The sequence below is a fragment of the Ursus americanus genome, unplaced genomic scaffold (genome assembly GCF_024610735.1).
Source record: "Ursus americanus isolate L20-20 unplaced genomic scaffold, mUrsAme1.1.p SCAF_93, whole genome shotgun sequence".
NCBI classification, from domain to species: domain Eukaryota; kingdom Metazoa; phylum Chordata; class Mammalia; order Carnivora; family Ursidae; genus Ursus; species Ursus americanus.
In genome coordinates this window covers 1-72,089 of record NW_028273675.1, presented here as the reverse complement: position 1 = coordinate 72,089, position 72,089 = coordinate 1, and the positions used below count along the sequence as shown (strand labels likewise).

Sequence of the window (72,089 nt, the reverse complement as noted above, 5' to 3'; positions counted from 1 at the left end):
CAGGGCACCAGGGACGAGGGCCAGATGGAGGACGGACAATACCCCGGAGGCCATGGGGCAAGAGCAGAGGCACACGACCTTGAAGATGATGATGAAAAGCAGGAGGTGGCAGCATGGAGCCGGCCCGAAAGTGCCATGGGAGCAGTGCCCACAGCTACACTGACTGGGGGCCTTCTGTGCCAGGTGTGGCTGACTTCAGTGGGCTCCAGACTAGTCCTGACCACAAGTCTAGGAAGTGTGCACCACCCCCGGCCTCCTCTCCCCTTGCAGCTGCTAGGAATCACGGTCACAGACCCTGGTCAGCTTTCGTGGAAACCAAGCAGTGGCTCCCCCGCATGCTGCACCTCTGGTGGTGGTCCAGTGCGACCCTCGTGCCTGGCCAGACACTGATGTCTACCTGTCTCCACACAAATCCACAGACAGGAGGGTGTCCCTGAATTCCACAGCACCTGATGAAACAGATCCACGGAACCCAACACCCAGTGGGTCCCTCGGGACCTCACCTATGAGGTCATGGAGCTCACCATACCCTATTTCCGTCACTTCCCACAGAAAGCCTGGTTCTGATCCCCCACAATACCATACATCCTGGTTGCTGACCTGGGGTCATGCCATGAACCCACATGGCACCTTTCTTTTAGAGAAGCCTATGCCTACACCTCCTAGAAAATATTTCTAATGAAGTACAAGCCCATCAGGACTACGGTGTGAACGGTAGCACACAGCCTGCATGGTAGTAGTCAGTAATTCTAACAAGGGTTAACCCCACCCCCCGTCTCACAAAACCTTCCTCCGTCCCCACGGAACTCATGGTCTGCCCTCAGAAAACCCTCCAGGAAACAAACCTTTCATCTGAATGCTCTCTTCACCTTCTGCTACAAATCTTGTCCAACCACAATGATATGAAACTAGAAATCAGTCTCAAGAAAAAAATGGGACAGTCAAAAACAGGTGGAGATTGGGGGGCCTGGGTGGCTCAGTCATTAAGGATCTGCCTTCAGCTCAGGTCGTGATCCCAGGAGCCTGGGATCTAGCCCCGAATCAGGCTCCTTGCTCAGTGGGAAGCCCGCTTCTCCCTCTCCCACCCCCCTGCTTGCGTTCCCTCTCTCGCTGCCTCACTCTCTGCCAGATACTTAAATAATCTTAAAAAAATATGTGGAGATTTAACACCATGCTACTGAACAACCAACAGTCAAAGAAGAAATCAAAAAAAATTTAGAAGTACCTTGACACTGATGAAAAAGACAACCTACAAAAACTTATGGGATGCAGCAAAAGTAGCTCTACGGGGGGGACGTTCATAGAAATTCAAGTCTTCATCAATCCATGAGAATGCTCTCCAATAAACAACCTGATTTCTGTGGTAAAGAAGTAGAAAAAAAAAAAACAGCAAACAAAGCCCCAAATTAGTAGAAATAAGGAAATAACAAAAAGGAATGCATAAATAAATCCAACAGAGACTAAAAAGACAAAAAAAAAAAAAAAACAACACACAATGAAAATGAGAGCTGCCTTTTTTGGAAAGATAAACAAAACTGACAAACTTAGCTAGACTCACCAAGAAAGACAGAGGACTCGAATGCAATCAGGAAAGAAAGATAATGGATTCCTGTCTCATATCAAAATCAAAAGAACTCTTCAACCTTGGACACAACAACTTCTTGCAAGCCACGTCTCTAAAGGCAAAGGAAATAAAAGCAAAAATGAACTATTGGCACTTCATCAAGATAAAAAGTTTCTGCACGGCAAAGCAAACGATCAACAAAACAAAAAGGCAACCTATGGAATCGAAGAAGATATCTGCAAATGATATTACAGATAAAGGGCTGGTATCCAAGATCTATAAAGAACTCCTCAAACTCGACACCCAAAAAATGGGCAGAAGACACAAAGAGATACTTGTCCAGAGAAGACATACAAATGGCCAACAGACACATGAAAAAAATGCTCCACATCACTTGCCATCAGGCAAATACAAATCAAAACTACAATGAGATACCACCTTACACCAGTTAGAATGGTTAAAATTAACAAGGCAGGGGGCACCTGGGTGGCACAGCGGTTAAGCGTCTGCCTTCGGCTCAGGGCGTGATCCCGGCATTATGGGATGGAGCCCCACATCAGGCTCCTCCGCTATGAGCCTGCTTCTTCCTCTCCCACTCCCCCTGCTTGTGTTCCCTCTCTCGCTGGCTGTCTCTATCTCTGTGGAATAAATAAATAAAATCTTGAAAAGAAATTAACAAGACAGGAAATAAAAAAAAGTCAGAGAGGATGTGGAGAAAGGGGAGCCCTCTAACACTACTCGTGAGAATTCAAGCTGGTACAGCCACTTTTGAAAACAATATGGAGATTCCTCAAGACGTTGAACACAGAGCTATCCTACGACCCACCAATTGCACTACTGGGTATTTACCCCATAGACACAGAGTAATGAAAAGAAGGGGCACCTGTATCCCAATGTTCATAGCAGCAATGTCCCTAATAGCCAAACTGTGGAAGGAGCCAAGATGTCCTTCAGCAGATGAATGGACAAAGAAGATGTGGTTCATCTATACAATGGAATATTACTCAGTCATCAGAAAGGATGAATACCCACCATTTGCACCAACGTGGATGGACCAGGAGGGGATTATGCTAAGTGAAATTAAGTCAAGCAGAGAAAGACAATTATGATATCGTTTCACTCCTATGTGGAATGGAAGGAATAGCATGGAGGACATTAGGAGAAGGAAGGGAAAAGTGAAGGTGGGGAATGAGAGGGGGAGATGAACCATGAGAGACTATTGACACTGGGAAACAAACTGAAGGTTGCAGAAAGGGAGGGGTAGGGGAATGGGTTATCCTGGTGATGGGTATTAAGGAGGGCACGTGTCATAATGAGCACTAGGTGTTATATGCAAACAATGAATCCTGGAACACTACATCAAAAACAAATGAAGTACTGTAGGGTGACTAACATAATTTTAAAAAAAGAGAAAGATATGAAATCCATACAGGAAAACTGTCACTATTTGCAAATGACATGAAATCCCAAAGGATTCCACACACACACAAAAAAAACTGTTAGAATAAACAAATTCAAGAAAGCTGCAGGATATAAAGTCAATATACAGAGACCTGTTGTCTTTATTTTTTTTTTTTCAGATTTTATTTATTTATTTGACAGGAAGAGAAAAAGCACGAGCCGGGGGAGTGTCAGAAAGACGGAGAAGCAGACCCTCGCTAAGCGGGGAGCCCAACACGGGGCTCGATCCCAGAACTCTGACCTGAGCAGAAGGCAGACGCTTCACCTATGGAGCCACCCAGATGACCCAACTTCTTGCATTTCTGTATACTGATGACACACTTTCGCAAAGAGAAATTAAAAAAGCAATGCCATTTACAATTGCATCAAAAAAAAAAAATCTAGGAATAAAAGTAACCAACAATGAGAAAGACATAGTACACTCAACACATGGCAGAAAAGAAATGAAAAACATGTGTGTCGAGGGGGGCAGAATGTATGGGTCAAAGATTTGGAAGGCAACACAAACAAATGGAAGCATACGCCATGCTCCTTAACTGGAAGAGTTAATTATGTGAACATGTCCATCGTACCCAAAGCAATCGACAGATGTGATGAAATCCCCATCTGAATTCCAGTGGCATTATTCGAGGAAATAGAAAACAGTCCTCAAACTTGTATGGAATCACAAAAGACCCCAAATACCCAAAGCAACCTGGAGAAAGAAAGGTGCAGTCAACACACTCCTGGATTTCAAGCTAGATTACAAAGCTGTTGTCATCAAAACAGGATGGTACTGGCAGAAACACAGACACCAGGTCAGTGGAACAGAACAGAAAGCTCAGAAACTTACCCACACGTAGATGATCCTAACTTACGACACAGCAGCAGAAGATATGCCATGAGGGAAGGACTGTCTCTTCAGTGAGCGGTAACAGGCAAACTGGACACTAAATGCAGAAGAATATAACTGGGTCACTTTCTTACACCACACACAAAATTTTTAATGGATGAATGATTTGAACATAAGACCCGAATCCATAAACCTCCAAGAAGACACAGGTACTAAGTCTCTCGACATTGGTTTTGGCAAAGAGTCTTCAGATCGGACACCAAATGCAAAGGCAACAAAAGCAAAAATAAACAAGTGGAACAACACCAAACTGAAATCTTCCACACGGCAAAAGAAACCATCAAAAACTTAAAAGGCCACTGACCCAATAAGAAAAAAATATCTGCGAATCATATGTGTGAGAAGAGGCTAATATCCAAAATGCACACAACACTCATACAAATCAAAACAAAAGAAACTGTATAAAAAATGGGGTGAATATGTGAATAGATACTGTCCAAAGATGGCACACAGGTGCCAACAGACAGAAAAAGTTGTTCGACATCACTAGTCATCGTCAGGGAAACATCAGTCAAACCCACAATCGGCTATCCCCTCACAACTGTTGGAACAGCAATTGTCCCAGAGACAGACACCAGGTGGGGTCAAGGGTGTGCAGACGAGGAGACGCTGTGCGCTGTTGGTGGGAATGGAAATTGGTGCAGCCACTGTGACAAACGGTATGGAGGTTCCTGAAAAAATAAATACAACTACCACATGACCCAGTAATGGCTCTACTGAGTATTGATTTGGAGAACACAAAAATACTGCCTCAAAAAGACAGATGCACTCCCACGTTCACTGCAGCATTATTCACAATAACCAGACATGGAAACACAGACCTTGGGGGCCTTATGCCAAGTAACTCAGACACAGAAAGACCAATACCAGATGCTCTCATGTACATTCCACGTGGAATAAACAAATACTGAACGCATAGCTACTGAGAGCAGATTGGTAGGTGCCAGATTCGGGGGTGGGGTGGTAGAAACGGGTGAAGGTGGTCCAAGTCTCAATGTTTGAGTGAGAAAATCCGACAGTCATGAAATGTTCTGTCCAGCATGGAGACTAAAACTAACCCCGCAGCATGGGGTATAGGTTTCCCTGCTCTTTGAAAGTACAGGGCTTCTGAGAAACCTTGCACAGCAGAAATGGTGTAAAGAAGGAATGACCATTCATTTACACGGAAAAATTGGACAGTGTGCTCAGACTCCAAGATTCCTTCTCTTTGGCTTTTCTTAGGCCTCAGGACACAAGTTTCTAACGGAGGCCCAGCATAAATGAAGATAAAGCACAGCAGAGGCTCACAGACACAATTCAAAGTGCTGGTGGCTGGATGCGGAGAGCGGTTCCCAGCGGAAGGAGCTGGTTGGGGTGCACGCCGCCTCTGTCGTGCTTCTCCCCAAAACAGATGCTGAACGCGATTCTCACTGTTCACCTTTTTTCATAAGAGGGAAATCCTCTTTAGGTCTCTTCCTCTCACTGAAGCTGGGTAATAACGTAGTTCTTTCAAGAAAGCCAAGTGTCTTACTGTGAACGTTTAAAAGCTGGGGGATACTTGTACTTGAGCATTGCTGAGGGAGGAGATGTGAAAGGTTCTCCCAGACACAAACCTCAGCAGATCCACCGGGAAAGGCACCTTCCTCAGCATGCGGAACACGGACTACCTCCTTACCCCAGAAACCCTCTCCTTCCCCTCGATCAGGACAACCCACAACAGCTGGGAGTTACCCCAATTCCTCCGTTCTCCTGCTCCTAATATCTAACTCATCAGCAAATCCTGTGAGCTCCATCTTCAAAATGGACCCAGAATAGGTCTAACCACTCCATCCAAGGCCACCTGTCTGGTCCACAGTGCCTGAGTTCCTGGAAAAGCTTCGTCATTGACCTGCCTTGCCATCTTCAACCCTCTGTCATCTGTTCTCAACGCTGTAGCCACGATGGCCTAGTGAAACAGGGTCTCATGGGGTTATAGCCCTGGAATGGCTTTCTGTCGCCCTCTGTCACCTCCCTGAGGTCATGTCCTAAGCTGTCCCCTGTGGCCACAGGGCCTTCTTGCTGCTCCTGGACATATCTGGAATTCTCCTGCCCCAGAGCCTTTGCACATGCTTTCCCTTCTGTTTAGAAATGCTCTTGATGTGTTCTCACTCGCCTTCTGAGAAGTCTGAATTGGAGTGACAGGGACAGAAGGTGAGGCTGTGTGTGTTGGGTGAGGCTGGTGGCCCAGAAAAAGGTTTTCTGCCAGCTCTCCACCTGTGCCTCACTTGTCCTCAGCCAGGAACTTGCACACAGCCCTCACCTGTCACAACTCTCACACAGGAGACCCACAGCCACCCCTGGAGCCCACCCTGCCCACACCCTGCTGCAGAATGCATTCAGCTCTCCTCTGGGACCCCTGTCAGCTTTACCCAGACCTGGAACTCCCCCGTCTCCTGCAAAGCTCCCGGATTCCCCCTCTTCTTGCAAAATCACACTGGCGCAAGGCTTTCATGAGAAAGCTATAATGCTAACTAATGAAAGGTTCACACCTACTTTCCCCTTCCGTTGCCTTTCTCTCCTTCTGTCCTACCTGTGCAAACTGTAACATATCAGTGGAACATGAACATGCTCTGAGATCTGAATCTTTCCTTGCAGCTTTCTGAGGACTCCTTATGTGATAAGAAACTAGTGTATCTTACAACAGGGTGTTTTACAACTATCATCTATAGAACAGTACAGCCCAAATCACTACAATTTTACCTCACTCTTCATGAAGCAGAACACTTTTTCCTTTCTTCTTTTACTTAAATTCCAGTTAGTTCACATGCCATGGAATATTCGCTTCAGGGGTAGGATTTAGTGATTCCTCACCTGCATACAGTACCCAGTGCTCATCACAAGCGCCCTCCTTAATACCCCTCACCCATTTAACTCTTCCCCCCACGCCCCTGTCCTGCAGCAACACTCAGTTTGTTCTCCAAGGTTGAGTCTATTTCCTTGTTTGCCTTTCTCATCACCCCTCAACTCTGTTCATCTGTTTTCTTTCTGAAATTCCACGAGCGTGAGAGCATAGGATATTTGTCTTTCCTCACTAATTTTGCTTAGCTTAATACACTCTAGATCCATCCACATCCTTGCAAATGGTAAGATTTCATTCTTTTTGAAGCTGGGTCATATTCCCATATATATATATATACACATATATATACGTATCCCACATCTGCTTTATCCATTCATCAGTGCATGGACTTTGGGATTCTCTCCATAGTTTGGCTACTGTGGACATTGTTGCTATAAACATCATGGTGCATGTACCCCCTTCGAATGTGCATTTTTGTATCTTTTGGGTAAGCACCTAGGAGAGCAATTGCTGGATCATGTGGTTGTTCAATGTTTAACTTTTTGAGGAACCCCCACACTGTTTCCCAGACTGTCTGCACCACTCTGCATTCCCACCAACAGGATGGGAGGGTTCCCCTTTAAGCAGAACATTATCTGCTGGCAATTTCATAAGAGGAAACAAAACCTCTGCGAGATGCACCCAGGGTCAGGCAAGCAGTTGCAGAATTCACCCCAAGGCTCCTGACGCCAAGCCCCTTGAAGCCACCAGCATGCCACTATCCAAAAGAATTCCCAGACTCTCCTTCTGACTCCACCACCAAAGAAACTACAGACAGAATATGGCACCTCAAAATATCGAGATAATAGTAAAACTAGAAAGTCAAGCTCAACTTTTAAACAGGAACAGGCCCATTTGGATAATTTTGAATTTTCCCTCCACCCTAATTTTAACTCTTCTGATGAATAAACTAATCAATGATGAAACATCACCTTTGTCAAATGACATCATCCAAGTCTGTATCAGATGAAAAAAAGCCATCTAACTCTAGATGCCGGCCACTCAACCATATCTTAGGCCCAATTGAATAAACATTGTTAGATGAAGGAACAAATTAGATGTTACAAACAGGCACAGAGTGAATCTCACCTTCCCTTTCTAATAAAAGAGGGTTCCTAGGAAACAGATAGTCAAAATACATTTGTAAGCAATAAATGGACAGAGAAATTGTGATCCCCTGCAAAGTTCTACCTGCAGGGAAACTAAGTAATTCTTGCACCAAACCCAGAATGCTGACAGCTACTTCAATTTTACTTTGTGGCTCAACTAGAGAAAAGAGAAAAGCCCAGGAGGTTTTGGGATAATGAGAGGTTTTACCTCCAGTCCTGACATAGATAGGACATTATGCCAAAATAGCTGTGTTTTCTCTGAACACTGGCGTCCTGTGACAAGCTGCCTCCCTGACTCAGATGCTGACGTTCAAAACCTCGGGTCTCATGGAGCCAGAGCAGAGAAGTGCTGTCAGCTGGGGAGAAGAAGGCACCTCTGACCTAAAGCCTGCACACCTGCTTCGGTTTCTGGACGAAGGGGCAACACATACTTGTTGTTTAGCAGTAATTATCTTCATTCTCAATAGACCAATGACCTTGCCTTTTCTGGAAAGCAGACTTACTCTTCTAAAGAAACCCTCAATTCGTCTATTCCCAATGCAACTAGAGTGGGGTCTGGTTTACGCCCGCCTCCAGGCCCCCACCTGGAGGATTTTCCTGCATGATTCTAACAGCCAATTACCACTAACTCGGGGGCACACGGGGCATAATGCTGAAGTTGGGGGATGGCTCTGGGGCTTGCTACTGCCACACCTGTGCCTGGGGGACCAGGGCACACCCTGCTGAACTCGGGGTACTGCTCAAGATGCATCACCTGCACTGTGTCAGAGAACCGGGGGACACCCCACTGAAGGTGGGGATTCTGTGAGGTCCTTACCCGCACTCTTCCCGGGGAAGAGGGGAAACCCTGAAATTCTGCAACCCATCCCACAAAAGCTCAGGTGAGTGGGCGCCCTGGAGTTCACGGGTATGGGGAATAAGGCCAGTTGAGGACACGGGGCGGAAGAGACTTTAAAGGGAAAAAGAAAACTCACCTGAGTCCCCACAATGAACCCTCTCCACGTGCCCTTCCAGAACCCTGCCTCCCACCTGGGGCGCACCCTACCCCCCGACCCCCACCCCGGAGCATGCTGCTCACTCACCAGCCCGGACCTCCGCAGGGCAACTCTCTCTCTCCCAGTGCCCCTTCTTCTGCCCCAGGTCTGCAACCCGCTGCAACTCTGGGACCGCCCACAGAGACGTAGCTCCACCCCCAAGCGGTGACTGGTCGGGGAGGGTGGTGCCCTAGCCCCTTGGATGCCGGGCAACCCGCCCTCAAGCCCCTGGAACCCTGAAAGTGCAGGGGCTCCAAGAGGCGCCTCCTCTACTCAACACCCAGCACGGGCATGGGTGGGGTCGTGGGCCGGGCTCCCCCCACACACCTGGCCCCTTCCAGGGACCCCTCTAGCTGCAGACCACCCTCAGCGTCCTGCCCCTTCCCTTTCTGCACCAGCCCTCCCTGCTGGGGTGTGCCTGGTTCTGGGCAAGGTCAGTGGCTCTCAGACCCTCCAAGGCTTGGGCTTTAGGACATGCAATGATTTCATGCATTTTCAGTATGTACATGTCAGTATGACTTTAATCGTATGGGAGCCAAAGAGGTTCTTTATTTTTTCTTATCTTCATGTTGGCATTTTTGCTTATTGTTTTCTTCTCGAAACAGATGTACAACATGTGCTTGGGGCAGAAATAGGGCCCATGCTTTGAGGTTTTGCCCAGTCATTTTGAGCCGGGTAAAATGTTAAAGGATAGCTTCCCTGGGAGCCCAGGATCAGGGCCCACAGATGATATAAGATAAACATTACTTTTATCATTATAATTGCTCCTAAATGGAGGAATTTGAGACAAAAGCACCTTTCACAAGAGTACCAAGAAATCAAAATGATGCCCACAGAAGGCTACCTGCTCCATGGTCAGCACAGGTAACAGAAGTGTTCACAGTCTCTGGACTCCTGCCCTTCTCCTGCCCAAATCTCTGAAGCACACAGACCACTTAAAATCAGAATTGTAGAACTGCTAGACACCTTAGAGATGTCTGGCACCATTCCCTTGGACTGCAGTATAAAACACAGTAGCTCGTTGTCACAAACTAATTTCAACATGAAGTGCCCCCTGGATGCACTAAGTTCTTTCTCTGCAAATGTTGACTAATGTAAGTCACAGTCATACCAGTTAAACACTACGATGGCTGGGAAGTCATCGTCGGTAAGGGAATATTTTAGCCATGTTTATAAGCATTGGCTCACTTTGTAGAAGAGGCTGAGCTGAGTGTTTTTAAATACTATTTCAGGTACAAGAGAGGAGTTAAGATGGCGGAGGAGTAGGGGACCCCTTTTTCACAGGTCCCCTGAGTCGAGCTGGATAGGTACCAGACCAGCCTAAACAACCACGGAATCAGCCTGAGACGCAGGAAGATACATCTGGATCTCTACAAATGAACATCTCCAGCGCTGAGTATTGAGGTACGAAGCGGGGAGCCGGGAAACCGGGCACAGATATCGGAAGATAAACGGAAGGGGGAGGGAGCCGCCGCGTTCGGGCGCCGGGAAGCGGCAGCCACCTGCACGGGGGGGGGGGGGGGGGGAGCGGGCGGACTCACAGAGGGCACCCGCGAGAGAGCGGACTGAGACCGGTGAGCCGGGAGCGCGCGCCACCAGGCATCTCGCAGAACCCGGGAATCCCGTGTGCTCACGGGATCCAGACTGAGACCGGGAGCTCCCGGAGCGCATGCGGGGCAGCTGGCAGCTGGCAGGCCACCTGCACGGGGGAGCGGGCGGACTCACGGTCGGCACCCGCGAAACAGCAGACTGAGACCCTGAACCGGGTGCGCGCGCCACCAGGCTTCTCACGGAATTCCTGAATCCCGGTGTGCTCACGGGATCCAGACTGAGACCAGGAGCTTCTGGAGCGCGCGCAGGGCGGCTGGCGGTTGGCGGGCCACCTGCACGGGGGAGCGGGCGGACTCGCGGTCGGCACCCACGAAACAGCAGACTGAGACCCTGAACCGGGTGCGCGCGCCACCAGGCTTCTCAAGGAACTCCGGAATCCTGGTGTGCTCACGGGATCCAGACTGAGACCGGGAGATCCGGGAGCGCGCGGGGGCGGCTGGCGGCTGGCGGCTGGCGGCATTAGAAACACAAAGGACAGAGACGCGCCTGCCCTGGAAGTGAGGGCAGGGACGCCGGGTGTGGGGCGCACATCCCGGGACGCTACAGGGTTGAGCAGCACCAACAGTAACGGAGTTAAAGTGGCCAGAACATCGGTGGAGAATGGGCCGCAATCCCTCTGTTCTGTGACAATTCAGCCTCTGCTGCTCTGACTCTCAGAAGAGGCACAGCAGACCGCCAGAGAAAGCCGCCAGGGAACAAAAGCCTGGAAATACCGGCTCACAGCGTGCCCACCCCCATCCCCCCTCGCAGGGGACACGGAAACTCTACCCAAACAGGGTTGCCTGAGTATGGGCCTGGCAAAATACAAACTCTTAACAATAGAGAACAAACGGATGGTTACCAGAGAGGAGGAGGTGGATAGAGGGATGAGTGAAATAGATGAAGCGGATTAAGAGGACACTTTTCTGGATGACCACTGAGTAATATATAGAATTACTGAATCACTCTCTTGTACACCTGAAACGAATGTAACACTGTATGTTAGCTCTACTGGAATTAAAATAAATTTTTTAAAAAGATTTTTCTTTCAGGAACCTCTTTGAAAAAGCTTTTCCTCTGCAATGTGCATAAGCCCTACTTGGGAGGATTCACTCTACAATAATTATTCACTCTATGCCTCTGATTCAGATTTCACTGAGTTCTTACTGTGGATCTCAGCCCACGGGAGCCATGGTCCTTTTCTGTCCAGGCTCAGCACCTATGCCTTCAAGACTGGAAGTAGAGACACATGTCACTTCACAGTCCAGAAAGCTATTACTGTTTCTGTTTCAGTGTGAGAGAGTCACAGACTTTGGGACAGGTTTCAGAGCAGGTTTATTATGGATCCTGGATCTCTACTTCAATGTTCATTACCTGGATCCATTTGGCTAATAGGTTCCCTGTGGATGGGCTTGCTTCCAAGCACATACATGGAAGATGCAAAGGTGGGTGGGCTTGGTGCGGGACAGGAAGAAGACCAAAATCAGACAAGGGTCCGACCCCTCCCCTGATCCAGGAACTGCTACAGGAGAGGGTATGGGAGGTAGAATCCATGCGAAACTCCAAGGTCACCAGCTGAACACAGGAGGCATAGGTCAAGGGATCTGGAGATGCAGGGGTTGAAGGCTGCTCTGAGCTACCTCTGGGAGGAAGGGAGGGAAGGAATGGGGAGACACTGCCTGCCCCTGGCCTATGCCAGCTGCCCACCGCTCCGACACGCATCAGTCTACACAGCTGACACACAGCCTGGGCTCAGGATGGGCTGGCTCGGGTCCCTCAATCCTCAGAGGGACAGCTGGCCCCAGGGCTCAGAGACAGGCTGAGGGAGATGAGAGGGAAAGCTGCCCCACCCAGGTCATCCCCTCCTTGAGCAGACAGCCCTTCAGAACTGCTAAAAAAAAAAAAAAAAAAAACCCACTAACGGCGTTGAAAGACATGCCATGGATGAACTAAGGCATAGAGATATGTAAAATAACATTCACTTTTAAGTTCAGAGCTGTCATCTCAGGAAGTGGGGAGAGCTTCCCTGAAGAAGACTGAGGGGAGGGCAGGCCATGCTGAAAAGGGAGACATGGCTCTCCTGATTGGGGACCTGCAGCCCCCTTCCAGGGCAGGACATCATCCTCGCATCACACGAGATCCATGGAAGTGTTCCATCAGGGCCAGATGTTTGCCTCGAGAAGGCTACCCTGGCATCGGACTGCACAGGGCACCAGGGACGAGGGCCAGATGGAGGACGGACAATACCCCGGAGGCCATGGGGCAAGAGCAGAGGCACACGACCTTGAAGATGATGATGAAAAGCAGGAGGTGGCAGCATGGAGCCGGCCCGAAAGTGCCATGGGAGCAGTGCCCACAGCTACACTGACTGGGGGCCTTCTGTGCCAGGTGTGGCTGACTTCAGTGGGCTCCAGACTAGTCCTGACCACAAGTCTAGGAAGTGTGCACCACCCCCGGCCTCCTCTCCCCTTGCAGCTGCTAGGAATCACGGTCACAGACCCTGGTCAGCTTTCGTGGAAACCAAGCAGTGGCTCCCCCGCATGCTGCACCTCTGGTGGTGGTCCAGTGCGACCCTCGTGCCTGGCCAGACACTGATGTCTACCTGTCTCCACACAAATCCACAGACAGGAGGGTGTCCCTGAATTCCACAGCACCTGATGAAACAGATCCACGGAACCCAACACCCAGTGGGTCCCTCGGGACCTCACCTATGAGGTCATGGAGCTCACCATACCCTATTTCCGTCACTTCCCACAGAAAGCCTGGTTCTGATCCCCCACAATACCATACATCCTGGTTGCTGACCTGGGGTCATGCCATGAACCCACATGGCACCTTTCTTTTAGAGAAGCCTATGCCTACACCTCCTAGAAAATATTTCTAATGAAGTACAAGCCCATCAGGACTACGGTGTGAACGGTAGCACACAGCCTGCATGGTAGTAGTCAGTAATTCTAACAAGGGTTAACCCCACCCCCCGTCTCACAAAACCTTCCTCCGTCCCCACGGAACTCATGGTCTGCCCTCAGAAAACCCTCCAGGAAACAAACCTTTCATCTGAATGCTCTCTTCACCTTCTGCTACAAATCTTGTCCAACCACAATGATATGAAACTAGAAATCAGTCTCAAGAAAAAAATGGGACAGTCAAAAACAGGTGGAGATTGGGGGGCCTGGGTGGCTCAGTCATTAAGGATCTGCCTTCAGCTCAGGTCGTGATCCCAGGAGCCTGGGATCTAGCCCCGAATCAGGCTCCTTGCTCAGTGGGAAGCCCGCTTCTCCCTCTCCCACCCCCCTGCTTGCGTTCCCTCTCTCGCTGCCTCACTCTCTGCCAGATACTTAAATAATCTTAAAAAAATATGTGGAGATTTAACACCATGCTACTGAACAACCAACAGTCAAAGAAGAAATCAAAAAAAATTTAGAAGTACCTTGACACTGATGAAAAAGACAACCTACAAAAACTTATGGGATGCAGCAAAAGTAGCTCTACGGGGGGGACGTTCATAGAAATTCAAGTCTTCATCAATCCATGAGAATGCTCTCCAATAAACAACCTGATTTCTGTGGTAAAGAAGTAGAAAAAAAAAAAAACAGCAAACAAAGCCCCAAATTAGTAGAAATAAGGAAATAACAAAAAGGAATGCATAAATAAATCCAACAGAGACTAAAAAGACAAAAAAAAAAAAAAAAAAAACACACAATGAAAATGAGAGCTGCCTTTTTTGGAAAGATAAACAAAACTGACAAACTTAGCTAGACTCACCAAGAAAGACAGAGGACTCGAATGCAATCAGGAAAGAAAGATAATGGATTCCTGTCTCATATCAAAATCAAAAGAACTCTTCAACCTTGGACACAACAACTTCTTGCAAGCCACGTCTCTAAAGGCAAAGGAAATAAAAGCAAAAATGAACTATTGGCACTTCATCAAGATAAAAAGTTTCTGCACGGCAAAGCAAACGATCAACAAAACAAAAAGGCAACCTATGGAATCGAAGAAGATATCTGCAAATGATATTACAGATAAAGGGCTGGTATCCAAGATCTATAAAGAACTCCTCAAACTCGACACCCAAAAAATGGGCAGAAGACACAAAGAGATACTTGTCCAGAGAAGACATACAAATGGCCAACAGACACATGAAAAAAATGCTCCACATCACTTGCCATCAGGCAAATACAAATCAAAACTACAATGAGATACCACCTTACACCAGTTAGAATGGTTAAAATTAACAAGGCAGGGGGCACCTGGGTGGCACAGCGGTTAAGCGTCTGCCTTCGGCTCAGGGCGTGATCCCGGCATTATGGGATGGAGCCCCACATCAGGCTCCTCCGCTATGAGCCTGCTTCTTCCTCTCCCACTCCCCCTGCTTGTGTTCCCTCTCTCGCTGGCTGTCTCTATCTCTGTGGAATAAATAAATAAAATCTTGAAAAGAAATTAACAAGACAGGAAATAAAAAAAAGTCAGAGAGGATGTGGAGAAAGGGGAGCCCTCTAACACTACTCGTGAGAATTCAAGCTGGTACAGCCACTTTTGAAAACAATATGGAGATTCCTCAAGACGTTGAACACAGAGCTATCCTACGACCCACCAATTGCACTACTGGGTATTTACCCCATAGACACAGAGTAATGAAAAGAAGGGGCACCTGTATCCCAATGTTCATAGCAGCAATGTCCCTAATAGCCAAACTGTGGAAGGAGCCAAGATGTCCTTCAGCAGATGAATGGACAAAGAAGATGTGGTTCATCTATACAATGGAATATTACTCAGTCATCAGAAAGGATGAATACCCACCATTTGCACCAACGTGGATGGACCAGGAGGGGATTATGCTAAGTGAAATTAAGTCAAGCAGAGAAAGACAATTATGATATCGTTTCACTCCTATGTGGAATGGAAGGAATAGCATGGAGGACATTAGGAGAAGGAAGGGAAAAGTGAAGGTGGGGAATGAGAGGGGGAGATGAACCATGAGAGACTATTGACACTGGGAAACAAACTGAAGGTTGCAGAAAGGGAGGGGTAGGGGAATGGGTTATCCTGGTGATGGGTATTAAGGAGGGCACGTGTCATAATGAGCACTAGGTGTTATATGCAAACAATGAATCCTGGAACACTACATCAAAAACAAATGAAGTACTGTAGGGTGACTAACATAATTTTAAAAAAAGAGAAAGATATGAAATCCATACAGGAAAACTGTCACTATTTGCAAATGACATGAAATCCCAAAGGATTCCACACACACACAAAAAAAACTGTTAGAATAAACAAATTCAAGAAAGCTGCAGGATATAAAGTCAATATACAGAGACCTGTTGTCTTTATTTTTTTTTTTTTTCAGATTTTATTTATTTATTTGACAGGAAGAGAAAAAGCACGAGCCGGGGGAGTGTCAGAAAGACGGAGAAGCAGACCCTCGCTAAGCGGGGAGCCCAACACGGGGCTCGATCCCAGAACTCTGACCTGAGCAGAAGGCAGACGCTTCACCTATGGAGCCACCCAGATGACCCAACTTCTTGCATTTCTGTATACTGATGACACACTTTCGCAAAGAGAAATTAAAAAAGCAATGCCATTTACAATTGCATCAAAAAAAAAAAATCTAGGAATAAAAGTAACCAACAATGAGAAAGACATAGTACACTCAACACATGGCAGAAAAGAAATGAAAAACATGTGTGTCGAGGGGGGCAGAATGTATGGGTCAAAGATTTGGAAGGCAACACAAACAAATGGAAGCATACGCCATGCTCCTTAACTGGAAGAGTTAATTATGTGAACATGTCCATCGTACCCAAAGCAATCGACAGATGTGATGAAATCCCCATCTGAATTCCAGTGGCATTATTCGAGGAAATAGAAAACAGTCCTCAAACTTGTATGGAATCACAAAAGACCCCAAATACCCAAAGCAACCTGGAGAAAGAAAGGTGCAGTCAACACACTCCTGGATTTCAAGCTAGATTACAAAGCTGTTGTCATCAAAACAGGATGGTACTGGCAGAAACACAGACACCAGGTCAGTGGAACAGAACAGAAAGCTCAGAAACTTACCCACACGTAGATGATCCTAACTTACGACACAGCAGCAGAAGATATGCCATGAGGGAAGGACTGTCTCTTCAGTGAGCGGTAACAGGCAAACTGGACACTAAATGCAGAAGAATATAACTGGGTCACTTTCTTACACCACACACAAAATTTTTAATGGATGAATGATTTGAACATAAGACCCGAATCCATAAACCTCCAAGAAGACACAGGTACTAAGTCTCTCGACATTGGTTTTGGCAAAGAGTCTTCAGATCGGACACCAAATGCAAAGGCAACAAAAGCAAAAATAAACAAGTGGAACAACACCAAACTGAAATCTTCCACACGGCAAAAGAAACCATCAAAAACTTAAAAGGCCACTGACCCAATAAGAAAAAAATATCTGCGAATCATATGTGTGAGAAGAGGCTAATATCCAAAATGCACACAACACTCATACAAATCAAAACAAAAGAAACTGTATAAAAAATGGGGTGAATATGTGAATAGATACTGTCCAAAGATGGCACACAGGTGCCAACAGACAGAAAAAGTTGTTCGACATCACTAGTCATCGTCAGGGAAACATCAGTCAAACCCACAATCGGCTATCCCCTCACAACTGTTGGAACAGCAATTGTCCCAGAGACAGACACCAGGTGGGGTCAAGGGTGTGCAGACGAGGAGACGCTGTGCGCTGTTGGTGGGAATGGAAATTGGTGCAGCCACTGTGACAAACGGTATGGAGGTTCCTGAAAAAATAAATACAACTACCACATGACCCAGTAATGGCTCTACTGAGTATTGATTTGGAGAACACAAAAATACTGCCTCAAAAAGACAGATGCACTCCCACGTTCACTGCAGCATTATTCACAATAACCAGACATGGAAACACAGACCTTGGGGGCCTTATGCCAAGTAACTCAGACACAGAAAGACCAATACCAGATGCTCTCATGTACATTCCACGTGGAATAAACAAATACTGAACGCATAGCTACTGAGAGCAGATTGGTAGGTGCCAGATTCGGGGGTGGGGTGGTAGAAACGGGTGAAGGTGGTCCAAGTCTCAATGTTTGAGTGAGAAAATCCGACAGTCATGAAATGTTCTGTCCAGCATGGAGACTAAAACTAACCCCGCAGCATGGGGTATAGGTTTCCCTGCTCTTTGAAAGTACAGGGCTTCTGAGAAACCTTGCACAGCAGAAATGGTGTAAAGAAGGAATGACCATTCATTTACACGGAAAAATTGGACAGTGTGCTCAGACTCCAAGATTCCTTCTCTTTGGCTTTTCTTAGGCCTCAGGACACAAGTTTCTAACGGAGGCCCAGCATAAATGAAGATAAAGCACAGCAGAGGCTCACAGACACAATTCAAAGTGCTGGTGGCTGGATGCGGAGAGCGGTTCCCAGCGGAAGGAGCTGGTTGGGGTGCACGCCGCCTCTGTCGTGCTTCTCCCCAAAACAGACGCTGAACGCGATTCTCACTGTTCACCTTTTTTCATAAGAGGGAAATCCTCTTTAGGTCTCTTCCTCTCACTGAAGCTGGGTAATAACGTAGTTCTTTCAAGAAAGCCAAGTGTCTTACTGTGAACGTTTAAAAGCTGGGGGATACTTGTACTTGAGCATTGCTGAGGGAGGAGATGTGAAAGGTTCTCCCAGACACAAACCTCAGCAGATCCACCGGGAAAGGCACCTTCCTCAGCATGCGGAACACGGACTACCTCCTTACCCCAGAAACCCTCTCCTTCCCCTCGATCAGGACAACCCACAACAGCTGGGAGTTACCCCAATTCCTCCGTTCTCCTGCTCCTAATATCTAACTCATCAGCAAATCCTGTGAGCTCCATCTTCAAAATGGACCCAGAATAGGTCTAACCACTCCATCCAAGGCCACCTGTCTGGTCCACAGTGCCTGAGTTCCTGGAAAAGCTTCGTCATTGACCTGCCTTGCCATCTTCAACCCTCTGTCATCTGTTCTCAACGCTGTAGCCACGATGGCCTAGTGAAACAGGGTCTCATGGGGTTATAGCCCTGGAATGGCTTTCTGTCGCCCTCTGTCACCTCCCTGAGGTCATGTCCTAAGCTGTCCCCTGTGGCCACAGGGCCTTCTTGCTGCTCCTGGACATATCTGGAATTCTCCTGCCCCAGAGCCTTTGCACATGCTTTCCCTTCTGTTTAGAAATGCTCTTGATGTGTTCTCACTCGCCTTCTGAGAAGTCTGAATTGGAGTGACAGGGACAGAAGGTGAGGCTGTGTGTGTTGGGTGAGGCTGGTGGCCCAGAAAAAGGTTTTCTGCCAGCTCTCCACCTGTGCCTCACTTGTCCTCAGCCAGGAACTTGCACACAGCCCTCACCTGTCACAACTCTCACACAGGAGACCCACAGCCACCCCTGGAGCCCACCCTGCCCACACCCTGCTGCAGAATGCATTCAGCTCTCCTCTGGGACCCCTGTCAGCTTTACCCAGACCTGGAACTCCCCCGTCTCCTGCAAAGCTCCCGGATTCCCCCTCTTCTTGCAAAATCACACTGGCGCAAGGCTTTCATGAGAAAGCTATAATGCTAACTAATGAAAGGTTCACACCTACTTTCCCCTTCCGTTGCCTTTCTCTCCTTCTGTCCTACCTGTGCAAACTGTAACATATCAGTGGAACATGAACATGCTCTGAGATCTGAATCTTTCCTTGCAGCTTTCTGAGGACTCCTTATGTGATAAGAAACTAGTGTATCTTACAACAGGGTGTTTTACAACTATCATCTATAGAACAGTACAGCCCAAATCACTACAATTTTACCTCACTCTTCATGAAGCAGAACACTTTTTCCTTTCTTCTTTTACTTAAATTCCAGTTAGTTCACATGCCATGGAATATTCGCTTCAGGGGTAGGATTTAGTGATTCCTCACCTGCATACAGTACCCAGTGCTCATCACAAGCGCCCTCCTTAATACCCCTCACCCATTTAACTCTTCCCCCCACGCCCCTGTCCTGCAGCAACACTCAGTTTGTTCTCCAAGGTTGAGTCTATTTCCTTGTTTGCCTTTCTCATCACCCCTCAACTCTGTTCATCTGTTTTCTTTCTGAAATTCCACGAGCGTGAGAGCATAGGATATTTGTCTTTCCTCACTAATTTTGCTTAGCTTAATACACTCTAGATCCATCCACATCCTTGCAAATGGTAAGATTTCATTCTTTTTGAAGCTGGGTCATATTCCCATATATATATATATATATACATATATATACGTATCCCACATCTGCTTTATCCATTCATCAGTGCATGGACTTTGGGATTCTCTCCATAGTTTGGCTACTGTGGACATTGTTGCTATAAACATCATGGTGCATGTACCCCCTTCGAATGTGCATTTTTGTATCTTTTGGGTAAGCACCTAGGAGAGCAATTGCTGGATCATGTGGTTGTTCAATGTTTAACTTTTTGAGGAACCCCCACACTGTTTCCCAGACTGTCTGCACCACTCTGCATTCCCACCAACAGGATGGGAGGGTTCCCCTTTAAGCAGAACATTATCTGCTGGCAATTTCATAAGAGGAAACAAAACCTCTGCGAGATGCACCCAGGGTCAGGCAAGCAGTTGCAGAATTCACCCCAAGGCTCCTGACGCCAAGCCCCTTGAAGCCACCAGCATGCCACTATCCAAAAGAATTCCCAGACTCTCCTTCTGACTCCACCACCAAAGAAACTACAGACAGAATATGGCACCTCAAAATATCGAGATAATAGTAAAACTAGAAAGTCAAGCTCAACTTTTAAACAGGAACAGGCCCATTTGGATAATTTTGAATTTTCCCTCCACCCTAATTTTAACTCTTCTGATGAATAAACTAATCAATGATGAAACATCACCTTTGTCAAATGACATCATCCAAGTCTGTATCAGATGAAAAAAAGCCATCTAACTCTAGATGCTGGCCACTCAACCATATCTTAGGCCCAATTGAATAAACATTGTTAGATGAAGGAACAAATTAGATGTTACAAACAGGCACAGAGTGAATCTCACCTTCCCTTTCTAATAAAAGAGGGTTCCTAGGAAACAGATAGTCAAAATACATTTGTAAGCAATAAATGGACAGAGAAATTGTGATCCCCTGCAAAGTTCTACCTGCAGGGAAACTAAGTAATTCTTGCACCAAACCCAGAATGCTGACAGCTACTTCAATTTTACTTTGTGGCTCAACTAGAGAAAAGAGAAAAGCCCAGGAGGTTTTGGGATAATGAGAGGTTTTACCTCCAGTCCTGACATAGATAGGACATTATGCCAAAATAGCTGTGTTTTCTCTGAACACTGGCGTCCTGTGACAAGCTGCCTCCCTGACTCAGATGCTGACGTTCAAAACCTCGGGTCTCATGGAGCCAGAGCAGAGAAGTGCTGTCAGCTGGGGAGAAGAAGGCACCTCTGACCTAAAGCCTGCACACCTGCTTCGGTTTCTGGACGAAGGGGCAACACATACTTGTTGTTTAGCAGTAATTATCTTCATTCTCAATAGACCAATGACCTTGCCTTTTCTGGAAAGCAGACTTACTCTTCTAAAGAAACCCTCAATTCGTCTATTCCCAATGCAACTAGAGTGGGGTCTGGTTTACGCCCGCCTCCAGGCCCCCACCTGGAGGATTTTCCTGCATGATTCTAACAGCCAATTACCACTAACTCGGGGGCACACGGGGCATAATGCTGAAGTTGGGGGATGGCTCTGGGGCTTGCTACTGCCACACCTGTGCCTGGGGGACCAGGGCACACCCTGCTGAACTTGGGGTACTGCTCAAGATGCATCACCTGCACTGTGTCAGAGAACCGGGGGACACCCCACTGAAGGTGGGGATTCTGTGAGGTCCTTACCCGCACTCTTCCCGGGGAAGAGGGGAAACCCTGAAATTCTGCAACCCATCCCACAAAAGCTCAGGTGAGTGGGCGCCCTGGAGTTCACAGGTATGGGGAATAAGGCCAGTTGAGGACACGGGGCGGAAGAGACTTTAAAGGGAAAAAGAAAACTCACCTGAGTCCCCACAATGAACCCTCTCCACGTGCCCTTCCAGAACCCTGCCTCCCACCTGGGGCGCACCCTACCCCCCGACCCCCACCCCGGGGCATGCTGCTCACTCACCAGCCCGGACCTCCGCAGGGCAACTCTCTCTCTCCCAGTGCCCCTTCTTCTGCCCCAGGTCTGCAACCCGCTGCAACTCTGGGACCGCCCACAGAGACGTAGCTCCACCCCCAAGCGGTGACTGGTCGGGGAGGGTGGTGCCCTAGCCCCTTGGATGCCGGGCAACCCGCCCTCAAGCCCCTGGAACCCTGAAAGTGCAGGGGCTCCAAGAGGCGCCTCCTCTACTCAACACCCAGCACGGGCATGGGTGGGGTCGTGGGCCGGGCTCCCCCCACACACCTGGCCCCTTCCAGGGACCCCTCTAGCTGCAGACCACCCTCAGCGTCCTGCCCCTTCCCTTTCTGCACCAGCCCTCCCTGCTGGGGTGTGCCTGGTTCTGGGCAAGGTCAGTGGCTCTCAGACCCTCCAAGGCTTGGGCTTTAGGACATGCAATGATTTCATGCATTTTCAGTATGTACATGTCAGTATGACTTTAATCGTATGGGAGCCAAAGAGGTTCTTTATTTTTTCTTATCTTCATGTTGGCATTTTTGCTTATTGTTTTCTTCTCGAAACAGATGTACAACATGTGCTTGGGGCAGAAATAGGGCCCATGCTTTGAGGTTTTGCCCAGTCATTTTGAGCCGGGTAAAATGTTAAAGGATAGCTTCCCTGGGAGCCCAGGATCAGGGCCCACAGATGATATAAGATAAACATTACTTTTATCATTATAATTGCTCCTAAATGGAGGAATTTGAGACAAAAGCACCTTTCACAAGAGTACCAAGAAATCAAAATGATGCCCACAGAAGGCTACCTGCTCCATGGTCAGCACAGGTAACAGAAGTGTTCACAGTCTCTGGACTCCTGCCCTTCTCCTGCCCAAATCTCTGAAGCACACAGACCACTTAAAATCAGAATTGTAGAACTGCTAGACACCTTAGAGATGTCTGGCACCATTCCCTTGGACTGCAGTATAAAACACAGTAGCTCGTTGTCACAAACTAATTTCAACATGAAGTGCCCCCTGGATGCACTAAGTTCTTTCTCTGCAAATGTTGACTAATGTAAGTCACAGTCATACCAGTTAAACACTACGATGGCTGGGAAGTCATCGTCGGTAAGGGAATATTTTAGCCATGTTTATAAGCATTGGCTCACTTTGTAGAAGAGGCTGAGCTGAGTGTTTTTAAATACTATTTCAGGTACAAGAGAGGAGTTAAGATGGCGGAGGAGTAGGGGACCCCTTTTTCACAGGTCCCCTGAGTCGAGCTGGATAGGTACCAGACCAGCCTAAACAACCACGGAATCAGCCTGAGACGCAGGAAGATACATCTGGATCTCTACAAATGAACATCTCCAGCGCTGAGTATTGAGGTACGAAGCGGGGAGCCGGGAAACCGGGCACAGATATCGGAAGATAAACGGAAGGGGGAGGGAGCCGCCGCGTTCGGGCGCCGGGAAGCGGCAGCCACCTGCACGGGGGGGGGGGGGGGGGGGGGGGGGGAGCGGGCGGACTCACAGAGGGCACCCGCGAGAGAGCGGACTGAGACCGGTGAGCCGGGAGCGCGCGCCACCAGGCATCTCGCAGAACCCGGGAATCCCGTGTGCTCACGGGATCCAGACTGAGACCGGGAGCTCCCGGAGCGCATGCGGGGCAGCTGGCAGCTGGCAGGCCACCTGCACGGGGGAGCGGGCGGACTCACGGTCGGCACCCGCGAAACAGCAGACTGAGACCCTGAACCGGGTGCGCGCGCCACCAGGCTTCTCACGGAATTCCTGAATCCCGGTGTGCTCACGGGATCCAGACTGAGACCAGGAGCTTCTGGAGCGCGCGCAGGGCGGCTGGCGGTTGGCGGGCCACCTGCACGGGGGAGCGGGCGGACTCGCGGTCGGCACCCACGAAACAGCAGACTGAGACCCTGAACCGGGTGCGCGTGCCACCAGGCTTCTCAAGGAACTCCGGAATCCCCGTGCGCTCACTGGAACCAGACGGAGACCAGGAGCTTCCGGAGCGCGCGTGGGGCGGCTGGCGGCTTGCGGCGTTAGAAACACAAAGGACAGAGACACGCTGGCCCTGGAAGTGAGGGCTGGGACGCTGGGTGTGGGGCGCACATCCCGGGACACTGCAGGGTTGAGCAGCACCAACAGTAAGAGAGTTAAAGTGGCCAGAACATTAGTAGAGAACGGGCCGCAATCCCTCTGTTCTGTGACAGAGGCTGAAATTCGGCCGGCTGCTCTGACTCTCAGTGGAGGCATAGCAAACCGCCAGGGAAAGCCGCCAGAGAACAAAAGCCTGGAAATACCGGCTCAGAGAGTGCCCATCCCCATCTCCCCTCGCAGAGGACACGGAGACTCTACCCAAACAGGGTTGCCTGAGTCTCAGCGCGGCAGGCCCCTCCCCCAGACCACAGAAGGCAGGCTGAAAAATCAAGAAGCCCACAACCCGGGCGCCTGGGTGGCACAATCATTCAGCGCCTGTCTTTGGCTTAGGGCGTGATCCCAGCGTTCCGGAAAGGAGTCCCTCATCGGGCTCCTCTGCTGGGAGCCTGCTTCTTCCTCTCCCACTCCCCTGCTTCTGTTCCCTCTCTTGCTGGTTGGCTGCCACATAAATAAATAAGTAAAATCTTTAAAGAAGAAGCCCACATTCCTAAGATCCCTATAAAACAAGGGGCACGGCCTGGGACCCAGTCAATAATTTGGGCTCTGGACAACCCCGCAACCTCTCCTCATCAGAATGACAAGAAGGAGAAGCCCCCCCCAGCAAAGAAAAGACAGTGAGTCTGTGGCCTCTGCCACAGAAATAATGGATATGGATGTAACCAAATTATCAGAAATGGAATTCAGAGTAACGATGGTCAAAATGAGTAGAATTGAAAAAAACTATTAACAAAAAGGTTACTGAGAATATAGAATCCCTAAGGACAGAAATGAGAGCAAATCTGGCAGAAATTAAAAATTCCATGAGCCAAATGCAGGCAAAACTAGAGGCTCTGACGGCCAGGGTCACAGAAGCAGAGGAACGGGTTAGATAATTGGAGGATGGGTTAATAGAGGAAAAACACAAAATAGAAGCTTCTCTTAAAAAAGTCTAAGCCCACGAATGTAGGTTATGGGAGATTACTGACTCAATGAAACGATCCAATGTTAGAATCATCGGCATCCCTGAGGGGGTGGAGAAAAACAGAGGTCTAGAAGAGATATTTGAACAAATTGTAGCTGAAAACTTCCCTAATCTAGCGAGGGAAACAAACATTTGTGTCCAAGAGGCAGAGAGGACCCCTCCCAAGCTCAACCACGACAAACCTACGCCACGTCACGTCATAGTGCATTTCGCAAATATTAGATCCAAGGATACAGTATTGAAAGCGGCCAGGGCAAAGAAATTTCTCACGTACCAAGGCAAAGGCATCAAAATTACGTCAGACCTGTCTACACAGACCTGGAATGAGAGAAAGGGTTGGGGGAGCATATTTAAACTCTTTCAGAGAAAAACATGCAGCTAAGGATCCTTTATCCAGCAAGGCTGTCATTCAGAATTGATGGAGAAATAAAGACATTTCAGAATCGCCAGTCACTAACCAATTTTGTAACCATGAAACCAGCCCTACAGGAGATATTACGGGGGGTTCTATAAAAGTAAAAAGGCCCCAAGAGTGATACAGAACAGAAAGTCACAGCCAATACAAACGAAGACTTTACTGGCAACATGGCATCATTAAAATCATATCTCTCAGTACTCAGTCTTAATGTTAATGGCTTAAATTCTCCCTTACAACACCACAGGGTTGCAGATTGGATAAAAAGAAATGACCCATCCATTTGCTGTCTACAAGAGACTCATTTCGACCCAAAGATGCATTGAAACTGAGAGTAAGGGGATGGAGTACCATCTTTCACGCAAATGGACCTCAAAAGAAAGCTGGGGTAGCAATTCTCATATCAGATAAATTGGATTTTAAACTACAGACTATAGTTAGAGACGCAGAAGGGCACTATATTATTCTTAAAGGAAGTATTCAACAAGTGGATATGACAATTATAAATATATATGCCCCCAACAGGGGAGCAGCAAGATACAGAAGCAACTCTTAACCAGAATAAAGAGACATATAAATAAAAATACATTAATAGTAGGGGACCTCAACACTCCACTATCAGAAATAGACAGAACACCCTGGGAAAAACGAAACAAAGAATCAAAGGCTTTGAATGCCATACTCGAGGAGTTGGACCCCATAGATATATAGAGAACACTACACCCCAGAATCAAAGAATACTCATTCTATTCTAATGCCCATGGAACATTCTCAAGAATAGACCATGTTCTGGGACACAAAACAGGCCTCAACCGATACCAAAAGATTGAAATTATCCCGTGCATATTCTCAGACCACAACGCTCTGAAATTGGAACTCAACCACAAGGAAAAATTTGGGAGAAACTCAAACACTTGGAGACTAAGAACCATCCTGCTCAGGAATGACTCGATAAACCAGGAAATCAAAAATCAAACAATTTATGGAGACCAATGAGAATGAATATACAACAGTCCAAAACCTATGGGATACTGCAAAGGCAGTCCTAATGGGGAAATACATAGCCATCCAAGCCTCACTCAAAAGAATAGAAAAATCTAAAATGCAGTTTTTATATTCTTACCTCAAGAAGCTGGAACAGCAACAGAGGGACAGGCCTAATCCACGCACGAGGAAGCAGTTGACCAAAATTAGAGCTGAAATCAATCAAGCAGAAACCAGAAGTACAGTAGAGCAGATCAACAGGACTAGAAGCTGGTTCTTTGAGAGAATCAATAAAATTGACAGACCACTGGCAACACTTATCCAAAAGAAAAGAGAAAGGACCCAGATTATTAAAATTATGAATGAAAAAGGAGAGGTCACGACGAACACCATTGAAATTGGAAGGATTATTAGAAATTTTTATCAACAGCTATATGCCAATAAACTAAGCAATCTGGAAGAGATGGAATCCTACCTGGAAACCTATAAACTACCAAGATTGAAACAGGAAGAAATTGATTTCTTAAACAGGCCAATTAATGATGAAGAAATTGAGTCAGTGATAAACAACCTTCCAAATAACAAAACTCCAGGCCCGGACGGTTTTCCTGGGGAATTCTACCAAACATTCAAAGAAGAAATAATACCTATTCTCCTAAAGCTATTTCAAAAAATAGAAACAGAAGGAGAGCTACCAAACTCATTCTATGAGGCCAATATTACCTTGATCCCCAAACCAGGCAAAGACCCCCTCAAAAAGGAGAATTACAGGCCGATTTCCCTAATGAATATGGACGCCAAAATCCTCAACAAGATACTTGCTAATAGAATCCAACAGCTCATTAAAAGGATTATCCATCCCGATCAAGTGGGATTCATACCTGGGATGCAAGCGTTGTTCAATATTCACAAATCAATCAGCGTGACACATCATATCAACAAGAAAAGACTCAGGAACCATATGATCCTCTCAATCGATGCCGAAAATGCATTTGACAAAATACAGCATCCTTTCCTGATTAAAACCCTTCAGAGTGTAGGAATAGAGGGTACATTTCTCAATCTCATAAAAGCCATCTATGAAAAGCCTACTGCAAATATTATTCTCAATGGGGAAAAGCTGGAAGCCTTTCCCTTAAGATCAGGAACACGACAAGGATGCCCACTCTCGCCACTATTATTCAACATAGTACTAGAAGTCCTTGCAACAGCAATCAGACGACAAAAAGGGATCAAAGGTATTCAAATCGGCAAAGAAGAAGTCAAAATGTCTCTCTTCACAGATGACATGTTACTCTATGTGGAAAACCCCAAAGAAGCCACTCCCAAACCATTAGAAGTTATAGAGTAATTCAGTAACGTGGCGGGATACAAAATCAATGCTCAGAAATCAGTTGCTTTTCTGTACACGAATAGCGAGACCGAAGAAAGAGAAATTAGGGAATCCATCCCATTTACAATAGCACCAAAAACCATACGTTACCTTGGAATTAACTTAACCAGAGATGTAAAGGACCTATATTCTAGAAACTATAAATCCCTCTTGAAAGACATTGAGGAAGACATAAAAAGATGGAAAGATATTCCGTGCTCATGGATCGGAAGAATTAACATAGTTAAAATGTCCATGCTACCCAGAGCAATCTACTCTTTCAATGCTATCCCGATCAAAATACCGAGGACATTTTTCAAAGAACTGGAACAAATAGTCCTTAAATTTGTATGGAACCAGAAAAGGCCCCGAATCTCCAAGGAACAGTTGAAAAGGAAAAACAAAGCTGGGGGCATCACAATGCCGGATTTCGAGCTGTACTACAAAGCTGTGATCACAAAGATAGCATGGTACTGGCATAAAAACAGACACATAGACCAATGGAACAGAATAGAGAGCCCAGAAATGGACCCTCGGCTCTTTGGGCAACTAATATTTGATAAAGCAGGAAAAAACATCCGGTGGGAAAAAGACAGTCTCTTCAATAAATGGTGCTGGGAAAATTGGACAGCTACATGCAAAAGAATGAAACTTGACCACTCTCTTACACCATACACAAAAATAAACTCCAAATGGATGAAAGACCTCGATGTGAGACAGGAATCCATCAAAATTCTAGAGGAGAACATAGGCAGCAACCTCTATGACATCGGCCAAAGCAACCTTTTTCATGATACATCCCCAAAGGCAAGAGAAACAAAAGATAAAATGAATTCATGGGACTTCATCAAGATTAAAAGTTTCTGGGGCGCCTGGGTGGCACAGCGGTTAAGCGGTTAAGCATCTGCCTTCAGCTCAGGGCGTGATCCCGGCGTTATGGGATCGAGCCCCACATCAGGCTCCTCTGCTATGAGCCTGCTTCTTCCTCTCCCACTCCCCCTGCTTGTGTTCCCTCTCTCGCTGGCTGTCTCTATCTCTGTCGAATAAATAAATAAAATCTTAAGAAAAAAAAAAGATTAAAAGTTTCTGCACAGCCAAGGAAACAGTCAGAAAAACTAAGAGGCAGCCCACGGAATGGGAGAAGATATTTGCAAATGACACTACAGATAAAGGACTGGTATCCAAGATCTACAAAGAACTTCTCCAACTCAATACACGAGAAACAAATAAATCAAAAAATGGGCAGAAGATATGAACAGACACTTTTTCAATGAAGACATACAAATGGCTAACAGACACATGAAAAAATGTTCAAAATCATTAGCCATCAAGGAAATTCAAATCAAAACTTCACTGAGATACCACCTTACACCAGTTAGAATGGCAAAAATAGACAAGGCAAGAAACAACAATTGTTGGAGAGGATGTGGAGAAAGGGGATCCCTCCCACACTGTTGGTGGGAATGCAAGTTGGTACAGCCACTCTGGAAAACAGTGTGGAGGTCCCTTAAAATGTTAAAAATTGAGCTTCCCTATGATCCAGCCATTGCACTACTGGGTGTTTACCCCAAAGATACAGACGTGGTGAAGAGAAGGGCCATATGCACCCCAATGTTCATAGCAGCAATGTCCACAATAGCTAAATCGTGGAAGGAGCCGAGATGCCCTTCAACAGACGACTGGATTAAGAAGTTGTGGTCCATATATACAATGGAATATTACTCAGCTATCAGAAAGAACGAGTTCTCAACATTTGCTACAACATGGACGGCACTGGAGGAGGTAATGCTAAGTGAAATAAGTCAAGCAGAGAAAGACTCTATCATATGATTTCTCTCATCTATGGAACATAAAAACTAGGAAGATCGGTAGGAGAAGAAAGGGATAAAGAAAGGGGGGGTAACCAGAAGGGGGAATGAAACATGAGAGACTATGGACTATGAGAAAGAAACTGAGGGCCTCAGAGGGGAGGGGGCGTGGGGGAATGGGATAGACCGGTGATGGGTAATAAGGAGGGCACGTATTGCATGGTGCACTGAGTGTTATACACAACTAATGAATCATTGAGCCTTCCATCGGAAACCGGGGATGTACTGTATGGTGACTAACATAATATAATAAAAAATCATTAAAAAAAATTCTCTGATAGCTTTTCAACATTTTTCAACAGTCATTTTAAAATTTTGAACAAATCTGCCTCTTGTTATTACTCTTGGAAGAGATGATCCTATAGGACTTTTCTTCCTTTGATATGAAGAATATTTCATAATATTATAAACTATTATCAAATCTAAAAATTAAATTTTTTATAAGTACATGTATACTTGTGTTTAAGATGGAAATAGGAAAGTATAGCCATCATTAGTTATGTAAATAACTCCCGTCTATACATATAGATGTATGGATATAAAGATATCTTACAATTTTTAAAATAAGGTATCATGGACTTGCTTTGTTATTTTTATGATAGTTGAGTACATGCCTCACTGTACCCTCACAAGTCAGTTATTTATATGCGCACACTGAAACTGACTCACCCAAGATCACACAGCTAGATTACTTACTTAACTGGGTTGCAATAAAGCAACATTTAGGCCATGTGATAGATCATTTTTTTGTATGTAAATTTACTCCTTAGGCATGATCTTTTGTTTTGTGATTAAACTTCCAAAGGGCATTTTTGACATTCACATTACCTTATTTCAAGTGGAAATTAATTTCCCCTTGACAAGTGTTGTGAGTTTCAAAATATCCCTGTGCACATGTTTGCTGAGAAGGTTATTTATATTACAAATGTTTGCGTCAAAGATATCTAAGCTTTTATTATGCACACATATCTTTATATACATAGTACTCATTATAAGTTTATGAGATTAGTGTTCTGTAGTGACTTTTGGAAACTAGTCTACCGCTTTATGATTATGCTGTGTGTTTCACATCCTATTTAAATGTTATTTTGGCCTTTAATTTTTAACCTTGTAAGTTTCATTACCGTGTTATACAATTTCATCTGAATAACCACGCCAAAAAAAAAAAAATTAGAGCTCTTCAGCTCTAAATTCATGTGACTGAAAGTAGCTCTCCTCGTCTTTGTTATTATGATCAGCACATTGAAACTCGAGGCAAAGTTGTTGATGGGCAGAGATCCTGAGGGCAGGAACTGTAGGCAGCTCCGTGGCTGGAGGAAAGCATCTGAATGCAGGCCCTGGCACTTCTGCAGAGCAAGTTTCTTCATTCCAAATCTGTGGAATAGACCAAAAACCCGAAGCATCTGGCAGGATATGTGGCAGCTGGAAAATCCCCTAACCACATATTTTAAAGCCCATAAGATGCTTGTGGTTTAACACGTATATGTCGTTATTCTAACATTCACTAAAATAAAATGCAATTACACATTACCGAATACTATTGATTTTCTCTTATATCAGGATAATTTCGGCTGTCTTAATTCCCTCAGATAATATCTTAGAACTCACTTGTGTGCTAAATGGTAACCCAGAGATTAATTTACATTTTTCTTTTTAGTGAAGATATAAATGAATTAAAACTTTAGAAAAAATAACCCAAGGCCCTCAAGAACTGATTATCCCCCTTGCTTTAACCTGAATTCTCCTTTTATTAAGAAAGATTCACTATTCAAGGAACATTTTATCTTCATTCATAAAATGGAGTCTTTCATTTCTGGGGACTCATGACAAATGAACAAATGAAGGGACAGATGAAGACTCATTAAGGGACTTGTTTGAATTTAAATGGGGAAAAGATTTCCAATAGGTAAATTAAATATGCAGATATATGTGCATATATGTATATGTATATACTTGCCTGTGGTTTTCTTCAGTAAGTTAATTTATAGCTTTTTTTTTTTTTTACTTTAAGGAATAGGAAATGGGTGTTTATATGAATGGGGCTTAATCTTTGCAGCAGTTCCAGGATGTCTCCATTGCTTTTCACTTAAGAAAACATATCCAGCCTTTGCCTGCCTAAATCAGGATATTTCCATTAGAAGAAGGAGGAGGAGGGGAAGAAGAAGGAGGAGAACCACCTCGCCAGGTCCAGTGTGATGCCTTGTTTTACATTAAGTGTTATAGAAATCTTTACAAATGTGTGCAGCTGTTTCCCTTCAGTCAATGATAGTATTTATTCGGAGACCTCCTGCAATTTCATGGCCGATGACTCCTGTTGCCATAAACCATTCAGAGGGAAAGGAAAACCCAATGAGTAATCACTGTGCACTGAAAATGTCATTGTAAAAGTAAGGTGGCAGAGACAAGGCCTCTAGAGTTGAACTCTGAAGACCCAAACCAACTCTAATCAATCTGTTAGATTTTGTTACTCAAACTTGGGAGCATTTTTATGCCACTTGAGCCATTTAATATTATTTTAAATTGAATGCCTTTACTTTAACATGAAATACTAATTAACCATTGTTAACTCCATAAGATATTTTTTTTATCCCCTTTCCCTTCCATTGGCTATATAACAGTGATTATAGTCAGTTCTGTAAAATGCCTTGTTTTCTTCATTTTTATTAGAAAAACTAAATTAATAAACTTGAAACTTTTCATTAAAAGAAGTTCTTAAAAATTTAGTATCTTAATGTTCAAAATAAGTAACTAAAGGGTAGCATAAGAAAATTTTTAAAAAAGGGATAATCCTTGATATATAATGTGTGTGCATACATACACAAAGATGATAGATAGATAGATGATAGATAGTCATAACATTATTAAAGCAACATTTTCTACCCTGGGATATATTTTCAAAAGAAAATAGAAACATATGCACCTAATTTTATTTATATGGTAATTTTTCACTTTTTTATATTAGGTGAAAAGGTAATAGGTTTTTTTTGTAGAGTTTTTTCAAAAGAAATAGTTAAGGGGCACCTGGGTGGCTCAGTTGGTTAAGCATCTGCTTTAAGCTCAGGTCATGATCCTGGAGTCCCAGGATCGAGCCCTGCATCAGTCTCTCTGCTCATCAGGGAGTCTGCTTCACCCTCTCCCACTCCTGCTGCTCATGTTCTCTCTTTCTCTCTCTCTCACTCTCTCTCAAATAAATAAAATCTTTTAAAAAAATAAAAATAAAGTAAAAAAAATAGTTAAAACCCATGTTAAGAAATCCCCTTTCTTTTAATATGAAAGTGACTTTTTATTTTATTCTATTTTAATTCAATATAGTTAACATACAGTGTTATATTAGTTTCAGGTGTACAATATAGTGATTCAACAATTCCATACATTACTCAGTGCTCATTGTGATAAATGTACTCTTAATCCTTGTCACCTATTTCACCAATCCCCCCACCCAACTCCCTTCTGATAACCATCAGTTTGTTCCCTGTAGTTAAGAGTCTGTTTTTGGTTAGTTACTTTTTTCCTTTGTTTTGTTTCTTAAATTCCACATATGGGTGAAATCATATGGTATTTGTCTTTCTCTGTCTGACTTATTGCACTTAGCATTATACTCTCTAGATCCATTCATGTTGCAAATGGCAAGATTTCATTCTTTTCTATGGCTGAGTAATATTCCATTGTATATATATCCCACTTCTTTATCTATTCATCTAGTGTTGGACACTTTAGGATATTTGGCTATTGTAAATAATGCTGCAATAAACATAGGGGTACATATATCTAGCTGAATTGGTGGTTTTGTATTACTGCATCATATGGTAGTTCTATTTTTAATTTTTTGAGTAACCTCCCATGTCTTCTGCCCATTTTTAATTGGATTATTTGTTTTTTTGGTGTTGAGTTGTATCAGTTCTTTATATATTTTGGATACTAGCCCTTTGTTGATTATGTCATTTGTAAATACCTTCTCCCAGTCATTAGATTGTCTTTTAGTTTTGTTGGTCATTTCCTTTGCGTTTCATTTTGATGTAGTTCCAATAGTTTATTTTTGCTTTTATTTCCCTTGCCTTAGGAGAAATATCTAGAAAATGTTGCTATGGCCAGTGTTAGAGAAATCACTGCTTGTGCTTTCTTCTAGAATTTTTATGTTTCAGGTTTCACATTTAGGTCTTTAACCCATTTTGAGTTTATTTTTGTGTACCAAGTAAAAAAGTGGTCCAGTTTCATTCTTTTGCATAGAGATTTCCCAACATCATTTGTTGAAGAGACTCTCTTTTACCCTTTGCATATTCTTGCCTCCTTTGTCAAAGATTAATTGACCATATAATTACAGGTTTATTTCTGGGCTCTCTATTCTGTTCCATTGATCTATGTGTTTATTTTTATGCTGATACCATACTGTTTTGACTACTACAATTTTGTAGTATAACTTGAAATCTGGGATTGTGATACTTCCTCTTTGTTTTTCTTTTTCATGATTGCTTTGGCTATTCAGGGTCTTTTGTGGTTCCATACAAATTTTAGGTTGGTTTGTTCTACTTCTGTAAAAATGCTGTTGGTATTTTTATAGGGTTTGCATTTAATGTGTAGATTTCTTTGGGTAGTATGGACATTTAAACAATATTTGTCCTTCCAATTCATGAACATGGAATATCTTTCCGTTTGTGTTGTCTTTGATATCTTTTATCAATGTTTTCTAGTTTTCAGAGTATAGACTTTCATCACTTTGGTTAAGTTTATTCCTAGATATATTTTTTAAAGATTTACTTATTTATTTGCCAGAGAGAGAGCACAAACAAGGGGGAGGAGCAGAAGTAGAGGGAGAAGCAGGCTCCTCACTGAGCAAGAAGCCCGATGTGGGCCTCCATCCCAGGACCCTGGGATCATGACCTGAGCCAAAGACAGACGCTTAACTGTCTGAGCCACCCAGGGGTCCCTAGTTCTAGATATTTTATTATTTTTGGTGCAATTGTAAATGGGATTATTTTCTCAATCTCTCTTTCTGCTGCTTTATTGTGTATAGAAATGTAATGGATTTTTGTATATTTATTTTTATATCCTGTGATCTTACTGAATTCCTTTATTAGTCCAATAGATTTTTGGTAGTCTTTTGGGTTTTCTGTATGTGGTATCATAAGACATTCCTTTCTTCTGAGAGGAACTGAAATAATCATCATACTTGTGTTTTCTATAGCTAAATCATTCCTTAGTTCTATTTTCTCTCACACAAAGCATTGGGTTATTTTCCTTAGAGAAGATAGGTTTTTTGTTTTGTCTTAGTTTTGTTATTAAGCAATTGAGAGAATCACTTGTATTCTCTGTATCTCAGTCATCAGATGGATCTTCTCAGAAGATGATTATTCCCCAAAGGTGGTGCATGGTTACAGAGATGTTAAGGAGTGAAGGGACCATACCTTCTATTTTTTGTAACTCCCAGAATTTCCAGTTCAGATTCCTGTATCTAAAGAGAGTGCAATTTCAAAGCATCCCAATGATATTGTGCTAACTAGCTTTTTGTGCTGTTTTAACTTCAACTAGTGCTTATTAGGTCTGTAGGAAGCTCTATTTTTAAAAACGACCTTTTGCCATTCCAGTATGAACTTCCCCAGATGGAGTTCTTCATCCCCTCTCAAAAATAATCATACTTACTTCTCTATTGTTGTTGATAGTTCCATTTGTCTCTCCTTCTCTGCAACATCATTTCACTTATTTATCGATAACCTAATATTTCAGGTCCAGTTTGCAGTTTTGAAAACACAAAGATGAATGGGCCATATTCTCTGGCTTTAAAGAATTCATGGAATAGTCAGAACCAAAACACATGGTCAAAATCCAATACTGTAAGGATGATGGCATGTGTAGATCAAGGGGTATGATGGGAACAAGGATGCAGAATACAAACTAAGATTTGAATAATCAGGAATTGCTAAGTAAAATCACCAGTTGTGTTTTAAAGAATGAAGAGTAATTATTCAAGTAAGGCAGAAGGAGGAGATAGGGCATTCTAAACTAAGGATAAAGCTTTTCTTTCTCTTTTTTTTAATGAACATGAAGTACAGAGCTTGTATCGAGTATAAAAAATTGCACATATAACTAGTGTATCAAATCCATCCTCCTTGGAATGAAAGTATACATGACCCTGATCCTCCTCTTATTATTCTTTATATTCATTTGATGAGGCTAATCATTTCTCTTTTCTCCAGCTGAAACTCAGATGGGGTTTCCCTCATGATTTTTCCAGTCAGTTCCTTCAGTCAATTATTAAAATGCCCAGTCCCATAAAATAGTCAAGATTCCTAGTTGATTTAAAGTTAAAATTTCCCTTTCCCATCTTTTTCTTCCAGTTGAAGAAGGGGATTTGGAAGTATCTTCTCTTTTGCACATAATATAGGAAGATTGGAGTTAATTCAAAGGATATGTAGAGTCATTGAAAATACCTGATCATAACCGTAGTATAGTTATATTTCTTTTCTTTTTTTTTAATATTTTATTTATTTATTCGACAGAGATAGTGACAGCCAGCGAGAGAGGGAACACAAGCAGGGGGAGTGGGAGAGGAAGAAGCAGGCTCATAGCAGAGGAGCCTGACATGGGGCTCGATCCCATAACTCCGGGATCACGCCCTGAGCCAAAGGCAGACGCTTAACGACTGCGCCCCTAGTTATATTTCAGTTTGTAACTATGCTTTGTTTAGAGAATGGATTTAAAGAAATAAGACCAGAGGCAGAAGAGAACAAAGGAGATTTCCCCCCCAATTACCCATGATAGATCTAGTAGTGATGCAGAAGAAAGAAAAGGGAAACTAAGAAAGTAAAATCTGTGTTCACTGGGTGACTGTTTAGATGTGAGTGGAGAAGAAAAATGTGAGTTCAAAGGTAAATCTCAGTTTCCATATTGGATGGGATGGGTGGAATCTGTTGTTTCTGTGGAGGTATACAGAAGGTGGAGTTTTAGACAAGATGTTAAGCTCAGTTTTAAATGTGTTGACTTCAAGGTGCATATGAGACAAAGTGAAGATGGCCATTGGACCCTTGTATCTATTACAGAAGTCTCAAGTAGAGAATGATTATGGTTGAAAACCATAGATAGTTATATATGTAGATAGTTATGTAGATATATAGATATATATGTAGATATAAGTACATGGAGTATACATATACATAAGATCTATGTATCTATACTTTTTTCTAGAATTTCCATTTGGTTCTTCAATGAACATTTCAGTTTATCTGCTAAGATTTATGTGTTTAATCATTATGTGTGTATTTTAATTTACATACTGAGCCTAGTTATTATAAATGCTTTTAAAATCTTGTCTGCTAATTACATATGGATCATCTCAGAAACCCCAGTGATTGCTTGTTATTGCTGAAATAGTTTGAGAAATTACTCATATGATAGAATTTATCATTTAAAGTCTATAATTTAGTGGTTTTTAGTATATTTATAGAGTTGTTCATTGATTGCCTTTTATTCTGAGTATTAGTTACATTTTAAGGTTTCTTTGTATAGCTAATAATATGGGATTATATCCAACATTGTGAATGATACCTTACAGAGACACTGGATTCTGATATATTCTATATCTGTATGTATAGACACACACACACACACACACACACACACACACACACACACACACACATGGCTAAAGTGATAGTTAAATCCACAGAATGGGAAAAACAAGTAGTCAAGGGAAGAAGACACACCTGGGCAATGCCAATGTGTATAATGAGTGGTCTACACAAAGAAGACAGAATTACAAATATCATATACGTTTGCTAAAACTTATTGTAAGTGCATTCATCCTTCCAGAAATTAAAAGAAAATGCAATATAAATAAATTAAAAACAAAAAACAAAAAAAACTTCCTTTTAAAAAAATGTCCATGACTGCCTGATAAATCTGGATTACTCCTTTTTTTGGTGGGGTGGGGGGGCAGTGAAGGGAGTGTTGGTAACTATGTTGTGATCAACATCTTTTCATTCTCTGCTCCCTGCTTAGCCATTTAGGATGCAGGGTTTCTGCCAGAGTTATAATGCAGGTGTTCTCTAGTACATTATCATTCCATGATTATGTATACAGACCTTCGATTTACCTCTGTTTCTGGAACTCTCTGTCATTAGGAATATAAGTTTATCGCTTTGACCTTTATCTGTGATGGAGTTTTGTTGAAATCCCCACCATAAATCATACTGGTGTTAACTATTTGTTTTAAAGTCTTTAGGGCCATTATTTTATAAGTGGAAATTGAAAGCATCTTTATCTCAATTAAATGAGGTACACATTTTTGTTTGTGAGAAGAGATATTTAAAGTCACCTAACAGAAATCTTTGAGTAAGATTGGGATAAGTCAACTACTTTTCTGGTTGAGTAAGTATTGTCAGCTTTATTGTTACTACTAAGAATTTTATCAGCTTAGAACTTGAATTTTGATTTTAACCATGTTTTCAGAAGAAATTTATATCTTTTCTCCTATAATTTTTTGAATGAATTATTGTAAAATACGGTATTTACTGAGTGAGCTATAATAATGGCATCTACTATTTATATAGCACTTACTATAATTTTGTTCAAGTATTTAAGGAATAAAATACCAAATTTAACAATAAATACAGAAATATTGAAGTTCACTTGTATCCATATCAGGTATAGAAGATCTGGGATGGATGGCTAGATAGATAGATGATAGAGAGATAGGCAGATAGGCATAAATGAAACAATGAGAGAACCAGTCTATTTCTCAAACTGGTAAGTAGTATTTCCAGACCACAGTGTTATAACTGACTGAAAACTGGTACTAAGGAGAAGACTAAGACCTTATTATTGTATTTTTTCCAACTGTATTGAGATATAATTGACATATAACATTGTATAAGGTTAAGATGTACAAGGTGATTATTTGAACACATATTTTGTGAAATGACTACTATAATAAAGTTAGTTAACACCTCCATTATCTCACATAATTACCATTTTGTTTTTGTGGTGAGAACACTTAAGATCTACTCTCTTAGCAACTTTGAAGTGTATGACACAGTATTGCTAACTGTAATCATCATTAGATGCCCAGAATTTATTTATCTTATAACTAGAAGTCTGTACTCCTTGACCAACTCTTCCCATTTCCCATCCTGTGGCAACCACCATTCTATTCTCTGATTCTGAATTTGGCTTTTTCAGATTACACATATGAGTATTTGTTTTTCCCTGTCTGATTTATTTTACTTAGCATAATGTCCTCAAAGTCCATATAGGTTGTCATACATGGCCAGATTTCTTTCCTTTTTATGTTTGCATAATATTCCACATTGATCAATTTATATGGAATATATATATATATATTCCATATATATGTATATATATATATTCCATATATATGTATATTTGCTATTTTTCTATCCATTCATCTATTTATATGGAATATATATGGAATATATAAATATATATGTATATTTGCTATTTTTCTATCCATTCATCTCTCATTGCTCTAGGCTGTTTCTATATCTTGGTTATTGTAAATAAGGATGCTATGAACACAGGAGTGCAAATATCTCTTTAAGATAGAGATTTCATTTCCTTTGGCTGCATGCCAGAAGTGGAATTGCTGGATCATATGGTAGTTCTATTTCTAGTTTTTTGAGGAAACTCTAAACTGTTTCCCATAGTGTTTGAACCGATTTACATTCCTGCCAACAGTGTATGGGGGGCTTCCCTTTCCTCCACATCCTCACCAACACTTGTTACCTCTTTTCTTTTTGATGACAGCCATTCTAACAGATGTGAAGTAATATCTCATTGTGGTTTTGATTTGCATTTCCCTGATGATTAGTGATTTTTTTCCACGTAACTCTTGGCCATTTCCTCAATTATATGTTAACCCAATAGAAAGACAAAGCTAATGTATGAAATGAAAGACAATTTCTGTTAAACTCTGTGGAAACAACTATAAGAACAACAGAAGACTAGACTTCATTTTTACTGAAAATCTAATTGCTGAGAGCTTTCACATGCATTCTCTTATTTAATCTTCACAAGAATGCTCTGTGGCGACATTATTAAGGCCATTTTGTAGGTGAGAAACTAAGAAACCTGTGCTAATTCACAAACATGACTCAAATCCAGATTTATCTCATTCAAAAGGCTGTGATCTTTCCATTATTCCAGGGAAGTAGTGGTGAAGGACGCAGACTATAGTTTCTTTGCTCTGTTTTTCACATGAAAGTAGATTCTGCATGCTAATTCTGTTTTGTATCAGTGGAGCTCCTTTAGGTGGCATTATTTTACATTTGTAAAGGTTAAAGTAATCCGGTTTTTCTGGGGGGGGGAGGGGGAAGGAAACTTTTCTCTTTCCAAGGATGGGTGATAACACTCTCAATTTAACCCAGAAGTAGTAGACCAGGAAGGTTTTACATAACACAACTTCCCAGCTTTGCCAACCATGGATATCTTTAGGAAAGTTAAGTCAAGATTTAGACCTCAAATATATAATCCCACTATGAAGTTTCAGACTTCTAATATGAGGTTTCAGAATTTCTAATACATGTTCAAGCAAATGCAGATATCTCTATTTTTTCCTTGCAGAAAACAAAATTGTGATGGTCATAAAAACAGACTGTGTTATGCACTTTTTATACCACTCATAGAATCTAATAATATGCTAAGAGAGTAAAAGTTATGGTAGTTGCTAAATAAGTCTGGAGGCAAGAGCCTCACCACTATCTAACCAAATAAGTATTTTACATTAAAGATCTTCAAGCCAGGCAGGAACTGTAGACAATCATGAAATGCTATTGGTGAGAAATGTAGGCCTGTCTCATATGTCTAAACTTGGAGTTATCTTTCTCACCCAAATATATGTAGTTATTTTCCATATTTTTCTTTTCAAACTATTGTTACCATCAAAACATACTGAATATATACAGAGCTTGGTAGCCTCACCAGAAGTGCTGCAAACGATGAAGAGTTCAAAGTTTCAAGAGGTGGTTTATACCATTGAAAGGTGTTAATAATTTTTAGAGCAAACTAGGCCTGAAGACATCTCAGATCACACTACGTGGTAACTTCAGTATCCCCTAAAAATAGTGATGGAGCCAATCTCAGGGGACATTCAAGATTTGCCTCATTTGTAAATACTATCTGGACTATGTGTTTAGAGTGAATAAGAGATTGATGTTTACAGACTTCTGTTAGATGCCTCTCCAACTAGATTATACTGCTTATTATCATCACCCTTAAGATGTTTTTAAGTCAACTTTTAGAGAAAAACTGATCCATTTGTTCAACACATATATATTTTTTAAATTTTTATTGAAATTCCAGTTAACATACGATGTAATATTAGTTTCAGGTGTACAATTTAGTGAGTCAACACTTACATACAACACCTGGTGCTTATCCCCAGGGCATGTCTTAATCCCCATCACCTGTGTAATGCATTCCTGCACCCTCAACACATATTTTTGAGCACTATGAAATAAACCTTAATCTCAGTGCAAGAGATACCACAGAGAACAAGATACACAAAGTTCACAGTCTCATAGGGTTTATGTTCTCATGTAATACCCATGTCTGCATCGTGTCTTCACTGAAAGTCAGTATTTATTTTTATTGACTGATATTATAAATATCTTTAACAAAATATATCAAGTGAATTATAATGAAAGAAAATTAACTTTTGTCACCTCATTGGTATATGATATTGATCAATGAATAAGTGAATTAATTATTTTCATCAAATATGACTGTTATTAACATAGTTCTACTTTCATTTTAGGTTTGGAGTACGAGTCAAAATTTACATCCATGCTGGATTTTACTAAAACTATAACCTCATTTGTGGCAATTAGTTTCATGTAACATCCAGGTTCTACTAAAGGACATTCTGGAAGGTATTCTGACAAAGAGTGGAGCATTACTTGTTTTCATCTGACCGCTAATAATCAAATTCCAGCCAGTCTACAAACTTTGGTCAAAAGTAAGTGTCACTTAATTGTCTAATAAATTATTTTCTATGGTGTTTCTTCCCCTTATAGTTGTTTTTTTTCCTCACTATGAACTTTTCCCGCTTTTCAGTTTTTCCTTATCTTAGTAGTCAAGTTAGTGTTATAGGAAGGGTGTATTTCTTAACTGCAACCCAAAAGACTAAAAATAAGACTGACAGTGGAATTCTTAATAGAAATTTTTTTAAAAAAATGGCAATTATCATTTTAAACAAAATAATTTAAAATATATAATTCTATGCCCACTGAGAATATCCTTCAAAGTAAAGGTGAAATAAAGACATGTCCACAAAATTATAGTGAAGAGAATTCACTAGTAGTAGATAGATACTAAAAGGAAGTCTTCAAGAAGAAGGAAAATACTCCTAGAAATAAATACAGAAAAGAGTAAAAGTGCTAAAAAAACTAAAGAATGGAAAAACATGTTATTTCAGCAGTATCCAAAAGAAGTCTTATGTAGTTATGCCAATGTCAAATAGGGAATATTTTAAGGCAAGAAGTATCACTAGAAATAAAGAGAGAGCAAAAAAATAAATAGAAGAAAAACATTTCATAATGAAAAAGGTCAATCTACCAAGAAGATTTAATAATTCTAAAATTGTGTGCATCCAACAATTTAAGTTCCAAATATATACAGAACAAAGTGGCAAAAGTAAAAGGTGGAGTGCAAAAATCCACAATGAAGAAGATTTTAACACACATTTCTCATAACTAAGTCCAAGCAGGAAAAAAATTCAATAAGCACATAGAAGATCTATAGAAGTTATTAAGATATTTACCTAATTGATATATATGAAGTGCTGCAGAACAAAATAGATGAAAGCACAGATTCTCTTGACATTCACATGAACATTTATCAAAGAGTATTGTAAAAAAATTTTATATAGACTGGAGTAAAAAGAAAATCTCAACAAATGTTAAAGTACTAGATAATTCAGAAAGTCCTTTGATCACAATGTAGTTAAACTGGAATTCAGTCATAAAAGATGACTAGAATATGTCCTTATATTTGAAAATAAAGCTATATATTACTAAATAATCCACAGATCAAGCGTTATACAGTAAAGCTATATATTACTAAATAATCCACAGACAATATTTTGAACTGAATTACAATTTTTTAAAAATCTAGTATTGCCTGCAGAGGCAGGCAAAATTGTTTAGACAGAAGGTATTACATTAAATGTATATATACAAAAAAAGAAAGGCTAAAAATGATTATTCTAAAGGAGTTAGATAATATCAATTCTAAGAAAATGGAAGAAAAACATAAAGAGCAGAAATTAAAATTTAAAATCTATGGAACACTAAATAGTCAATAAAAGTATTAAACAGCCAAAAGTTGATTTCTCTATAAATTATAGACTAATAGATTTGATACACTCCTAATAAGATCTACTAAGAGGGGCATCTGTGTGGCTCGGTCAGTTAAGCGTCCTACTCTTAATCTGGGCTCAGGTCATGACCTGAAGCTTGTGAGATCAAGCTCTGTGACAGGTCTGTGCTCAGCATGGAGTCTGCTTGAGATTCTTGGTCTCCTTCTTCCTATGCCCCTCCCCCACCCTTAAAACTATAATCTGTGTGACTATACAGATAAAGGAAGAAATGTTTTCTCTAAACAAAACTTCGTTCAAGCTAAAAGACATCACAGACCAGCTACAAAAAAAACAAAAAAAACAAAAACAAAAAAACCCCCAAAACCAAAAAAACCCGAAAATAGTTTAAATTATGTTCTGTTTCAAGAAAACAAAGTAAGAGATTCATCTAGCATTCAGCAGTTAGAGATTAGGAATATAATAATAAAATTATTTATGGAAATCTGTATCAAAAACTGATTTTCAACCTTTCCAATTTCATGGCGGTCTCATAAATAGCTACCGTATTTTCATCCTTGCAGATGCGAGAATGCTCGATGCCTATCAAAAAGGAATGATGAGGCAGGACAGATGAATTAGGGAAGACTTTTGAAAAAACAAATCAATATGAAAGACTTTCTTTAATAATAGAGTGTAAATCCAACCAGGAAGGCAGTTGTGCCAGAGCCGCCTTGGAATTCCCCCAGGAAAGACAAGGCAAGAAGGAGTCAACACTTTAGGCTCAGCTGGTTCGAATTACTCTGGTGCGTCTGGGGCCACAGAGGTGGTCTCTAGTTGCCTGAAACCCATTCAGGGCAGAGAAAGCACCGGACTCCGCATCTTCAGCTCTGCACTTGCACCTGCATCAGGGAGCAGCTGTGGCTCCGCCTCCTTCCAGTCGGAGCGTAAATAGCCGGTTGCCGAAGCTGCGTCACATGGCGTGCCTGTCTCGTTCGTCCCACTTCCTGTCCTGCTGTGGATGTTTCGTAGCACGTCACAGAGACAAGGGTGAGTGCGTTGTAATAAGGGATTTGGGGAGAGGGGGACCACGTTCGTTCATGAGCTTTTGTGAACGTATATTGCTATAATGATGCTATTTTATTACTGGGTACTGCTGTGTCTCTTCCAGTGCCTCCTGTAGGCATTAAGCTTTGTCAGAGGGGCTTAGGCATAGGAAAGGGCGTCATGTCCACGGGGTTCGGTACTCTCCACGGTTTCCGGCACCGCTGCGGTCCTGGCACGTGTGCTCCCCAGCAAGGGGACACGACCGTACGGGCGTGGGAGGGAGAGCTGGGTAAGACATAGTTGGGGCACGGACAGTGCACTGCTTGGTGTGTACGTGAAAACGTGCTTGTGGGAAGGTTGTCATTATCTTCAGATATCCTCTAGCTCCGGGAAGGGCAGTCTCTTCCCGGGTCTGAAGGCTCCCAAGAGAGGTCAGAACGTCATAATATACAGAAAATAACCAAGAACAATTAATACACATACCGAGTGTTGACAAGGGTGTGGAGGAACTGGAATTCTCATACATTTGGGAAGACAGTTTGGTAGTTGCTTTACAATGTAAACATTTACCTGCTTTGTGACCCAGTGATTCCACAGTTAGGGGTCTCTCTACCCAAGGGAAGAGAAAGTGTAACTCCATACAGATATTTGTACACTCGGATGATGTATATAGCTGGTGTATTTCGGATAGCCAGGATTTTGTAAACCATCTAAATGTATGTCAGCAGGTGAGTGAATGAACTGATGGTGGTAAAGTCATGTAATGGAATACTGTTTGTTAACACAAAGGAGCAACAAGTGAATGTGCACGTGAATGAACAACACCATGAATGAGTCTCAGAATAATTACACTGAAAGAATCCAGTGCATGCCATAATATTTCATATAATTCTAGAATTCTTATAAATTTATGTAAAATATATGTAAAATTGTAGAAAATGCAATCTAGGATGACAGAAAAATGTTCAGTGGTTTCATGGGGATGGGGTGAGTGTTAGGGAAATGTCAATGGCAAGGGGATCATGTAACTCTTTGAGGTGATGCATTTGTTTGCTATTTTTGTTGTCAGTTTCCTGATTGCAAATTTTATTAGTTTCCTAGGGCAACTATAATAAATTACCACAAACTGGTTGGCTTGAAGTAACAGAATTTTATGACGTCAGTTCTGGAGACTAGGAGTTCAAACTCAATGTGTTCCAGGGTCATGCTTCCTCTGAGGTCTCTACAGGAGGATCCTTCCTTGCTTCTTCCAGTCTGTAATAGTCCTGGGTGTTTCTGGCTTTGGGGCAACATCCCTGCAGTCTCTGCCTCCATCTTCATATGGCCATCTTCCCTGCATCTGTGTCTTTTTCCAAAGTTCCCACTTCTTAAAGGAAGGGGAAAATGAAGGGGGGGGGCATCAGAGGGGAGAAGAACCATGAGAGACTATGAATTCCAGGAAACAATCTGAGGGTTTCAGAAGGGAGGGGGGTGGGGGATGGGTTAGCCCGGTGATGGGTATTAAGGAGGGCAGGTATTGCATGGAGCACCGGGTGTTATACACAATGAATCATGGAACAGTACATCAAAAACTAATGGTGTACTGTATGGTGACTAACATAAAAAAAAAAAAAAACACTAGTCATATTGGAATTCCAATACGACCTCATATTAACTAATTACATCTGCAGTTACCCTATTTCCAAATAAGGTCACATCCTGAAGAAACAAATATTTCAACATATCTTTTTAGAATTTGACCAATATATGTTTATTTACATACTCAGAACTTATCAAATTGTATCCTTCAACATGTGTGGTTAATTGTATGTCAATTAAACCTCAATAATCTGTTCAAAGTTGCTGAAAAGAGAGTCCTATAAGCAATACACTACAGCAGGCCAAATTCTAGATCAGAATTTTTACAAAAAAAAAAAAAAACAGCATAATAAGAATAGGCTGTGTATCATATGAAGGAAATTGAAAGAAACATTCAAGACACCGGAGTCATCCCATTAGAAGTTCCCTCAGGAGAGAAGAGAATGCTGTCAGGAAGATGAAGCATCATGATTTTATCCACAGGGTGTCCATTACATGGGTGAAGTGTGGCAGGCTTACTGCTTAGAAGACATTCAGTTAAAAAGGGTCATAGGCAACACCAAGTTTTGAAAGTACAAAATAATAGCTATGTTTTCAAAGTTTAAAGGGTCCTTTAAATTTACAGAAATGTGTTTCAAATACCCACCCAGAGGAAGGAAATAGGAGCATTGGCATATTTAAGTATCTTTACAAATTAACATATTCAAATGTTAATTAAAATTCAAATAAATAGATTTAATAAGAAAATGTATATTTTAAAATAAGAGATTTAAGCACGGTGGCCACTGAAATAATTTAAATATAAATTTCTGAATACATTTTAGAAATTGGCAGAGTGAAATTTAAAATAGCTTTTATTTGATTCAAAAATTGTATTTCTTTTAGTAGGGTACATTCGAAGACTAAAATATATTGTTGAATATGACTTAATTAGACAGTACCTGCAGTGATTTAGTACACTTTTTTTCTTACACTGGACATAGAAAAATAAGAAAAATCAAATATAATTATGTTTTCTGGTATACAAACCTATTCAAAACTGCATCTAGATTCATTTTCTAGAAATACTTGAAATTGGGGAAAGATTTCTTCTGAAAATTGCTGAATTTTTAAAATCATTAGCATTTCTGCCCATTAATAATTACCAAACCCTTTTTTTCTCTTCAAGATCTCCTCTGTTCTAATTTTATGATGTTACTCCTAAAATCTTTGTGTATCTACTAACCTAGTTCTTGGTCTGGTAGTGAATTTATTTTCTAATTACAGGTGGCCTGGTTTAGGTCAGACAGTGATGGGTCTCCACCTATATTCTGAGTCAGGAATGAAGTCTTATCATCCTGGTGTGCTAGCATGGAGTACAGTGAGCTATCCAAAGATACACTTTTTTTCCTAAATGAATTGAAGCCAAGGGGATGAGTGTCTAGCTCTCATTTGGTTGGAGGTCTAGTGTGGAACCATGCTGAGCTGATCACTGAATGAGTCTTTGTGGAACATCCTTCCATGTGCCACTTTCACTGGACAAAAATCCCTTGGGGGTTACATGAGAATAAATGAAAAAAAGTATTTTACCTTTATTAGTCTTATGAGACTAAATTTTCGATTCAGCATTATTTTCTTTTCCTAGTTCTTCTAAACTTTAGTGATCATGAAAGTCAATTTGTTCCACTTCTCATTCATTTACCAATGGAAAACAATCCTTAGGGGCCCTTTTAAGATTACATTAAATGTAGTTATCTGGTTTCAAGTGAGTAAGACCCTAATTACTTTTGAAAGAAGGTGCCTGAATGATATACCTTCAACCTACATCCAATTTGTTTTACTCAGACAACCATCAAGGAAAATATTCAGTGACAGAAATACAACGTGTAGTCTAATTTGGTATGGAATGAATATTTGCTGCAAGGCTAATTACAACCTCCTGGAAAAAAAGACTAATCTCTTGTCACTGACACAGTAGGTCAATAACTATATTTACATTCCCCATTGGCACCTGCTATGTTTTCTGGTAATCAACTCACCAGTAGATAGGACATACTTACCATGCAAAATGTGGTTTTAAATGTACTATTACATTTTATTTTTTTATTAAAACATTTTTAATTTAAATTCAATTAATTAACATGTAATGTATTATTTGTTTCAGGGATACGGTCTGTGATTCATCAGTCTTATATAATACCTAGTGCTCATTACAATACATACCCTCCCCAGTGTCCATCACCCATGTACTATTACCTTTTATTTAAATCTATTTTTCAAAGCAAGCACATAAGCTAAACTATTTATTTTCATTCCTTAATTAAATTTAGGTACAGAGAACTCATGAATTCATCTAAACAAAACATAAATTACAACTAGTGCTAAGACTAAGCAAGTTTTATTGCAGCAAATACTGCTATAAAATCTGCAGTTTAGTGTGAAACTGTGATTAATGCCCATGTTTGCCAGGTAATACCTAGGGAAGTTGTTTGGTGGGGTTGTTTGTTTTTATTGACATTGGATTTCTAGTCCTTGTCTATGAGAAATTGAAAGATTTTTATATTTCTTTTATTTTTGCTTGTTTATATTCTTTTTACTTTTTCTGGTTTAGTCTCACAGACTGATTTGGTCTTACAGCCAGCAATCATGTGTGAATGTACGTCTGCATGATAGCAAAGGAGTGACTTTTCCTTCCTTTGAGTATTAACCTTAATGTGTCTTATTTTAGTTTTCGTTTTCCCTTGGGCAATGTTCTGAGTGCATACTTGACGTCTACAAATTCTCTTGCAAAACTACATGTGGCTCCTTTCAGATTGAGTCTTCCCCTCCCCACCCTCCCAAAGATAATTTCAAAAATTTGATCAGAAGTCATAAACTGGCAGCCTGTAAGCCAAATTCATTCAGCAGATGTATTTCTATTGCAATGACTGTTGTGAGTGGTATTGTTTTGTTTTTACCTCTGTAGTATTTTTTAATTGAATAACTTTTAAAAATCGGGAAATTTCATGTAACCTGGCTTTTGAAAATTGTGGGATTTGCCAACATGGAGTTCACTTTCTACAGGGAAGAAATCTTCTGGAGTCGAGTCCTTTTAGCCATGGCAAGTACACATCAGTTTACCATAGATTTCAACAATTATGATTTTTTTTTTAAGATTTTATTTATTTTATTTGACAGAGATAGAGACAGCCAGCTAGAGAGGGAACACAAGCAGGGGGAGTGGGAGAGGAAGAAGCAGGCTCATAGCAGAGGAGCCTGATGTGGGGCTCGATCCCAGAACGCCAGGATCATGCCCTGAGCCGAAGGCAGACGCTTAACCGCTGTGCCACCCAGGCGCCCCAACAATTATGATTTTTCTTATCTTGGCTCGTTTCATTCATGTATTACTTGCTTGGTCCAAGTAGCCATTTGAGAGTGTAATATGTGATTAATATGCATTCAAAGAGCATATATATTGGAGTACCATGCTTGTGCTTATGGCTACAGTTTGGCTTAGTTTCCACTAAATGACGTAGCTGCTTGACAGACAAAAACAGTGCTCTGAGAAAGCGTCCTTTATATGGTCATAGTTTACTAAAATTCAAAGTGTTTTACCTATATAAAAATAGCTGTTTATTAAATATAAAGGCAAATATGGATAAAACATATATACATTTCCATTACAAGACAAAATGATGTTAAAGCAAAATGTGAGGGGCGCCTCACCCCGCAGCTGGTTAAACATCTGACTGGCTCCGGGCACAATCTCTGAGTCCTGGGATCGAGCCCCCACATCAGGCTGCATGCTCGGTGGGGAGTCTGCTTCTCCCCCTCTCCCATTGCCCCTCCTGCTCACTCTCTCTCTGTCTCTCAAATAGTCTTTTAAAAATAAAAGAAAGCAAGATGTGAAAATAAAAAGATATAAGTCTAGTTTTAACTTGCCCACTATGAGTGAAGTTTGTTTTTTCTTACTGGTTTATGAAGACAGATTTACTTTCAAGTACACCTTGGCTATATACAGCCCTGGGGCAAGTCTTGTCTCTCTCCCCTATGCAGTAGTTCTTCTGCTGTTAGCCAAGTGCCAGAACCCACCCACAGAGAGCACAGCAGTACCAGTTTTACCTCTGAATCTCAGAACTGAGACCAAGTCCTCACTGAATCTGTAGGGACTGAGCTGTGTCTCATTCTTCTCCTGTCGTCTGACTCAGAAGCTGCCCTTCAGGGTGGTAGCTGAGCCCACTAAGGTTGGCATGTCATACCAAGTCCGCCATCTTCTTGCTGTCTCTCTCTCCAGATTCTCTTTGTGCCTTATCCCAGTGCTCCGCTCTCTTTACCCTGAATGCTCACATGAAATCTAAACCCTTCCAACCCTACATCTTCCATTGTTACATTTCTAAGTAGCAAAGCATCAAAACACAGCTGTTTCTCGAGAAGTTTTTAATGATACTCTCTTGTATGCTTTAAACAGGATTAAACAGTGTTAAACAATTTTTTAAAATTCGGTGTAATTTTTTTTTAAAGCATTTCCTACTTCATCTTTCCCATAGTGCTAAGGGATGTAGGGACACAGCTGCAATCTTCATTTGCTCCAGCTCTACCTTTGTTGTTATTGTTGGGTTTCCCCAGATGCCTCCTCCTGTCTACAGTGGCTCTCCCTACTACTTTTCATAATGAGTTTGGTTTTAGTATTCTCTGTAGGTGTCACCGATGTCCTAAGTGGCCTTGAGAAGAACTCCATGAAAGGAGAGGATGTCTGAAGTGGAGGAGAAAGGGACGCCATTGAAGTTAATCACACGTGATGGCGATTCAACCTTCCTGTAATTAGTATTAGTTGCTAGAATGAAGCTGAGAGTAGAGATGAAGACAAATAGTGATCCTTTCGTAAAATCACAATATAGGTAAAAATGCAACTTTATTTCTATCAGGACAAGGTGTACGTAGAAACATCACATAATCCCTGATACTTCGTGTAGCTGATGAAGTGAAATATGCCTGATTTCCAATCACCACTTCAGCACATGTTTTCAACATGTGTTTTCATCTAGAACTTTTATTTCTTGAAATCGAGATGTCAGGGAGTGGCCAAGCAGGATGATTAGCTCAGATCATTTAAGGAGTAGACCTTGGGCAACCTTGTTAACATTTTGAAGATAATTTTTTTTAAATATAGCTTTATAATAATGTGGATTGAAATAATAGAAGCACTTCATTTTAAAAATCGAACATATCTGTACTTTAATGATTTTTCTTCAGTATTGCAAATTAAATTTTTATTTGTAGAATTTAGTAAAAGCAGAGTGGGGCATAGTACTTAAGCCTACAGTCTTATTCAAATTAAAATACCCAGATCTTTTAATTGATTATATCACTTAGAAAGGGTGTGATCTAATTAGTAACGTTGCTGTGCTTGGTTTTCTGATTTGAGAGATGGAAATGATAATAGTCATATATTAATACTAACTTAATGAAAAAAGAGGCCTTGCAGATGGGAAATACTCCTATCCATTTGACTAATGCCCTGATTTAGTTAATTCTAGGTCCTTCTTGCAATTAACAGATATTTACCAGCACGTAGGTGTTCTGGTGCCTGCTATGGAACGTGTACTGGGTAGACCTCCCATCTCTCCTCATGTGACTGCCTGGTAGGTGGCAGGGTAGAGGAGCCCCTTAGTACTGGGCTGCAAAGAGGAGTTCATGGGGAATTTGGCGTTGACAAAGCAGTTACTAAGAATTTCTTATCTTCCAATCCCATGTCAGTTCCCACGGTTTATTGTCTCCGGTCAATATTATTTGCTGTGGATTAGGTACACGTGGCTTTTATTATTTTGCTAGTAATGTGGACATTTTTCTTCTTTACACATTGGCAAATGTACATCATGTTCTGTTTCCTGATGGCCTCAAATGTCTCCACTAATTCCTTAATGTAAAAGTCAGCAGTGGGAACAAGGCTGACCACAGTACTATGTCAGGAGGAATCCTAAAATTCCTAAGAAAGATGACATAAAGGTATTGTAGCTTATTCAAGAAGAGCATGGGGATTGGAATTGTATCCCAGTTTGAACACAGAAGCTTCCATTGGGTGACTAGCTGGGCTTCTTTAAACAAATCAATCAAACTTATCTATGACTGATTTTTCTTCTTAGAATAAAGCAAATCTGGACAGATTGAGAGTGATGTTAGATAGGCGAGGAAAGTTAATACATGAAAAGCACATAGCAAAACACCTGGCATACAGCACTCATCCAAGGAATGATAACAAACCTTATCATCATCAAAATCATCTTGGGGATAAAGATCAACATTACAATGACTTGCAATTTTATGCCTTTTAAGGCCTGGCTTTTCAGAGATCCTGTTACCCTGTTTCAAGTCTTTTATTTACAATATTAAAACAAGTGGTGTTTTGGGTTTTCTCTGTACGAACCAGCTTTAAAAAGTGGTAACGAGATTGGTAGATCATAGGATGTGAAAGGGTGAGCCATCATTCTAAATGGTGTATCCACATTTCATCAAAAGAAATTGAGATGTAATGTTTTTCCTGCTTTAATCAATATAAATATCAAAGTCAATATTTGCATTCTTGAAATAGAAGCAGACAAAGGACCCTAACACTTCCCTGGTAAGGTGGCCATTAAGTTCCAGTTAGCCTGAAATAGGCCCAGATTATGTTTGTTTTCCTGGTATCCTTATTATCGGTGTCCCTTTTACTCTTAAAAGTTCAGTTTGGAAAATAGTATATAACTTACATGGTTGCAACATAAAATGGTAGACTTGTTAGGCTGTGGCAAATTTATGTAGCAAACTGAGAAAGGCACCTGACTGTCCAAATGTGATTTTTGAAATTCTGCTACCTACCTGTCTGACATGAGGACCTCCATAGTTCTCCTGGATCTAGTTGAAAAACTTTGTTATTCTGAGAACCTCCAACATAGGAGGAAGAACTGTAAACCTACAAGGTGATGTCGTGATTGAGATCTAGTGGTTTTAGTGATTGACTAGGATTTAATGCTTTGATGGAGATCAGATTCCCATATGAAATAGTTTTTTTTGTAAACCACAGTAAAGTGCTCCATGCATATCCCACTTATATGAACTTGACTCAAAAAGAAATCAAGTTTATTTTATGAACTAATAATTGCTAAAATACTTCCCATTCTGATAGCCCTACTGCTGCATTTAATTGCCAAAGTACATGTTCTTGGGAACACATGGACAGATTTTGATTTTTTTTTAAATAAAAGATAATTATCCCAAAGTCACACAGAAAAGCATCTATTTTAGATAGAGTAACAGTTTTAAAAAAATGAGTAGTTACATTCACATTCAATGTGTATTAACTTTTTAGAGACTCTTAATATGTTTGTATTTTCTTTCTATTCCTTCCAGGCAAACTCTTACCTTCACTACCTATCCACCTGTTCTCTAGCTAGTATTTTTATTTATTACTTACAGCTCACTTACTTGATCCCAAAGAAAGATCAGATTTAATTGGGAAATTGAGCAGAAGAAATGCACTGGCTTAGAAGCAAGCAATGGATACTAGCCAACTTTAGGGATTTAGGCGGCCTTTCGCTTACAAAAGTTGTGGCCAAGAGGCAGGTAAACTACTCCGTAGTCATCGTCTAAGGAAGTACTGCCTAATAGGGTTCTTCTGTACTTGCAATTAACCATCTTGCTGTGGATCGAAGGTAGAGTCACTTTATGTCAAAGCTACACTCTGCTATGGAATGTTAAAGTGAAGTTCCATCACACTTACAGTATTAAATCCTGCACAGGATATGTCTGGGAGTTGTAGGTGCCAATCACCCACCCACTCTACCCCACACTCCCACCCACAGGGCTGCTCTCCTGCTTTTCCCACCTGGGTTGAAAGACCTACCAAATCATACTCATGGATAAACAATACCATATACAATTACTCCTCAAAACTTTCTATTTTTCTGAAATATTTGATTTTATTCCTTCTGTTGTTTAAAATCTTATTTCTGTATGTAATAATAAAAATAGAAGTAAAAGACAAGATTTTCCTTCATCTCCATTTATATGTCACTAACACTGGAAATTTGGTTCATTCAAAGCAATTCATTGTATAAAAAGGTATTTATTTGAAGTCTCTTATTTAGAGTCTTCCATATTGCTCCATGTGGGATAAATGTTCGAATTTTCCATTTTACTTTCCACGTTATTATAGGGACATCATTTAAGTAAATTGTCGGGACAAATGAACTTTTGGGTAGAATTACACATTTTAAGTAAGTGAATACAATTTACAATTGGTACGGGCGGACTGTTTAGATAACTACATTGGAATTTTAAAATCTGATTATCTTATTCATGTACAAACCCAACTCCTCTCTATGTTGAGAATTCTTGGTATGCTTTGACTTGCTCTGGAGATTCACATGAAGTCCTTGGACTTTAAATAATTACTTCACTTATACTAACTCACGTATACTAACTGCAAGTCTATGTTGTAGTCTCTCCTGAAAGAGTTCTCTAAACCTTACAAAACGTTCTTTCTCTGATTTAACTACACAGAATTGCCTTACCGAGAAATGTGAGTATAGTTTTCTTTTTTAAAAAGGGAAAATCTTTTCTCACAAAAGAACAAAGCCATGAATCTATAGAATATCCCTTCAAAATATTACTGTTATCCAACAGTATACTTGTATACTTTTTGGACTAAATGTATATATCAATATAAAAAGAGCATATAGGTTTATGTGTAGATACTCCCATTTAAGTCACTCAAAAAATACAGTTTCATGTCATGAAGAACAAAGGCGTTTTCAACATATATGATTAATTACGAGGCTTTGAGTCCACAGATAGAAATATCACCAGAAAACTGTAAAATCTCAGTAAAGATACAAAACCACAAATGCTTTTACACCATCTACTTCATGAGAAGTAGCTTCTAGTTTCAGCTAGAATAAACATAAGAAAAATATTTTGACAAATACAATTCTAATTCTGGTCAAAGGGATGTAAACTACATCTCCTACATCTTAATTATAGTTGGATCCTTTAGGGTAAAAGCAAAATGTTGACTATCTCAAACTCCAAAATTTAAATAGGAGATATTTTTTTCCAATAGGATAATTCCTTCATCTGCATGATACATTTTATATAAAACATACCACTAGTTAACTTATCAAGGCAAAGGTCAACTCAAATGCTATGGTGTTGGATTGGAGAAAGCTTTTTTAAAATGACAAAAAGCTCAAAAATATATAAATAGCTGTGTTTAATTACATTAAAGTAAAACTGCATATAAACTTCTACAAACAAAAGATAAAACTGGAAAAAATTATAATTCCTTTAACAGTTAAGGAATTCATATTCTTAACATGTCCAGCATCCATGTGAATCAGTTGGGAAAAGACCAATGTCCAATGAAGGATTGGGAAGATGACATGCATGTGGGGAAAAATCTCATCCTCACTTATACAAATTGAAACTCAGCTATGTAACATACCTATCCTATTCCTATAGTTAAAAAAAAAAAATTACTGACACAATGTGTCAATGGGGTGTCAGGAAAGCATGCATTCTCATGCGTTGCTGGTGGAAATAGAGATTAATACAATACAACAGGCAGTTTGGCAATATTTCTCAAAATTGAAATGTATAATTCATTTTGCTTAATAATTCCCCTTCTAGGAATTTATCCAGTGACATACATGCTATCTAAATGACATCTGTGCAAGATATATTTGGAAATAACTTAAATGTCCAACTGGTCAAATAAATTATAACACATTTCTATAGCCATTAAAATAAGGAAGATCCTGTGCTGATATGGAACGAAGAGTGTGTGCGTCCCCAGGTGTGTGTGTGTGTGCGTGCAAGCACACTTGTCCATGGAGCTAAGTGATAAAAGTTGAAACTAATTTGTAGGACAGAATCATTGTGTTAAAAATAAAGGGCAGGGATCAAGGAAATTCAAATCAAAACCGCACTGAGATACCACCTTACGCCAGTTAGAATGGCAAAAATAGACAAGGCAAGAAACAACAATTGTTGGAGAGGATGTGGAGAAAGGGGATCCCTCCTACATTGTTGGTGGGAATGCAAGTTGGTACAGCCACTCTGGAAAACAGTGTGGAGGTCCCTTAAAAAGTTAAAAATTGAGCTACCCTATGATCCAGCCATTGCACTACTGGGTATTTACCCCAAAGATACAGACGTAGTGAAGAGAAGGGCCATATGCACCCCAATGTTCATAGCAGCAATGTCCACAATAGCTAAATTGTGGAAGGAGCCGAGATGCCCTTCAACAGATGACTGGATTAAGAAGTTGTGGTCCATATATACAATGGAATATTACTCAGCTATCAGAAAGAACGAGTTCTCAACATTTGCTACAACATGGACAGCACTGGAGGAGGTAATGCTAAGTGAAATAAGTCAAGCAGAGAAAGACAAGTATCATATGATTTCTCTCATCTATGGAACATAAGAACTAGGATGATCGGTAGGGGAAGAAAGGGATAAAGAAAGGGGGGGTAATCAGAAGGGGGAATGAAACATGAGAGACTATGGACTATGAGAAACAACCTGAGGACTTAGAGGGGAGGGGGGTGGGGGAATGGGATAGGCCGGTGATGGGTAGTAAGGAGGGCACGTATTGCATGGTGCACTGGGTGTTATACACAACTAATGAATCATCGAGCCTTACATCGGAAACCGGGGATGTACTGTATGGTGACTAACATAATATAATAAAAAATCATTTAAAAAAAAAGGGCAGGGAAGCAAAAAGAAATCATGCTTCAATATCTTCGCTTGGGAGATATAATTGTTTGGCTGGGATACTTCTGGCAGCAAGAGACAGAAGGGAGATAGACTTTAAATTCTTGTGCTGTGTATCTTGAAATTTGTGCTGTGTGCGTATGTGTGTGGGTGCGTGTGTGTGTTAACTTTGATAGTATTTTGATTTTTAAAAATATTTACTCAATGTTGTCTTTAGGAATTTGAATTATTCTTACTCTTCTAAATTTATTTTGTTGTGCACTAAAGAAAATCTGATGCATGCCCAACTAACAAATCTTATAAATCAAAGGGTGTCAAAATGTTCTTTATAGGCTCATAAAGCAGGGTTTTTTTCCCCTAAGACAATAACATGATGCCTAAAAAACTTAGTGAAACACAAGACATAGGGTATATGACCCTGCTCTTCAACTTATTACATATATACCTATGGGAGGTCACTTAAGTTCCATTTCCTCATTGTTAAATAGCCAAAACTTGCTCTAACATACAATACTGTAAAAGTCCAAAGACATAACATATGTAAAATTGTTTTGTAATCAAACAAGGAATACAAGTGTAAATTATAGGAAAAGTAAATTTTTTCAGAAGGAAACCAAAATAAAGCATGTATTTAGGATACATCATCAGCAAAATCGGTACATTTTCCTATTTCCTTACTTTTGCCTCTAGGCACAGATATCCTCATCCCAGCCTGTATCAGATGAAAGTTTAACTGTACCTGCTTCTCTTTCTGTATCTATCAAGAACTGTTAATAATTTAATTGTGCCTTTGTGTTTCCTTCAAATCTCTCCAGACTGCCTCCTTTTGTATTAAAAAAAGCATAGTATTAAGGAGGCCACGTATTGCATGGAGCACTGGGCGTTACACGCAAACAATGAACCATGGAACACTACATCAAAAACTAATGATGTATTGTATGGTGACTAACATATAATAAAAAAATTAAAAAAAAAAAGAAATTAGGTGAGAGTAAGGAGATAAGGTATGTGTTTAACTAGAAACATCAGAGGTCTTTGCAAACATGCAAAAGTCTCCTGTTGAATTTCAGTTTTTAGCATTTAACTTCTTAATGTGTATTCTTAGAGAAGAAAACTAATGAGTGAGGAGGAGGAAGAAAAGGAACAGGAGGAAATGTGTTTATTAGCTCCCCTGAATCCCAGATTAGGGGTATTAATGTACAAGGGGTATCAATGTATAAAATTTAAAAATAAATAAAGCATAGTAGGTTAATTTCTATACCCAAGTGAAATACATATCTACATGTTAATGATTGCGAGCTTGAATCCCTTAATAAGACATTTTATGGCTCTTTTCTGTAACTATGTCAGATTTCCAGGGGAGCTGTTTCAGGACAGTTTGGCCTTAAAGAATAAAGAAGATGTGTGAGTACCTTAGTGGGCTGAAGAGGAACTCGACTCTTATGTAAAAGTAGTTAAGTCTGGAAATTGAAGCAACTGTAGGCATTTCATTTTTCTTAGATACAGAATGTTCTAGATGAATGTCAAATTTCTGAACGAAAATGACCTCGCCTGATGAAAGATTGAAACAATATCACCATTTAAGTGCAACATGATTTTTAATGTCTTTCATGAAAATCTCATTTTACTGGAAATGGCACTAGAGCTGTGAGAAAGCTACATACAGTATTTAAAATAAAATATCTAAGTGATCTTGCAATGTATTAGGACAAGTTTTAACATAAATTACACTATTAAAAAAACCTTTAGAATGTATTATCAGGCCTTCACTACCCCACTACAACTTCTGCTATTTTCAAGCAATTTCTCAGAATAATAAAACTTTTTGAGAAGAAGCAAGTTCATCATTGAAATAACTACAATAGAACTTTCTTTGGGTAGACAGAACAAATAATAGACCCGAGAACCAATTAAATATGATTGTTCAGGCACATTAATATTGGGGAATACTTACAAGTTTTCAATTTTCCCTTTCCGTGATTGGTAGCATTTATCTATTGAGTGGAGTTTTGGTTTGGGCAGAATGATTCCTGGGGAGGAGACCGATAATAGTCAAACGCAGGAGGACTTATAGGGCATTGGGATCCATCCAAACCGGCTTCCAAGAATGGAAAAGCAGGAACACTGAGATAAATACTCCCCCCCCCCCCAGGTACTATTATGACGTAAGTTGGGTCCTAATTACGGCCACTGATTTCATTCAGTCTTACAGTGGAAACCTAACTACTTTTACAGTACCACATCAGAAAGTTTAGAGAGCAGATGTATTTAATGCAACTTCATTTTAGCAATGGGGCGATAAAATTATTGTTTCCCTTGAAGGGAACTGGAAATTAGGAGAAGGGAGATTTAGTTATTATTTTTTTCATTGATAACATATGACGCTATATCAGAAATAGAGCCCGAACTGGAGGAAATCACTTGGTTGCTGTAATAGTAGCTGATCAGTGCACTTTTGATTATCAGTTTCTGAATCACAGATAGCTTGCTTACTTTGTTACTGTTGTCTTACTTGGTGTCTCCAGTCAGTGTCTAATCAATCTCTGACAATCCATTTTCTAGGTGATCCCTAGAACCACCAGCCATCTCAGCTTTATGAGTATTTCCCTTGTAAACATGGTTTGAAAGGAAAGAGTTGGCTTGGTGTTCAACAGAAACAAAATTGTTATGTTTATTTTTGTCATAGAGCAAGTTCTTGCTATTCATGAAAGGTATGTCTTGAATTCATAAATACCGTTATTTTAGAGAGAGATGCTGAGTCAGTGGAATACTAGCATGACTGACCAACATAATGAGTCCCTCCCACAGACCAGCCTTGCGGTTCGCATATCCGTAGGGTACTTACATACATTACCTCAAGAAACCCCTATAACAATCCTATACTGTAAATATTATTATCAATGTATTTTGTATCATAGACCTCGGTGTTGACTGTGAGAAGTACAAAAAGCATTTTAAATCCTAAAATCAAAATATATATAATAGATTCAGTAATCCTTTTTTATTAACTCTAAAAACGTTTTTCATCTTCTGAGTCATGAACTGTTTGAGAATCTGATGAACTAACATCATCAGATGATCAAGCATCCAGTGCCCATTACCTATAAATTATAAAGATCGATAAATATTCCCAAAGCTTTAAGATTGATATTTACATACATTTCATGGTTTCTAAGGTGACCCTAAGTCTTTGTTCTTCCACTAAATATTGGTGACATAAATGGCAGCAAATCACCCATAGTTTGTATCTGGATTTTTGAAATTATCACTCCCTATCTGTTTCTGCCCCATTTTTTTCTAAATGCACTATCCTCCTACAGACAGCCATGCAGAGCACTCAGTGTCTGCCTATTTGAAGATGTAACACACTTTTCTCTGGTGTACATGCTGGCAAATGGAATCTTGCATCACAAAGTATGTGCATATTTAATTTCCCTAATTAATTTTCCTTCCAAACAGGTTGTATACCAATTTGCATTTTCATCCCCAGTTTAGGAATGTCCATTTCTTTATACTCTCACTTACACTTAAAATTATCCAACAATAAATAATATTTAGTTGATTTTTTAAAAAAAATCCCATTGCTGTTTTATGGTACAATCCTGATTATTAATGGGACTGCACATGTTTTCATAAGGATTTTTTCATAATTTTGTGTCCCATTGTATAGGTTTTTCTGTGAATTTGCTATTTGTATCTTTATCCATTTAACCTTATTTACTGTTTTGTCATTTCCTTATTAATTTGCTTGTCTTTGATTTCCTTTATGGTATCTTTTGTCATGCAGAAGACTGTAAAGAATGTTGAAAAGGCAGTTAACTTGTAGCATGAGCATACAAGTTAAGCATAATTCTTGATAGAAATACAACATGAGAAATCCAAGAGCCTGTCAAAACATTTCTTTATCTTCAATATTGGTGATAGTCTAAGGTTTCAGAAGATAACTTCTAAAAGAATACATGCATATATTCCTCCTTCTAAGTTCTAATCTTTACAACTATCTTAGGTATAACATCAATCCTATGTGAATGAGAATAAAAAATAAAGAATTGTGGCTTGAAGAATGTTGAGTAATCTCTCATTTTAAAAATCTTACCTTCTGTCTTTCATCAAGTCTCTGATTCTAACATGTTTTACTAAATTGTCATTATTACATTATTTTCAATTTAAATAATCCTGACTGTGGTTGAATGGATTTTGATTGAAACACCAATTTCAAGGATCAGTGTTAAGGGGGATTTAAGTCTGGGGATGAGTATAATAGGAGGACAGAACGTACATGAGAGCCTGTGGTCACAGTTGGTAACCATAAGAAAGTCCAAGGCAATGCAGAGTGACTTTGGTGTGTCTTTGATGGTGTCTAAGGCATAAGCAAGGATATTGTCAACAGTGGGAAGTTTGGATTAGAGGGCAGCGATGAACTTCATGTAAATTGACAAGTGGGCCGGATGAGAAGTGATGAGAGCTTGAACTCATATCGAAAGAGTAGATCGAGGGAGGAGACAATAGTTTTAGTACACACTTAATAGAGGAATCCTCCTTCTACTTCCCCAGTGAGCCTGGCAGGGAAATGGGTCTTGGATAAGATAAAAAGTCCGAACAGGTCAGGTGGAGGAAGTTTCCTCCAGGGTTCTTTGTAACTGGGATAGGGTAACTTTTAGAGATATGTTCCTGGCTCAGCAGTAGACTCCTTTCTTAGTCTCACTTTGTGTGTTGGGGTGTGTGTGTAGGGGAGGCAGCATGATTTGAAAGTGTCTGATTGAAGAAGGGGAAGAAACAATGCTCTAGAATCCAGAAGTACTAACTCGGGTGTTGAGAAATAACGGCCAGTGATCAAGAAGTTAGGCAGATGTTTCCCTATCTTCTTATTTGTTTAGACTGAGGGTCACGCTCACTGCTCATTGACTAAATCCTTCTCACGGAAATTTTTTGTTTGGTCTGCACAAGACTTAACTATTTTAAGTCAACATATAAGAAATTGTACATGAGGATTCCTGGCTTCTGTGTAAGAACTGGAAGCTCTGGAAACCTGGTCCTCGTTCCCATGTGGCGGCAGGCAGTGGAGCTGAAGAGTCATTTCTTGATGGAATTTTAGTGCTCACTTCTTCATTCTCACCACATAGCTTGCTTCTTACGCATGGCCTGTTCCACTGAGATTTGTGGTGTTCTTTCTCTCCTCTCCTCTCCTCTTTCTCTTCTCTCCCTTTCCACTCTCTCCTGTCCTCTCTTTCCCCTCCCCTCCCCTTCTCATCTCTTCTCATCTCATCTGCCTGATTTCAGTAAGCAGTTTGGAGACTTCAGGATAAGATAAGGCTCAGCGTTAATCTTTGGGACATAGAGGAGTGTGTGTGTGTGTGTGTGTGTGTGTAAATATATATGCATGTACATCTGATTCAACTGTTACCAATAAATAAAAGATAAAGGTCTGTAACTTACCCTTATACTCAAAGAGAAGCCTTTCATGCCTTAGATGCTTCTGTGAAATTAGCAGTGTCAAACCCATCGCCTCACGGCTAATATTATTTGGAGGTACGCGAAGGACCAGAGATAACCACAAAATGACCCACTAGGAGCCTCCACCACAACTGCCACCAGAGGGTCCTTCTAGACTGATAATGCAGACCTAGTGTTACATCCTAAAGACAAGAGGGATTTGTGTCAGGGAAGGTCTAACCTCGCTAGTAAGGAGGAGATTGTGCTAATGGTGGCTGGAGATTCTAAGGCAGAAGTTAGAAGTAAGCACTCTCAAAGGCAGGGGACTTGAGGATAGGAATTTTCAGGATTTACTGAAAGACTCTCTGGAAGGTGTTAACTCTTCACGTGTGTTACCCTTGAACTTTGGCAAAAGTTCTGTACTGTGTACAGTTCTGTGTGTTTTAATTTAATAAATTAGTTTTGGTATTTTTATGTGCTTATTGTACAGGCATGGCAGCATTGTTGGCACACATATTTTAGTTAAGCCCCCTCAAGGATGTTTTCGTCCTTGTTTGTATTCCATGGTGTGCTATGGATGTGCTATAATTTAAGTAACCCATGTTTTTTCGCCTTTTCTTAAACAGTGTGGGAATGGAGAACAAAAACATCTTTTGTTGGTACTATGCCATTCCCGGAAAATGGACATTTTTGTAAGACAGCCTACTGTAAAAGGACATGCTTCTTATAGTGTGTGTGACAGTGATCCAGTGGCTCACGCTATTCGAGCCCCTTCCTGGTTACTCTCAGAGCTACCTTATCTATGGCACAGAGATTGGAAAATGCTGCATCTGTGTATAATTTTCTTTTCCTAACATGACCCTTTCAAAAATTGTTATATCCTTGATAGTCTGCAAGGTTGTGTTGTGAGAGACAAAATACCCAGCTAGGAAAAGACACGTGTTCCACTCTGATAGCCATATCTGTTTTTGTGTTACGTTGACTTACCTTCCTGGTGGAGAGTCCATGCTCATCTGATTCTCTGAGTACATTCTGTTATCCGTATTGATAGAACTACATAACTGGACCAACGTGGAAGCAAAGGAGAAAAGTGTTCTGGAACCACCCTGAGGTTCCAGGCTGTGAAGATGTGCACATTCGATGTGCCACTCCAGCTTTTCTCCTGAGTGGAGCAGATTTCAGGATTCACCCAGTTGTTTAGGCCATGAGCCAGGCAAGATCATGGCATCGCACAAGGGGACCACTGATCTTAGTTACACATTGGACATGTTCCTACACTTTCTCCACATAGAATATTTTGGGACTGCTCTGGGCAAAGTTTAAGACATGAGAGTTGTTATTATAATTGTTCTTATTGTTGTTATTTATTTATTTATTTGTTTATTTATTTATTTATTTATTTTATTCCTCTGCCCATTTCTGTGTTTATTTATGTCCTGGTATCACCTTTTTCATTCTCCCCTGACTTCTATGTTTCATGTTTCCTGTTGGCTACTAAAATTTACCAGGCCTCTCTTCTCTGAAAAATATCCCAGTGCTCCAAATTCATTTCTGCTTTCCACCAAAAATTACCTCTTTTTTTTTTTTTTTTGGTCAATCACAGCAAAGAGGGAGACTTTCTGGAAGTTGGAATGGCTACCGTAGCTTGCTTAAGCTTCCTGGAAATACTTGAGCTTAACCACATAAGCGAATGTCATTTTGGGTGAAATCTCAGGCAGAATGACAGAGCAAGGGGTGTTAGCCACTGGGGCGAGATATTTGCCAGCCTCGGGGAAGCCTTCCCACACTCCTTACTGGACCCCAGCTGAAGATCTGTTTCTGGCTCGGCCGACTCCTACTTCCATCAGTGTCTTGACCTAGCAGTGAAGAGAGAAAACCAATACTGCTGTTACACGTTACAAACTGAGCGAACTAATATGTTTTCAAGGGCACATTTTCCAATTTCCAAATTATGCTGGCACTTCATTTATCACTCTTAGTTCTCACTGAGTTCTTAGCATTCTGCTTTCAATTGGTGTCTTTTTTTTTTTTTAAGATTTTATTTATTTATTTGACAGAGATAGAGACAGCCAGCAAGAGAGGGAACACAGCAGGGGAGTGGGAGAGGAAGAAGCAGGCTCATAGCGGAGGAGCCTGATGTGGGACTCGATCCCAGAACGCCGGGATCATGCCCTGAGCCGAAGGCAGACGCCCAACCGCTGTGCCACCCAGGCGCCCCCTCAATTGGTGTCTTGACAAGAGAGTAGGAATTAAAGCACAACACTGTAAACATTGTCTCTGACAGCAACTCAGGGAAACATTCGGTAGCAGGAGGGTAAAAAATCTGTATCTTCTGATTATTTGCACATTTAGACTATACACGTTATTCAAGTTTTCACTTTGGATAAGTAATTGAGAATTATTTACATTTGATCCTTTTAATATTAAATATAATCTTTTGTGGCCTAAATGTCTCAAGATGTGTATGAAGTGTTAAAGCAATGATATAATAAGTTGAAATGATTTGTATATTCAAAAAAGCTAGAATTACTAGTGAAAATTACAGTGTAATTAGAAAAATGTGTTATCAATGTGTGAGGCCAAATTTTATCAACAGACCTAGAAAATAGTTCTAATAACAATGTAAATGAATTGTAGTGAAAACATTGACCTTGTCTGAAAAATGGGGAGCATGTGTGAAGCATATGTGTATGAGAAATGTGTAAGAAATATTAAGGAAGTTATTTTGACTACAAAACTTGAAAATATCTAACATTATGGATTCCTATATTTTTGTAGCATTTTCAGAGGAATAGATATAGTATTCATGTAAAATTGGTTCTTTCCGTAATCTTAAAAGCCTGCCAGTTAGTAAATACTACTTTTCCTATTAAGTTTGAATGAATTTTGTTACCCCTATCTTTCTGACTCCTTCAGAAATGTCACTCCCTACAGTGAATCATTACCGAACCCCTTGCACATGTTTTCCAAAACCACTTTCAAAACTACCATCTCCTTTTTATACATTTACACAAGAGATACATAGTAGGGTATGTTTTGTCATTTTACAGATAAGGACATTGATGCCCAAAGAGGTTATGTGTCTTGCCTGAAACCCGGAAATTGGTATCTGAACCTCATTTTCTCTTTTCTAATTGACTAAAATGTCTGTGTTCTATTGCTTTCTAGAATAACAGTCTCATCATATACATATAGTGTTACAGCGATGAGATCATAAGTTTACATATATCTGTGTATGTATATAAATGTGTATGTGTGTGTATCTACATATACAGCCTTCGTCGTGATGCTGAGACATACCACTGAAGGAGAGCGGTATCACATTTCAGTTTCGGAAGATCATAAATCCATAATATGATTCAAATGATGGTGTTTTTATGAGTAGGCACTAGTTAAAATAGTTTAGATTTGTATGCAATCACGTCTCTCTCCTTTTGCATTTTTCATGCATGCCTCTTAGATCTATATTTCCCTCAGACAATTCACTTTTCAGATAACATGTCTGTTTCCACAATACACACTTTACATTTTCTTAGCCTCCGTTTACCTCTCTTTTCATGTTATCATTTCTTCAAATCAGTAAGATCAAATATCTAAGCCTTTGTTTTCATGTATCTTTCAGCACAAAAATGTAAATGTGTTCACAGGTATGGAATACTATGGGACTTTTCAGATAGTGTTTAGTCACATTTGGATGATTGAAGATAAGTGTTTTAATAAAACAATCTGGGAACTTGAGATGATGTGTAGAGAATCTGTGCTTAAGAGATAAATACAGGGGCACCTGGGTGGCTCAGTCGTTGAGCGCCTGCCTTCGGCTCAGGGCATGATCCTGGGGTCCTGGGATCAAGCCCCACATCAGGCTCCTCCGCTGGGAGCCTGCTTCTTCCTCTCCTACTCCCCCTGCTTGTGTTCCCTTTCTCGCTGGCTGTCTCTCTCTCTGTCAAATAAATAAAAATAAAAAACCTTTAAAAAAAATAAATACAATATTGTTACAAATAATACAAGGAGATCTATAAATAAATGGCTCCTCAGACTAACAGAATATTTTAAAAGTAACATCTGTAAAGTCTATTACAAAACAATAGTCATAACAGAATAAGTTGAGAAGTAAGTTTATTTTATGTTTTTTTTTCTTTCTTTTCCATCACTACCACAGGGTAAGACAGTATCATTTCTTATCTGAACTGGTCTAATTCCATTATTCCCTCTAAAACATTCATTATACTTGAGCCAGGATGATCTTTCCAAACTGAAATGTGATTATATCACTCTCCTTCAGTGATCTATCTCAACATCAAGATGAAGACCAAACTCCATTTTAAGTCTGATTTAATATGACTTTAAACCTCAGTTGTAACATATTCCTACTGTCCATGTAGACATGTCTTCTCCTGACTGGCACACTCTCTCTATTCTAGGACCTCATGCCTAATTAGGTCCTATTTGAATATCGTTTGTTAACAACTTTCCTGAATGGGTGTAAGGTGTGCCAGTGGTATCCTGAATAAATCCCTATACTGATAGTTCATCTCACAAATTAAAATCACTTAGGTATTTTTTTTCCACTTGGCTCTAGGCTCCTTGTTATTACACAGTGAAATTTGTTCATCAGTATATCTTATGATCTAAGAAATATAGGTTTAATAAACATGCCATTGATTAATGTTTATAGCTACATTTTATCTCACAATATTATGAACTGTGAATATCTTGGCAAATACAGTTGTTATTCAGCATTGTAAATATTGCATGTAGTGAGTGAACATGGTCACTTCTGTCTAGTTAAATTTGTATGTATTTATACATATTAAGTTGTAGACGCATACAGACTCTTGACTTTAAATCTATGCTATAGACTTTACATTTTTAGAGTTATTTTAGTTTTGATTATGACATAGAAGATACTAAAAACCAAAGGAAATATTACACAAATTAATGAAACGATACAGTGTAATAATATGAGGCAACATATTTTAAAATAGGCATTTATGACTTAATAATAGCATTCCCGATCGGCTTTCTGTCAGAGTTAAAGTGGAACTGGTATAATAATAGGCCTACTTTATAGAAAAGCATTGATAAAGAATTTTCTTGGTTGATGATAAACTTGAGCTGGCTTCCTACAAAACAAATTATTCAGCTATACAGTGACTTTCCCAAAGAGCACATTTGCATGATCTTCAAGTTCACTGCTGGAGAGACTCTAAATAATAATCAGGCCATAAAGCCAGAGAAAGGCATTTTAGATTGCCATATAATTTGCACTGAGAACTTTTGAGAATTCCAGTGGAGGCTGAACATCAGTAATCCTTCTTGGATAATAATGGAAATAATTAGGAAGGCTTCAAACAGCCTGTCTCTGTAAAAGTTTAGTGTCCTAAATGTGAGAGAGCAAGAACATTGAAAGTTGTTTAACGGCTTTTTGAACAGATCAGGCAAGTTTTACCCTCTGACACTAATTGGGTCTTGGCTGATGAAAATTGAAGCTACTGTTGCAAGGAACATTCAGATTCTTGCATACTTTTTACCTGCTTGAACAAACCATAGAGGAAAGTAATGATATACCTGCCTTAAATCACTTGGCCTTTCAAATTTGATATGCATTTAGAAGCAAACTGGAAATCTTTTCAAAGTGAGCAAAAAGAAAATATTTCAAATGTCCCTACATATTACTTTTATAACTCTTTCATAAGCCACTTACATAGTCAAGGCAGAATCTTAATTACACTAGAAAAATTAAGATAATTAAATAGAAGTGAACCTAAAATCTGTTTCTGAGATCTACTTTTATATCTTCCATTGAATTATTGTGTATCTTTGGGATACTTTCAACTAAACATGTTTACAGAATTTCCATGTTATTCTACTCCAAGATAGTATTTGTCATCATTCAGAAGAACAAAGTCAACTTGAGTTAATGTAGGGAAGTCACCTATTCCAAAATTTGCTTCTTTTTTTTCATACTATTGACAACTTTAGAAGTGTGCTTATGGTTTGTGAAAAAGACAGAAATAATATCAATATTAACTCATACTTGACATAACTCATACCCAATCCAGAAATCTTACAGAGAGCATGAAATAACCTGGAAAGGGACCATTTCTGAGCATTGTGGTTGTTCTGGAACTTAAATAGTATTTTGAAAAGTGTTGCTAACATTAATTAATGCTTCATTTTACACATTTAGGAGTTCAGATCTATGAGAAGGACAAATTTTAAAGTCTTAAGAGAGCTACCCATTTCAACTAATCTATGCTAGATATTTGACTACTATACTTCAAGCTGTCTAATAAATTTGGATGATATGTTGTATGTTCAAATTTATTGCGAACATTAAAAAGTTGTGGACACCACTCACACAAACTAACTCAAAATGTATCAAAGACTTAAATGTAAGATCTGAAACCATAAAACTGCTAGAAGAAAACAGGAAAAAAGCTCCTGGACATGGATCTTGGCAATGATTTTTTTTGGATATGGTAGCAAAAGCATAAGCAACAAAATAAAAAATAAGGAAGTGGGACTACATCAAATTAAAAAGCTTCCACACTGGGGTGCCTGGGTGGCTCAGTTGGTTAAGCAGCCCGCTCTTAGTTTCGGCTTGGGTCATGATCTCAGGGTCTTGGGATCTGCTCCATGCTCAGTGGGGAGTCTGCTTGAGGACTCTCTCTCTCCCTCCACCCCTCCCACACTCGGGGTCATGCTCTCTCTTTCTCTAAAATAAATATTTAAAAATAAATAAATAGAAATGAAAAGTTTCCATACAGCAAAAGAAATGATCAACCAAATGAAAAGGCGGTCTGCAGAATGGGGGAAAATATTTACAAATTATATCCAAAGTATATAAAGAACTCATACAATTCAATAATAACAAAAATCCTCCAATTAAAAAAGGGCCAAAGACCTACATAGACTTTTTTTCCAAAGAAGACATTCAGATGGCCATAGACACATGCAAAGGTGCTCAACATCACTCCTCATGAGGGAAAAGCAAATCAAACCCACAGTGAACTATCTTCTCCTCATACTTGTTAGAATGGCCATCATCAGAAAGACGAGTAACAAAGGCTGGTGAAGATGTGGAAAGAAGGCAACCTCTGTGCACTGTTAGTGGGAATGTAAACTGGTGCAGGCACTGGAACACAGTATGGATGTCCTCAGAAAATCAAAACTAGAACTACCATGTGATCCAGAAATCCCAGTTGTCGGTATACATCTGAAGGAAATGACATCACTGTAGAAGCGATATCTGCCTCATGTTCATTGCAGCATTGTTTGTAACAGCCAAGACATGGAAATAATGGAATGTCCATCAGAGGTGAATGGATGAGCAAAATCTGGAAAATGTACACACACACACACATACACACACACACACGGAATATTCAGCCATAAAGAAGAAAATCCTGCCATTTGTGGCAACATAGGTGAAGATTGAGAGCATTATGCCAAGTGAAATAAGTCAGAGAAAGACAAATACTATATGATGTCATTTACTCGTGGAATCTAAAACAACAGCAAAAAAAAAAAAACAACAACAAAAACAAAACAGAGAAAGATCAGATTTGCTGTTACCAGAGGTGGGGATGGGGGGGTTGGAATGAGGAGAATTGGAGGAAGTTAATGAAAAGAAACAAACTTCCAGCTATAAGATAAATAAATACTAGGAATGTAACATATACAACATGATGACTATAGCTAATACTGCTGTACGGTATATTTGAAAGCTGCTAAAAGACTAGATTCTAAAAGACCCCATCACAAGGATAAAAACATTTTTTCTTTTCTTTGTGTATCTATGTGAGCTGATGTTAACTAAGCTTTATGTGCTAATCATTTTGTAATATATGTGGGTCAAGTCATTATGTAATTTATACGGTTCTGTATGCCAATTATCTTGATAAAACTAAAAAAAATCAAATTTGTGGAAATGGCTTTCTATGTGCTCTAAAAACTAAGATATTTTTGTAGAATCACCTCAGTAATTTTCAGCAAGACACTTACTGGAAATATTCAGGTTGAGAGTTATCTTTATGCTTTTTCTGATAAATAATAGTTTGTCTTTGAGCACATCTTTCTTTTCTTCCTTCTGAAAATTATAGGCAGAAAGATGAATAATTGATTTTTAATAGACTCTGCGTGCATGTACATGTGTGTAAATTTCAGTAACATCTGGTTTTAGTTTCTAGGAAAAAGCTAATACTAGTGAAATCAGTAAGTGATACAGTGGTGTTCCTATCTGACATGGGATGTCAATGGAAAGCTTATTGGATTAAGCAACTCTTCATGGAAATACACACATCATTGTAAATCTACTTAGGGAAAAGATAGTGAAAGTAGAAATTATTATCATTTTTCCCATAAAAACCAGTTCTCAATTTACACTTGCCATGTTGCTAATGGGTCTTGGGAAATCTTAAAATTGAAATGAAATATTTACTTCATTTTTCTATTTGTTGTTATTTTAACAAATTCCAAGTTTTACGTGGTGCTTTATCTTCCTCTTAAATGTGACTTCTTCATGGCCTCTCTGTTAAATTTCATTGTTTAAGATTGCCTTTTAGCCCAATTTTAAGAGTGTTGTTATTTTGTAAGCTATCCTTTGCCTTTCTGATGCTACTAAGTATCTTCGGAATATCAGAAAAATGTTGTCCTTCTTTAGCTTTTGAGTTATACTCACTTGAACAAAAAGCCATACAAAAGAATTTCAGAAGCATAGAAATACACCTTAAATTATTATGCTGTTTTCAAGTTATAATAAACTTCCTTAACAGATTTAAAATTTCACCATCGGGATGACTCTTTTGAGCAAGTAAGAGGTTTTATAGCCAGAATGCTATTATTCAAGTATTATTGATAATATATATAGGAACATCTTTATAAACTCTCAACCAAGATAGCCTAGTCCAACTGTGGGCAAGTCTAAGAACTAGAAAGCTTTTTGATATTTTGAACCTACTCTTAAATTTTTCATTTTCTTTCAGAACTCTGTCATTCTCTTCACTCTTCTTTCTGTATTCTAGTGTGTTTGATTTTGACTACTGTCCAATTTCCTTATTCCTCTGTCACTATCTTGAAACTTTGTTCAGTACACACTGACATCATTTTTCACTCATCAGTATTCTTCCTTCTGAAATTTGTCCTTCTCCCATCAATATCCAAACAGAACTCTCTAGAACCAAACCTAAACTTAACATCTTATATAAAAATTAACTCAAAATGGATCATAGATCTAAATGAGACATTTAAAAAAACGCTATAAAACTTCTAGAAGAAATCACAGGAAAAATTTTTCCTTTGCTTAGGTTAGACAAGGAGCTCTTAGACATGACACCAAAGGTACAATCCATAAAAGAAATAAAATAATATAGACCATCAAACTTAAAAACTTTTGCTCTGTTGTGTGATCCCTATTAAGAGGATCAAGGTCTATTTAGAGTATCAAGTTTGTCATTGACACATATTATCAAATCACATATCTGAGAAACAATTTTTATCCAGAATATATAAAGAATTCTCTAATCTCAGCAATTAAAAAAAATCAGAAAATAGGCAAATCATTTTAACAGATATTTCTCCCAAAAGGGTATAGAGATGGCAAATACACACGAGAGAAAAGATGTTCACCATCATTAGTCATTAGGGAAATGCAAACTAAAGCTACAGTAAGATACCATTGCATACCTATTAAAACGGCAAAAAAATTAAAAAATACAGTATCAAGTGTTGACAAGGATAGAGGGCAACTGGATTTCTCAAACATTGTTGATGAAAACGTAAAATGTCATAGCCATTCTGGAAAGCAGCTCAGCTGTTTCTTAAAGTTAACAACCACGATACAGCCCAGCCCTCCTGGCTTTCTATCCTAGCGAACTAAAGTATGTTCACAGTCACTTTATAGTAGCCAAAAGCTGGAAAGCACCCAAAATTCAACTGGTGAATAAAGTGTGATACAACAAATACAAAGAAACAAACTAATGATACAAAAAATGATTTAGAAGGATGTCAAGGATTTATGCTGAGTGCAAAAGCCAATCTGAAAAAATTGGATATGATATGATTCTGTTTCTATAACATTCTTGAAATGGCAAAATCATAGTGATAAGTAGTCAGTTGCTGCCGGAGGTTAGGGTTGGGGAGGAGGACAGAACTGTTAATGGGTAACATAAGGGAGTGTCTTTGTGCCGATGGAGCCGTTCTGTACCCTAATGGTAATATGTACCATGTGGTGATGCTTCAACAAATTTACACTTGGTATAAAATTTCAAAGAACTATACACATAAAAGAGAGCAAAAGAAGAGTGCATTTAAAATCTATATAAAGTATATTTGCAAGTTAAGGGTATTGTGCCAATGTTGGGGCACCCGGGTGGCTCAGTTGGTTAAGTGTCTCGCTCTTGATTTAGGCTGAGGTCGTGATCTCAGCGTCATAAGATCAAGCCCCGCATTGGGCTCCACTCTGGGGGTGGAGCCTGCTTGAGATTCTCTCTCTCTCCCTCTCTCTCTCTGCCCCTCCCCCAACTCATGCATGTGCACTCTCTCTGAAAAGAAAAATAAAAAAAAAAGAGTATTGTACCAATGTGAGAT

The 72,089-nt window shown here is 40.3% G+C and overlaps 1 long non-coding RNA gene across 1 annotated transcript; it reads left to right on the top strand.

Annotated features, from left to right (window-relative positions):
• Positions 1–43,712: 43,712 nt before the first annotated feature.
• LOC148106719 (uncharacterized) lies at positions 43,713–64,372 on the top strand. Its single transcript, XR_015723598.1, has 2 exons — positions 43,713–43,778; positions 63,557–64,372. It is a non-coding gene; the product is annotated as an uncharacterized LOC148106719 (long non-coding RNA).
• The last annotated feature ends 7,717 nt before the right edge of the window (positions 64,373–72,089 follow it).